Source organism: Mastigoproctus giganteus, chromosome 6, assembly GCF_048544385.1.
Source record: "Mastigoproctus giganteus isolate SK-2022 chromosome 6, ASM4854438v1, whole genome shotgun sequence".
In the NCBI taxonomy this organism is placed as follows: Eukaryota; Metazoa; Arthropoda; class Arachnida; order Uropygi; family Thelyphonidae; genus Mastigoproctus; species Mastigoproctus giganteus.
The window spans coordinates 32610694-32674214 of NC_143580.1; the positions used below are offsets into that span (position 1 = coordinate 32610694).

Consider the following 63521-nt stretch of genomic DNA (forward strand, 5'->3'; position numbering starts at 1 on the left):
TGACAATTGAGTCAATAACTCAATAACTGCCAATAACTAGCTCTTGTGGGACCAGCACATCGGGCCCTGAAGATTGACGCTGCCTTGCCTGGTGCACAAGAATGGGCTGCTGTTGACCCCCATTTTAATTCCTATTCCTTCGGGGGCATCTACCCGACTCATCAAACTCTCATAGATGCCCATCAGAATGCTGAATTGGCGCCAATTCATCAGAATGCTGAATTGGCGCCTAATTTCTTCTCATTCTCTGCATCTAGCACATACAAAGACATCCTCCGTGGCTTGATCATGTCCTGTTCTAGATAGGTCCGCGAACATGTCACATTTTGCACATTTTTTAGACTGTGATGCTTTGACGAATTTCCCCCTTCGGTTCTCCCCCGAACCACAGCACTTTCAGTACTTTGTGCACACTGTTTTTCTTCTCTATTCTGGGGCATGAATTCCGTTTAAATACAATTTATTTAACAATCAAAATTAAGATTTATAAATTTAATTGATAAATTGATAATACGATACTAAGCTAACAGATTTCTAATAGTGCTACGCATTATGCTATCAAGTTTTACCTCACTATCAAATTCGAGATACACGTTACGCTGTTCCGTATCGATCTAATATACTACAATGGCACCAAGTTTCGAATGGTGCAAGTTTTACCGATACTAAGCAGTGCCCTGAGTTCAGTGTTCAGTGTGTTGAGGGTCAAACGGTACCAGGGATTTCTCCCATCACCGCGAGTTTACATTGTCGTGTGATACAGTACACTGTAAACACCAGAGATTTAAAAGTGTATGGATATTGTACAGTGTAGTGTTGTGTACAGTTGTTCATCTGGTCATTTAGTCGCTGAGCTCCTAATGGGACCCAACGTTGCCCACATTTTTCCCCGTGGAGGCAGACCAGGTACACCAGCACATAATTTGAACTCTGGCAGACCCTGCCACCTAATTTCCTGGGAGTTCAATATCAAGGGCCTAAAAGAAAACAAAATAACGACTCTGTAGGGGTTATACGCAGAAAGGTTATAAAGCCGATATATTGGGCGAACAGAATTTTAGTACTTTTAGGTTTTGACTGTGTGTGTGTGTGTGGGTGGGGAGATTAAAGACTGGGGGGGAGAAGTTGGAAGTAAGGAGTCGATAGAGAGATTGACCCCTGCAATTAACAGTGGGACAGGTCCATGTTCCTAGAAGGAAGAGTGGGGAGGCAAGGGACATTGCCCACCCCAGGAAGTGGTAGAGAAGGCACTGTGCAAGGGAGCTCTGGTGCAGGTTGCCAAAAGGCCTTTGGTGTTGTCATTCCAGTTGGTAAAGTCCAAATTAGTGGTTGTAAATATCAGCAGGTTTGTCTGGAGGGGATCAAGAATTGTCCTTACAGTTCTGTTTTACTAATGGGCAGCTTTGTTTGGTGGATATATCTTTCGCTATTGTGGATCATCTTGTTCAAGTCTGCCTTTGTTGTGCCAGGAGGGTTCTTCGTCTTGTGAAGAGATCCTTTGCAAAGCAATAGAAGGCACTGTATTGATCCTGGGTGTCTAAGAGGTGAGATTCTTGATCCTTTGGAATATATCTGATCTTCGTAATGAAGATACAACGAAGGTCCTCATATAGCTGGCAGTCGTAGAACTAAGTAAAAACGTTGTACATAGGGCTGGCAAGAACCATGGTAAGGGTCTGGGGAAGGTTCTATTGACATCTGGTAGGAATTTTATGATCTCTCCCTTGGTCGAGTTGACCACCTGGTTTGCCATTCCTGCTGCAGATGAGCACAGAGTTGATATTTTTCAGCTGTCTTGCCTTTTGCTGGATTAATTGTAAAGTTGAGGAATGTTTGTGGGTTTCCCTTAGAAAAGTGGTACAATAGACCAGTTCTAATGACTCGAGGTCGAGAGGTAAGGCACCAGCCAGGACCTGGAGGACTCACTGTGAGGCAAGCACGGGAGGTGACGAACAGTATGGAGCATTGGATGACATCCAGCGTCCTTCTGTTGGTGGCATGATAGCTTTGGTATACCAGATTCCAGAAGCATATGTTATTTTCGATGTGAAAGCAGTTTTGAAGAATAAAGATAATGTCTTCTGGTTAAGTCCCCAGTCAGCAGTGCCTTCAACGCCAAGACTCAAATGGAACAGTGGAAAAAGATCAGACTTGCTGCGACCCTATGTGCCGCTAGCAAGCGAAATCAAATTTGCCGCCCCAAAATATTTCAATTAAAAAATAAAATAAGGCGTAAATAATTATATTAATTTATTGAAAAAACAAAAAGAATTACAACAAATCTCACATATATAATATAATGAAACAACAAACAAAAATAACAAAATCATTCTGAAATTCTGGGAATAAACTTTAAATTCTAAATCACAGTAATCTTATTCTATCGCAATAATAAAATAAAAGGAAAATTATAATCTTAAAAAAATTATACAAATTTGTTTCCTTGCTTTTAAGAGATGCGAATTTGTTATTTCATTTATGTTTATTTGTTCCAAAAGACCATTTTCTATTGAAAATATTGCCAAATTAGAGTCATTGCCGATCGTAAATAATTTTTGATTAATTTTAATTTTCAAAAACTCCGTTCCCCTGAGGCAACTGAAACTGGTAAAGTCAGAAAATGCATTAGCATTAATAGCAGCATATGAGGCAAGAAAGCAAGCTTATACAGCATCAACAAAAAAAAAAAAAAAAAAAAAAAAGGAAAAGAAAAAAACATTTCTCATTCACCTTTCCATCCCCTCCAAAAGTTTGTCCAGTTCTTCCTTGAATTTATTTAAGCTATCAACTTCCACAACGACAGATGGAAGCTTGTTCCAGCAATCAACTACCCACTGGCTAAATGCAATTTAATAACATGTATTCTACATCTGTCTTTCCTCAATTTGAATCTATTATGCACCCTCTGTTTCGTAATCTGAGCAAGAAGAATTCCATCAGCATTGAGCCTGCTCAACCCATTCAATGCCTTATACACCTCATTCAGATCACGACGCAGGCGTCTAGTCTCCAAATGCTGCAATTTGCAGAACTTAAGCTTTTCTTGGTAAGAGCACTCCTTTGTTCCCCTCGTTTACATAAATTCCTAATGCACCTGCTACATTTGGAAAAGTATCTTTAAAATTGTTTTTAAAAATATATTGTAACACTTCAGATGCAGTAATATTGTCTTTAATATAAAATTGAAGTACTCTTAAGTTCTTCAATAATGCTAAACCATCAATATCAGACTCATTACGATTAATGTCATTTAATTTAATATGTAAATCTTTGCAAAGATTTAAGACATCGTTATATGACCATTTTTTTAAAGTCAGAAATGTTATAAAATATTTTTATAAACCTTTAAGTTAACGAAAAAATTTTTGTGTCCATAATTTGAAAAAAAAATAAATAATTTTGAAATTTTGTTGCGGATCCTGAATAGCTTCCTCTCTACTTTCATAATCTAAATGACGTCTTTTCAATATTTTCCTTACAATGCTTACTTCTGTAAACTAAGTGGCAATGCCAATGATAGAAGCCATATTATTAGTCGAATAGAGAATTTTTTGGAACGCTTCCTCTGTTGTTTTCTTGAAAATATTCCGTGATTTCCCCATGGTAGGGGCGTAAGGCAAGGATGTTCCATGTCCTCCATACTATTTGATTCCTATGCAGAAGCACTGATGACAGAATTCAAAGAAGAGTTGAAAGGAGGTGTAAAAGTAGGAGGGGGAGAAGATAAAGACAAGATTTGCAGATGACTAGTAGTGATTGCTAATAACGAAGAATTACAGAGCTCCTTGGACATTTTGAACAGCACAATAAAGGAGTAAAATATGAGATTAAACACGGTAAAATCAAAGTAATGTTAATTTCAAAGAGGCCACGAAGAAGAATCAATGTAACATTAAATGGAATAATATTGGAACAGGTCGATAGATACAGATACTTGGGAAGCATATTGACAGAAAATGGAAAAAAGCCTGGAAGAAATTTCAAGAAGGAATTAAGAAAGCAAATGGTTGAAACATTAATATGGACTGTTGTACTATATGGCTCCAAAACATGGACACTGGGAAAAAGGAGATTAGATGCCTAGCTTTCGAGATGTGGGTTTGGAGGAGAATGGAAAGGGTGAATAGTGAGTAATGAGATTTTGAGGAAATAGGAAGGGAGAACGTTAGTAAAAAATTAAGAAAGAGACAAAATAGCTTTATAGGACATGCATTAAAAAGACAAAGCATGTACAGGAAAGGGATTGAGGGGTATATGTGTGGGAAGAGAATTCGAATGATGGATTGGATGATAAGAGAAAATTATGCAGGAATTAAAAGTATAGCACAAGACAGAGAAGCATGGTGCCCTGAACCTGCCTGAGGGCAGAGAACTTGGAAGGAAAAAGATTTATAACTACAAAATATAAAACACAGATCTAGATAAGCAACTTAACGTGTCTGCAATTTCATGTACTGTATTTATTTCAAATGATTTGCCTGCCAGTTTGAATACTGGTAAATGATGGAAGTCGCATTGATTATCTGATTGTACAAAACCAATCAGATGACTAGCGCGATTTCTGTGGGACAGGCGTTTGGTTATGTTTCAAGAGTAACACTAAGTTGCAGAATGGTAATCCCTTTGGCACTTCATTCGTGCTTAGCAGCAGCACAAATTGATTCAATTGCCTGAAGCCCAGAGGTGCGAACAATGCGTTCCCAGTGGTGTCTTGTAATCCGTTCGTTACATGGAAATTTTCTTCATTCTACTGAAACTATTATAAATTTAATTACACAAGAGAATTTTTTAAAAAAATCGCTAATTAAAAAATTTCTCTATAAAGTTGATTAAACAGTAGTCAAAATTTGTCCACTTGTATGTCAAAATTTCTCTTGGCACCCTCCTGAACTGCCACCTGTAAACGATGCTTACCTCACCTACCCACTTGCGGAGGCCCTGAAAAAGATCATGTGGTCTGACTGGTCTTGATTTAAATTTTTGCACCAATGTTATGAAAGTGAGACATAAACCTCAATATACACTCTCTCGTGTCAATCATTCAAGAGGCTGGTTTTATCATGGTTTGTTAATAAGGATTGGGTATACTCACAAAGTTAGGCCATGTTACTGCTAATGATGCACTTGTGGATATCTCAATTGGTATAATCACCATTTGCTCTGAGACCAGGTGGGAAAGAACTCTGTTTAAATTCCGTCAATGGTGCAGCAAAATTTTACTGGCCTTTTTCACAATGTGGTGGAGTTGATCGTGGCCCTTAAAACTTTTTTTCTCAAGGTACACTGATTTCTCTTTACATGCAGATGACCTAAAATTATAACATCAAAAGACTGAACAAACTGACCTCATAAATCAACAAGTCGCCAACCTGATAAAGTTTTGTAACCTTTCTACTGCAAATCGGTCTGGAGATAAATATATCTAAATCAACTCAAATCACCTTTATAAAAAAGAGAATCAAAAGTGATATCAGAGCCTATGAAAACAGAGTGCAAATAAGGAAAGTGAAGTCTTACACCGACCTCAGCTTCCCTCGGGATGAGGGCCTCTTTTCAACCATGAAGACGCAAGACTTTCACGGCAATGTGGGCAATTCGACAAGAGCTGACGGGGTTACTCAACGTTGACGTGGAGGATACGTCCAGTGGTGCCTACAACCTATTGCACTATATGCATCACCAATCTGGTCTTTTGCCCCGACATCGTATATAGATTCCTGGCAGCTGCATGCTGGATAATGTGATGGATGAAAAAGTCACAAGCAACACAGTCACGATCTCCAAGGCTGTTTTATGTACTAACCTAAATATCACTCCTTGGAGTGTTCACATAGCATCCAGGAATATTCTTCTTGTCTCAGATGCTAACTGGTGTGATTTACACCCCGTCTCCATGGAGTGATCGCTACTCCACATGCTGGACACAGTAATGACAACCCCTACTTACTGTTGCATTCTACACTGTCTAACCTGTGCTGTCTGAAGAACTTTTCTTCAATTCATTGGCAATAGACACTGAAATACCCTGAAGGCAAGCAGTAGAGTGAAGAGCCTCTCTGAAGTGCACAGCTTCTTGAACTATATAAGTATAACGAAGCTTGAACCAGAAAGAAGCTAGAAACTTGAATTTTATAAGATGGAATGACTAACATATAAAATAACTGTTGGACATCTCTTTTATATGAGTGTTTACATCAAATATTGTATTGCAAAAATTGCTATTCCTGCAATTTGTACACCCTTCTAACCGTCGGCTGTGTAAAAGCAATCACTTGCTATAATAATAAACGGATTTAATGTTTCAGGTGAGGTAAGCATGATTTTTTTTTCTCCCAGAAACTCGGGTTTTTGTCCAACAAACTGAAAATCTACCTCAGAACGCACAATTTAGACAGAGAAACATGGCCTTAGTCACCGATGCTTCCAAAACTGAATAACTAGTGTCACATTTTGTCGGTGTTCTGGACCAATGATAGCCCAACATGGTATTAACTCGTGTTCCTAATAAGCAATCTTTCAGTGCAGTTCTCCAGGCACTGAAAAAATCTGGAGAAACTGCCAACCAAGCAGTTTTGATTATCACATTCTATCAATACTTTATTAGTAGAGAAGCAGCACCTCCTCTTTATACTTAAATGTTAGAACATTGCTCAACAGTACGGTTACTTGAAGAAATCAATGATAGAGAAATAGCTACTATTAGATTTCTTAGACTGCTAAAGAATACCAAATAAATTGGTCTCCATATACTGGATCAACTTCTTTTTGAAATATTGTGGTCTGCACACTACTGTGTAGCATTCAATGAACCAACTGCCTTGAGGTTTGATTTGTTAAACATAACATGACCAAAAGTATTCATACACCACCAAATGAATATTGTAATGACAGAAGTAAATTGCTCAGAACAAATGCAAAGCATTTCCATTTTTTTTTTTTTTTTTTTTATTAGTGTTCAGTTTTGAAGGAACATAAATAAATTTCCCACACGGAGTTCATTTCCCTGTCTGCAAACTACCCCACATTTACAACTTTATCTGACATTGCAGGAAATGGGTTATTTTTCTGCAGTCAGCTCCTATAGTTTTAGAGAACTTTGTCCAAACTTCATGTCTTTTCACCCAACAAATTAAATGAAACAAAAATGCACTTTAATTTTTTAATCAATTTTTGATAAAATTTTTAACCTTTTATTCAAACTTTCAAGCATGCACACAGAGTACATAAAACGTTTTATTTTATACACACATATTTAGTCTAGTAACTGGGGAGGCATCACAGTAGGCTGAATTCACTCATGTTCCTGGAACCAGTCTGTACAGTTTAAGTTTCATGTGTGCAAAGCAAGTTTTCATAAGTTTCCATTAAAATTCCATTGCAGAAGAAAGATAAATGCTTGCAGCTAACCATTATATTTATTTACCTGTCTATAAACACAATAAGCCAAAAAAAAAAAAAATAAAATAATCAGCAACAAGCCTTGGCTCAAAAAAGTACTGTAACATTCAACCAGATCTTTGATTTCTCCATATTACTACTCTAGCATAGATAACAATATATCCCTTTTCTAGATCTGCTTGGAAAATTTTTTAGTGATATCTCAAACTGTGGTTCTCTTCCAGCTCTCCTTTTTATCTGTTGCCCAACCTCTCTAACCATTGTTATTTACTTAAACCTTTATTACTTATGTAGTAATTAAAAAACAATTTAATACATGAAACAGAAAATATGCTTATGCCAGTAACTTTTTAAATACCAAATGATAAACTCTGAAAACTTTAGAAATCCCAGTGGGAAATATATTCTCCACAGAAAAAAATCAGTCATCCAGTTGCAAACATAAATTTGACATAGTACGATGCAATGTGACTGGTATGTGGTAAAACAGCACCCACAACAAAGTACAAGTTATAATTAGTGTTAGCACTTAAAAAGCAAAGGCTACAAGGGGAAAGTCAGGGTCACGCCAGCACTAAACATGAATGGAAGGACAGTGTAGCATAGCTTGTTTTCAGCAAAACAAAGCTAATTTTCATTCCAGCAAGAAAGTGAAAGGTTATTTAGCAAAGGAAATTCTCACAAAAAAAGGCACAAGCAGGACACCCCAAAACAAAGTCCCAGGACCTTATCACATGTGACTTCATTTTGTAGGGCTATTGCATTGAGGGCAGTGCCTGTCACATTATTAAACTGAAATACAGGATCACTAAGGAAGTGGAACTCAATAACCACAAAAGATATTGAAAGAAATCAACTACTGAATTGACATCTACCATGTGACTCACATCAAGTCTGCAGTCCTTATGAAAACTTTTAGATTCTCTGTCATCAGTGTATGTCTCGATAAGAAATGCCAATTTTTCTTATATGGTTTATTGAAACTGTTTATTTCTTTCTGAATAGCCCTGTACATGTAATGAAAGTTTGGGATGAAAAATATCATGGCTAAAACAAGATATTCAATTCCGAAAACTTTTTTGTTAAGACAAACGATAACACTACAGCTCAGTGAACTGTTTATTGAAAAAGTTCTGTAATTACATCAGAAATTGAACATAATCACACTTTAAAAGCACGGCTCTTCCTTCTTCCTCTTGCCCTTTCAAACTTTCTTCCTTTCGAACGCACATATGGCCTAAAAAGAAAAGAAATATTTTTAAATATGATAAAAATTTGCATGATACATTACTGTTACAATTTAACCCTTACTCTTGAATTTTTGTTGTTATAGAAATAAAATGTGAATGCACCAGTAAGTAATCATAGAAGAAAATACATACACAGGAAGCAAGTCAGTTATACACCCTAGTAACTAACACCTACAATCAGTTTAAATGAAGAAGAAAAAAAAAAAAAAAACCCATCAATAAAGTGAAAGACAATTAGTATTCGTATTTCTAAAAATCCCTAACCAAATCATTCCTTATCCAATTTTAAAAGACAATAACTTTAAACTGAGTTGGCTTTGCATTAGCAACATCCCAAGAATAGACTGGTCTGCAATGCTGGTGAAGGCTCAAAGTTGAAAATGTCTGACATGAGTTGTAGTTTGCACATGTGATCAGTAGACGTCGGATTATATGCACTACAATTGTTACGTTTATCACTCTTTTATTACAATTAGTTGAGTCACAATTTCTTTGTATTCAATGTGTTAAAGCAAAAATATTGTTTATGAAAAGTTTTAACTTTTTTTTACGTTTTCCCTTTACACATTTGGAATAATTTTTGTTACAATACACAATATATTTCTCAAAGTGGGCCATTGTGAATTTGTTTATCCACAAATTCACAATGCTGATAAACACCTTGTGGTGTTTATCAACAAAGGTCATTTTATATGCAGAAAATGACCTTTCTACTATGGAAATGACTGGGTTGTATTTAAAAATGTGAGCTTTAGAAGCCCCTATTTGAAATGTAAGTTCATTCCCTTTCTCATTTATAAATTCATCTATTTTCCTTAAAGTATGATATCCAGAGTTCATTTCTAAAACATTATTCTAGTTTATTTCTTCTCCTATGCCCCCAGGCATAGTTGAAATTTGCAATTTAACCTTTTCCATCTCTCCAATTACACTGCTTAAAGAAAGTCTCCATGTTTCAAGTATGGTTATACAACTAGGTAATCAGCTGAAATGAATTTGGATGAACAATAAATGTTTTCTAGCCAAAGAATTAGAAAGCACTGCCTTAGTACTACCAATAGCCACCGAATGCATAATATCCAAGGAATCAGCAAATACTTTTATAGAATCAAAATTTTTAGCATAAAATGATGCTGCTTGAATAGAAAAATGCCATTGGACGATTTTAAAACGCATTACAGTTAGGCCTACTTTGTTCGTGAGCAGTCAGATTGCCCATAAACATTTTTTTAAAAGTGACCTTCAACCATCAATAGACAAATTATAAATAGAACGAATACTACAGTTATAAATCTGGTTCTCTTTCCTTCCCCCTCGCCCATCTTCCCCATCTTGTGAAAACAGAATCAGGTGGGAGAGGAAGAGTAGGAAGCATATTTCTGTAAGTTGGTATTCTCAAAGGTGCTTTTCACAATTTTTTTTTTTATATTAGAAATAAGTTTGCTAATTTCACCAAATCAGCCAAAATAATTTCACCTCCTGAATTGCCTCTGCCAACCTATGTAAGCCACAGATTAAGCAACATGGATCAGATTTGGATAGAAAACTTGTAATGCTGAAGTTTTTTTTTTGGTAGTTTTTTGCGCATCGGCTTCTTTGGCCATAATGCACCTCCCAAGGTTTTTGCAGTACTTTGATCCAAGCCAGAGGTGGGATTCGAACCCGCGACCTTTGGGTTGCCAGGTAGGCACTTTACCCACCCGGCTAGCCCAGTCGGCAATGCTGAAGTGGCTTTTACCATATACGAAGCAGCATTACTAACAGAAATGCACCTTTTCACTATGGATTGATAACTATCCAGCCATAATAACTGCAGAGAATCAAAAGAAATCTTTTGCTATTGTAAAGTAATTCACTTTTTCAAATAAATGCAGATACAATGGTTATGCGTTTAATTTTCCAATTTTTCAAAAATGAAATTTTTTTTAGAAAGGTACAACAGTGGCCCATTGACGAAACAGACAAATGTCTGTTGTTTCATCAACGGGCACCCAAATATAGTTTTCTCTAATATCTTGATGAATTTTGCAAATAATGTCATTATAAATAGGTAATTCAAGTAGATTCATCTGGAATATTTTGATTTACACAATATTTTTTTCAAAAATTGCTTGAAGATTGATTCTTTAACTTATTGAAAGGGATATTGCTGCTTGCCAGGGAAAGACACAAATCCTTTAAAAAATCACTTTTCTCTTCTTTTGAATTACACGCTGTGGTTAAAAGTGACTGCTCTAGAAGTTTTTTCTTTGTTTGGCCATAATGTGTGATGCTGTTTTCATATGTTGGTCAATTTTTTTTGGCTGATGCTGTATAAGCTTGCTTTCTTGTATCATATGCATTTACTAATTTAATGCTAATGCTAATCTGGAATTTTTTATTGCACAAAACGTTCTTTTTGCAAACAACGCAGAACACAATAATGTCATCTGTAATAAAATCCTTGTGAACTTTAGTATGGAATCGCGGATTGACTGATAATCCACAATTCTAGAGAAAGTTTACTAAGAGATTTAGTTTTTGTCAAGTTTTCCGAAAATGTTTCATATGATGTAGTCACGAGAACAAATAGCAAAATAGCTATTTTCTCAATTTGCATATTACCCTCTCTTTTTGGGACACTTTTCCCATGAAATTACCAGTTGTTTTCTGCTGGACAACATTTGTTAGTGGCCACCTATCTGTAATTTTCTGTGCATCACCACTGTCCTCCTGCAACTCTGCCAGATTCCCACTTGCTGATAATGTAGAAGGAGGCTTCACAACTTGAAGTTATCTGGAATTACTCATCTCTTTTTCACTATTTTCATATACTGCCTACTCAAAACAAGGGAGTATTTTCATATACTCCCTCGTCTGAAGGTCCTCATGGTACCATCTGGCTCAACAGTTATAATTCTCGTGTTTTGCTATGTGCAGAGCGGTTTACTCTCAAAGCCCTATTTCTGGCAGCACCCCTTTATGTTACACCTCTACCAGTGGCATCCCCTAAGCAAGCAGAAATAAACATATTTCTGTACCAAAATTACAAGAAGTCTGTTGATTGGCTCCCTTTAACACAAGCATCTTTCTTCTTAAAACAATAAAAATATACATATATAAACATAACATCAAAAATGTTTCCTATGCTAATTTATTTGTAATACAGTGACTTGTTACATAGTTCCAAGATAAAGGAATATGCAGTGTTGCTTGCAATATTTGTTACATGCACTAATAACTACAATGGCCACAAAATGAATTTGCACATAATGACTTCCGGAAAATTACACTAGTAGTGTAATTGTCTGTGAGGAAGAATGGGCTGAGGCCAAGATCTTTTAGACTTCAAATTTGCAGATGCACAGTATCTTGAAACAGCTAACATGTTAAGTGCTCTCATCATTCTGTGGTGTCACAAGTCAACTGTGACTGGCTCAACAATGGTTGAACAATCAGCCAAAGGTCACCAGGTGGGACAGTTGTGGGGTTGACACCCATAGTAAGCATGACGTGTTTTGTCTCGTAACAAAGCAGCAGAGTGGACCAGCTAACCACCCAGTACACAACACATTAATAGCAAGACCAGTATCCACATGGACCATATGCTAGGCATTAGCTTGTGTAGGACATGTCCGATGGCAGTTGAAGAGCATTATGGATACCCATGCTTTCCGCAAGATACAATCAACCCTGCCTTGAATGAGCATGTCAGCACCAACACTGGACTACCAGACTACCATCAACATGTGGAAATCTGTTGCCTGTTTTGAATTTCATTTCCAACTCTTATCCATATAAGCATATCAGCGTTTGGAGAAATGTAACATGAAGCCACGACACCAGGTGCACTGTTGGTGTTCGGCATGCCGGGGGCAGTGGTGTTAAGGCAGTATGCCCTGGGTCCTCTTATCACTGCCAATCAGGAACACTTACCTTTCTACTGTTGCTGACCAAGTACACTCCTCCATGGTGACTGTATCCAGGCAAATCTGGCATCTACGAACAACACAACATGCCATGCCACATGCTTGGCAGGTTACTAACTGGTTTCAGGAACATTACAATGAATTCTTTGTCCTCCCATCTCCACAGAACTCCCAATATCAATCCAACTGAGCATGCTGGGAACTGACTGGAAAAGACATCTGATGCTACAACCATTCACATGACAATGTGAGAGCATTACTGTTCACATTGGTCAAAACATGGGCAGCACCACCACAGGACACCCTGCAACACCTTGAAGTCCAAACCAAGACGACCTATTATGAACAAAATGTGGCCATACAAGGTATTAGGTAGATGTTCCTAATGCAAAGCCAATTCAGTATATACAGCAGAATTTTAGCCAAATTATACAGATCTTTAAACTAGTGCTGTGCCACACACATAAAAATCAGAGGTACAAACAGAAGCATATCCAGATCACTTTAAAATTCTAATTCAATAAAATGTTATGTAAACATTTTATTGAACGCAATAAAAAATTTTCACTTTTGTACATTTGAAATCAAATAAAATTCATATGTTTTACTGCATTTATTGATTATGGGGAAAGTCATTCTGCTCCCACTGAAGACAAAGGACAAGTACTAGGTATCAAGCAGATAAGGCATTTAACTTAGAGGTACCATTATCATGGTTCTGCCAAAGTTGCTAATATCTTTAAAGCATCCTTCAATACTTCCATAATCCCTGAGAAGATAAAGAAAATCAGGATTGACAAAGCAAAGCTTCTATTCCAAGAATTATTTATACTCTAGTTCTAAGACTTGCTGTAACAGTGGAATATCAAGAAGTTAAGTATTAAGGTTGAAATTACTAACTCCACCTCTGCATCTCCATGTATGCATGATCAAACAAAAGGAGGCAAAGACAAACCAGAAATTCTTTTCTAGAAACAAAAACTAGTAGTTTGAAAAGATCTCAAAGCTATCAGAGATGAGATTATTTGAAGAGGAAGAAATAAAGGGAAATATTTGTTATTTGCATACCAATACCTCCTAACCATCCCTCCCACAAGTGTCGATTCAGAACGAGATTTCTCTGCCAAGAGTAATGTTTACACAAAAAATTGTTTGTGGCTCAGCAATGAGCCTATATAAATTGCCTTATCACCGAGTCACAAGCAGATACAGGCAGTTCTTTGTTTACAACTTCCTGGGTTTACAAGTTTTTTTCCCCTCTTCTAAGTGTCAAGTATCAACAAAATTGAAAATAAGAACATTAATTGCAAAAAATGAATGTTAAACATTCATAAATACCGCATTTCAAACCATGCATATAGCTATACAATACAGTGTACCCAGCTTTTGTTGTTGTTAAGGGAGTTTAAAGGTGCATAAGCTACTATGGCTATAATGCACCTATTCATTTTTTATATAGGAAAATAAAAAATTTTCATAAGATCAGAAAAGATTAAAGAGTCCAATCTGCTTCAGAAAGTTGAAAAATTCGAAAATATTTGCCTTGTCACCAATGGGATTCTCTAAAGTTATTGGTTTATCAAGATTTACCAGTGATAGCAGGGTTGATGTTCTGTCTTGTCTATAGTAGGGGCAGTCAATGAGTATGTGTTTAACAGTCAAGATTTATAGAACAAGTACCCAGCTTTTATTATAAACGATTTAAGATATTAAACCACTCCAGAGATTGTATCGTGAAAATATCGTAATGTGAACCCAATAACACATTGTTTTTTGGTAATTCGTTCCACAACATCAGAAGTTGAAATTCCCTACTTTCAGGTGGCAGATGACTTTCATCAACCGGTGAAATACCACCACTTTGCTTATTGGAGGCTTGAAGTGGTGAAACCCATGTTTAGTCTCTAGAGCAAAGTTTCCGGCATCCCTCTCCCCCCATACTTCTCCTTCAACCCATGCACGGTACTAAGTACTATAGGTTTTGATACCTTTCGTGTTTGGGGTTTTCATAAAAAAAAAAAAAAAAACATAACTGTCTAAAAGGTTGTTTTTATAGTGCAAATTGTATTAGTTACCAATTCAAATCAATAAAATGCACTACATTTTCATCGTTATCATATGTTCTGTTATAAGACCAATTTTGAATGCCTTTGTGACATTTTCCTAAAGCACATTTCTGGAGGTCACAATCAGAAAACAATAAAAACAATTTGCACTTTCCGGTTTACTGGGTTGTTCGGTTACTGCAAGCAATTATAAACAGGTAGCAAACTCGATGTTATTGCATTTGCAAAAATAGCTGGAATTGGTTTTTTTTGTATTATTATGGTGAAATGTGTTTCCCTTTTACTGAAATCTTCAATCGTATAAAAAACTTAAATAAATTTTCAGAATCTTCTCTTCATTCCTTTTTTTTAAAGCTTCGTAAACTTGTTACTCTGCACATATAGTGTTAGTTGCAATTTGTGCATTCCATTAAAAAATGCTTATGCGTGCTATTGAAATTTATAAAGAAAAGAGAAGATTATCTTGGAAACAAACGCCTCTTGAAGCATTTCTGAAGAAAATGACCCCTTGTGCAACAAACCATGGGTGCAGAGCCAATAATAAGCAATCAACGAGTGGGCGTTTAGTCAATGATGAAGAATAAACATTCTTTAAAATTTGTAAGTCATAAATAATTTCTTTATTATTATAATTTGCTTGATTTTACAGGCTACATTTTAATTCAGAATAAAAGTATAGCTTGAAACGTTTATATATTTTTTACACAAAATTAAATATTTTGTTTCACATACTTTTTCTATTTTAAATTCATTTTTTGTTATGTAAAATATCAATATTGCAGTCACTAGTGATAACATAAGATATGTATAATCTGATGATCTATTCAAAGATATCTACAATCTAGATATCCTTGAATCTTCAACTAGTCATTTTCTAATCTTTTCTACAAAGATGTAAGCAATTACACTTTTATTTTTATCATGTTCCTCTGTAGTAAACCTATGAAAAAACTGCTTTGTAATTGCAAATAAGTTTTGAAAGTCTTCTTTTGTGAATGCTTTTAGGTGGCTATTACCATTATTAGGTTTACTTTTCTGTCTTCAAATTTTCCTGATTCAATGACAAATGCCTACACTGTTAATATCCTTAAATATAATCTTCAGCAACCACATGTTTGTCCCTTCATGACTGCTGCTGATGAAAACAGTTTTGAAAGTTTCCTTTTGTGAATGCTTAACAGCCAAAAGTTGCATGTTGCTGATTGCTCTAATTAGCACGATACAGCAATCATGGCAAAAAAACCAACTACAGTGGATTCCGGTTATTTGGGCCACCGGTTATTTGGGGCAAATCTTAAAAATAGCCAGGGTTTACTTTGCTTAATTGGGACAGCATACCGTTTAATCGGGGCAGGAGACCGCACTGGAGATTACCCTACAATTGCCTCCAACAGTACCACATAGTTCGCTCGAAATTCTGGAGGTCACAACCATAAACAATAAAAATAATTAGCAGTCACCTGTTTATTTATTGGGCTTTTCCGTTAGTGAAATCTATCATAAACGGACAGTAAACTCAAATCTTACTGAATTTATGATAAAACTGACAGCTGGAATTCTGTGCGTTATTGTGGTTAAATGTGTTTACACTTCCATGAAATCTTCAATCATATAAAAAAATTAATTTTCAGATCTCTTCATTCCTATTTTTAAATCTTTGTAACTCGTTACTCCGTTCACACTTGCACGTATTATGTTACTTGCAAATTGTGTGCTGTGTTCTTTGTTATTGATTGCTTATCTTTTTACTGTTTTAAATTAACTCCCCCATCCCCCACAAATGTCAGTGAACAGAAATGTCAACTAGTTCGTATGTACCTATTACAGTACATATTAATTATTCCGATTATCACTTAATTTTTTAATTGGTAAGGTAATAAAGGGTAAATTTGTGCTTAATATATCTTTGCTTTTATAGCCTGTGGATATTTTTGCTAATTAGAATCGCTGTTTAATAGAATTAAAATTCAATTCACAAACGTGATCACAATGACCGGCGCGCACTGCACATCTTATAGTGAACGGTACTTTACTCTATGTTGAGTTCGTAGTAACGTGATTTGATTGTACAGTGAACCAACTGTAAAGGGGGGGAATACATTGTATTTTTAACTATTTATGTGAAAATTCGGATAATTGGAACAGCCGCTTAATCGGGCCAAAATGCACTAGTCCCGATGTGTCCCAAATAACCGGAATGGACTGTATTTTGCAATTTTTCAGGTTGTTTACAGCAAATTGTCTCTAGGCAGCCTTAAATTTAATGCTTACATAATGTTCAAATCTTGTCATTTTCATTACACATGACATTGAAAGAAAAAAAAAAAAAAAAAAATGCTCACTGACAGCAGCTTTTCACTAGACTGGCACATGGCAGGTCAAAACTTGGTGTGTACACACCACACCAAGTTTTATTCTGCTCAATCATTTTAGCTACTACTATGCATTCAAGAATTACGAGCTATTAAATGAAAAAAGAAATGAACAAGTATACTCAATATCATTAAATAAACTGGCCAACAACTAGTCTATTTTGCAAGTTTTTGGGAGGGGCAGGACACTTGAAGCACGGAATTTGCCAATTGCTCTTCTTTTGACTTGTGCTCAGAAATCACAGTTAAACTGTTAAATCACAACATGGAAAATACACACTAGTGAAAATCATAAAATACACCAATATGTTGCCATCCATACCAGATAAAATTTATATTTTAAAATAATCTTTGTATTTTAATTCTTACTATATCCCACATTACTGGCCAGAAGCTTTTTTTGTATTCTTTTACCCAAGATGCCCCATGTGAAATTCAAGTCTAAAAAAGATTCTAAGAAACTTTTCCAAAATGCACTTACAAGTTGTGCCTTGGACAAGAATCTTCAGAAGAGCAGTCTTGAAGCTAGTGAAAAGTTAATGTGTTGGACTTTAGATGAATTCAGTTTCAGGTTAGAAAAGGTAAGATATTAAAGATTGAGAGGACAGAAGTAACTTATTTCTCTTCAACTAGTACTGACAGATTTCCAGTTTGTGTGTATAGGCCAAGTGAAGAGGACATCATCAGCATGTGACAGGAAAACCCCCCCCAGGTCCCTATCAACAAATACATCAAAGGCAAACAGCATTAAGGCCCTTCGCCTGATTTTATGTTAACAATTAGAGCATCTAAGCATGTTATGGTTGACCATTTTGTCATTCCATAATGGGCATGTAATTAGTCAAACTTCAGCTACATAGCAAAGCATGCCCTTCTCTAATAATCTCAGCCAGATTGAAAAGAATGAGATTGTCATTTCCCTACATGTACTGTACCCTATATTTTAATTTATTTCTGAAAAAAACCAGGATAAAGAACACACACTGGTCATTAAGTGTATGGAAAAATAATATATTAAATTCCTCAGAAATAAGATATAAATGATAGTTTTTCAAGAATATATCTATCATATAAATCAAGAACTTCCTGTATTTACAAATTTAATTACTTTAGCCACAATGAAATTCATCTTGACTGACACATCCTTGTAATAATACTAATAAACAGACTTAGGTTTGGCAAGTTTATTTAATGCATAGGACCCAATCTATTGCACAAAAGGAAATGCACTAAATTTAAAACTCTGAAAATACTTTTTTTTTTTTTTTTTGGCATGAGGCGTAAGAGGTGCACATAACTCAATTAAAATTAAATAACTTACTTGGTATGACTATGAGGCACGCCAGGAGCTGGTCCAAAATGCTTACATGCTTCTCTAGCTTTCCTGGGTCCTATAAACAGGGGAACATAACATATTTATATAATAAAACACAGAAAAATCTCAACAATTAACCTCTAAGTTAACTACTTTGTTCTACAACAAAACATTTAAGTCAGTGTTTCTCAAACTGCTCTAGTTCTAGTTCATATTCTGCATGACCACCAGGTCAGAGGAGTTTACATTAAATCACAAATGCAATTGCTAATTGTATTTAGCAGCCATGGTCTGCTCAAAAGACATGTGCTACTGCACTCTCATTTTCGACTTGGCCACATCTGTGGACTAGATGTGGCCGAGTGGTCCAAAGGTAATTTCAGAGGAAAAAGCATTGAAACAACTTTTATCAGACACTGAGCAAATGAAAAATATAACTACAGGTTTCTCTGCTAAAACTGTCATAGAAGGAATGGAATTCTCCCCATCTGATTTCAAGGTTAAACTCATGCTATACAGCCAATTAGTTAACAAAAGGCTACACATGTTCAGTTCATCTCTTATTTTTGTATTATCTGTGAGCAACTGTTTGTTAAGTTTACAGTATTCGTTGCTACTGTCGTGTTATCACTTCCAGTTTGCAAAAATGGATCAATGGTCCAAAAGTGATTCACTGAGAATAAAAGTAGTCAGCAACATAAGTACCAAAATTCAGAATACTGGCATAAACATAAACAGAATTCCAAATAAGAGTCTGTTATGTGCTGTGACAAGTGAATTTCTTAGTGTGATGATCTCTTAAAAGCAAACTGAAAAAATAAAAGTGAGAAAAAGTAAGACTTTGGACTTTTGCAAGAAAGTAACTGACAGATGGTTCTGAATATCTCACTTTTCTTTTTTTAGTTTCTGAAAAAAGAAAGTACAACAATAAATATCCCAAAATGGGATTTCACTGGACTAGTGATCCACCCCCCCCCCCACCTAATCTCTCGTGCAATGTCTATTATGAAACTTTTTCAAATGATGACACGAAATCTTCAAAGCTCTCTTTACATTCTCCTCTCTGGTAAACCAATGAAGTTTTTCTAGAACAAGACAAAACAATAGTTTCCATCCAGAAATCAATGACTTTTGTCATTAAAAACAGAGAAGAAAACACCAGAACTCCAGAGGTATCATTCAAAGTTGCACTCCTTGTAGCACAGATGCTATTACCAAGGAGCTTGTAAAAGCAGCTGAAAAGTTAATGGCAAATATTATGCTCAGAGAGAAGGCAGAAAGTTATTGGAAAAACTCTTTTGTCGAATGAAACCAAGCAATATCACATAGAATCAATGTGAAGGAGCAAATTACTGACATGTGTGCATGCCAGCAAATATTTCACTTTACAGTTTGAAAACACCAAGTGTGAATAACCTCTTGACTTATGATGGAGCAATACCCTATGGTTTTCCCGCCCTGCTTATCACTAAAAGCCCATACTAAAGAAGAGATTTCCTGTTTTGTTAATGCTTATGTTTTGATTGTGTGCAGTAAGGATAGGATGGGTGAGGCAATGCATGTAAGAGGTTGCACATTTGCATGCTGCTCTATTCACAGAAAACTGCAGTAAAAAAAAAAAAGCCTCCTGATCTTCAGTGTGTTGAAGCAAGTAACAAAACCTGGGAATACAATCAAATGGTTTTTGAATTGACAAATGAGATAAAAACATTTCTTCATAATGATGTCAGTAAAGACCTATCTGATGATTTCAAGTGGGGCATCATTAGTGATATATTCAATATCTTGAATAGCTGAAATCTGTCGCTTCAGAGCTCAAATATGATGAGTTTTAATATAGAAGACATCAGTATAACGGTTTCTTCAGAAGACCAAGCTATACCTATATTGAAGTGCAGAGTGAAAAGCTCAATCTCTGAGAGTATGAACAGAGAGAGAGAGAGAGAGAGAGAGAGAGAGAGAGAGAGAATCAATGATGTATTATTGGGCACATAAAAAAAAAAAGTTTTCAACAGAACATGAAGAAATACTTTCCAGAAGAAATTAGAAATCCACCTAATAGTGATACTTTGTCTTTAGCACTCCTTCAGACTAAGTGTCTGAAGGAGCACTAAAAGTCACCTTCAAGTGAAAATCATTTCCAGAATTTCTGGGTCCACATGTTTGAGAAACACTGATTTAAACATTACTATCTAATTTTCTCAGACCACCATGGAAAGTCTGAAGTGCATTAGAACCAGGATTACTAACAGCCCACCATTGCGAAGGTGTAAGCAGAGGATCTGGTTGTCACAGAGCAACTGAATTTCACCGAAATTCAGTCCACTTGACAAGATTTTTCACCTGAATATCAGTTCCATTAGCACTTTAGAGTCCAGTTAGCAAGCCTTAGCTTCTCGTACCTGAGATAATGTCTGAAACAAGACTCAGACTTAACTGTTGCCGCTACTGCTCTCCAAAATCAAAACAGACTGAACTTTTTACTTCCTTTCTTTGAAACTCAACTTTCTCCGATCTAATTTTCCTCATAGGGAAGTAATTTGCTTTGGTGATTTTAATATTTATAATTTCAACTCTCCTCAGGTTTCTAGATGTATGGATCCATTGGTCAAAACACTGATGCTTTTACTATTACCAATCATTTACTTTTGCTATCACACATCTTGTTAACCAACTTTAACACCAGACAATCCAAACCACACACCCAACATTCTTGAACTTTTCTCCACCAACAATCCTTCAAAGTACACAAATTTGTGATTTTGAATGGAGCTTCTGTCCCATGAACATTCTTGGCTTCATGCATTAGTATTAATTAGCCTAGTGCAAGGAAAGCAGATGTTTTTGTTGCATCAGCAAAAAAAAAAAAAAAAAAAAGTGATTTGGCTACTTTTTAAACCTCTTGAATCCCAATATTACTTAAAAAATGCATATTATTATTCTTGAGACAAGTTCCATTATCTTCCATTCCAAGAGGTAGCCCCTAAAAGTCCTGATGAGCCTTTGGAAATTTTTTTTTTTTTTTTTTTTTTTTTTGGGAGGGATACATTATTCTGTAAAAATTCAAAATTTACACAAAAAAAAAAAAAAAAAAATCACTAAAGCCAATGCAACTGCTACACCAGACATGCTGGACTGCATACAGACAGATGTTAAATAACACATTATATCTGTTGAGAAACAATCACAATTGCAGCTAAATTAGTTAATAAATTATAGCATGTGTGTGCGTGTGTACACACAGCATTTTTTTTTTTTTTTTATAAACCGTTTGAAGGGCTTTAAATATCACGAATTTAACTGTTGCACATCAGTACTAAACGTTCACAAACTGTTGCTATTTCCCCAATCTATATATACTTCACAGTGCCTTTCATAACATGAAAATTCAGATGAGCGAAGGATACGTTTTATGTTTTGTTACTAAAAATTACTATATATCAACATTAAACAATAAATAAACAAAAACTAACCTTGAATAAGTACGGTGCCTTTACCCTTTGGAGAGAGCAGAGCCAGCTGATCGAAAGTTATTATCTCACCTCCGGCTTTTAGAATGCGTGCTCGAGCCCTTTCAGTAACACGAAGGGCACAAACCTAAGATTAATAATTATCATAATGAATTTAAACTTATGTGATCAGGAGCAAAAAAAAATTAATTATAAAATAAAGAATGAAAAGCAACAAAAATGCAAGGATAGTTCAACTGAAAACAGCAAAAGTGGGCCTTTTATTTACATTATGCATTTATAATGAAATCAGTATAAAATTATTTTGTGTTAACTAATACCACATCTGTTTTCACAGTGTATCCTGCAGCTGCATAATTCAAAGTGGTAAAATTGCAAAATAGCATCCTGTTCTTGACATTCTTGAACAACTGGAATTAGGGTCACCTGAACTGGCACTAAAAAGAGATAAGTTCAGTGGATGCTCTAACACAGTGCTGATGATCATCTCAAGGGCTATCTGTGACTACTTCAGACATGCAGATGACCATAAATGATTTTTTCAATATTATTAATGGATATATGCAATTCATTCTCTATCTCTCATGATTAATTTTTATACAGTAATAATTGTTTCAGTACTAATAGCATCAGATAGCTGCCCACACCTTGAATTAGCTTCAATAGGTCAATGTTCAGTGTTTAAATTCACTGAACATTGACCTATTTACAGTTAATGAGGTATAACAAGTAAGAATTTTCCACAGAAACATTAATCGTCTATGCATGAATCTGTCATTTCTACACAAAAATGTGATGAAAAACCTACTTTTGATTTGAAATTTCCATTACTTCATTACCTAGAGAAAGGCTATAGGAACTTTCAGTTCATCATATCTTGGAAAATTCAAGATAAGAACTGAAAGTAAGCTTACATAGCATCAACCAAAAACTAAATTACCCACATCACAATCTGTCCATCCCCTCTAACAATTTGTCTAATTCTTAAATTTATTCAAATTATCCTTCCATAACACCAGATGGAAGTTTGTTCCTGCAATCAATTACTCTCTGGCTGAAAGTAAATTTTCACACACCTATCCTGCAGCCATCCCTTTTCAATTTATATCCCCCTTATGCTTCATCCGAAAAAAAAAAAGTAACAACACCCTCTGCACATAATTTACTAAATCCATTGCAGCCTTAAACAGTTAAAGCATCTCAAAACTAGGCTCCTATGAGAAAACTAGTTTCAGATACTGCAATTCACAGATATATATATATATATAGTGCATCATGCCAACTTATATGAATAGACTACCACAGCACAGTCACATTTCTCAAGAAATTCAAAAAACCTAATCTTCTTTCACAAAGATAGTATTAATATATATTTTTTAACTAACCCCCAATTTTCTTTTAAACCAGTTCCCAATGTAAGTATCAGAGACAATAATAATGATCATGAAGACAACCCAAATTCTAAAGGATTTACAGTGAATTGTATTTGGATGATGAAAAGCTGAAAACTAGGAACAGGTGTTTAAAAATAGGAACATACTGTTAGAACACTTTACGCACCCAATAAAAGCAGACAACTTAATAAAAAAAAGTGAGCAATATGAATATACTGGGAATAGAAGAATCAAGATGCAAAGAATCAGGTAATTGCAAATTCTGTAATAGGTATGTGGGCATAAACATAACACAAACATATGACCCAACAGCAAGTTATATTGATGAAGTATACAGTTTTATGAGCACAAGAAGCTTTGAATATGACAATGTGGAGAAGTTACCATTGTTATGGGAGTTATGAATGCCAAAGTAGAATGTACAGAAGAAATGGGAACAATAGGAAAATTTGGACTAGGCACAAGAAACAATAGAGAACATCTGGTACATTTCTGCAAAGAAAATTAACTGTGTAATGAACATTTTTCTAACCACAAAGAAGGCTATATACATGGAAACATCCTGGAAATGTCATTAGAAACCAAATTGACTACATCTTAATTAAAAAAAAAAAAATGTTTCAGAAATAGTGTCATACAGGACCCTGCCGGGAGTAGATAGATATTAATTCTGATCACAACTCAGTAATAATAAAAATCAAACAGATAATACAAATATAAGAAATATGCCATGCTAAGGATTGATAAACAAAATAACAGATAAGGACACGAAAAAAAATTTAATTTAATGAAGAAATAAGCAAAACACTGAATGCTAAATGAGGAAAAACACTACAAACAGAACAGGATAGAACACAAATAACTGATCAACTCCCTTTGAAATAGAGTTAAAGATATCTTGAAAGCAGCCGTCTTTAAAAAACATAATAAGCAAATCTGGATAATAGAGAAATGGAAAAGAGAAAAAAACAAAAAAAAAAGACCAATAACAATATAAGTTTAGACAGGAATGCAGAAAAGCAAAGGACAACTGGATAAATAATAACTGACTGCAAAGAAATTGAAAAGTTAAACTTCAAAACCAGGGAAATGTTACAAAAAAAAAATGAAATATCTTTGAGAATAAAAAAAAAAAAGAGGCGAAAAAAATATCTCCAACAGATGTATATTCCATCCATCTATATGAACTATATGAAACTATCAAGCAGAAATGGATGAGAAAGGACCAAAAATCCTAAAGGAAGAGGTGATAGGAGCCATTAAAGTGATGAAAAATGGAAAAGCAAGATAGTATGGTATATTCAGAAATTTTAAAAATATTGAATGATAATACAAATACCTAACAGATTGTAATCTAATAAATAACACAGGAAAATTCTCCAAAGACCTAATGAATTCTATATTTGTGCCTATCCCCAAAAAGCAAAACAGCCAGGAATGTAAGGACTTCAGAATCACGTGCATTATGAGCCATATAACTAAAACATTAGTCAGAATAGCTGCTTACAGAATAATGAAATAAAACTGAACAAGAAGTAACTGAACAAAACAAAGTGGTTTTAGAACGGAAAAGGAACAAGGGAAGGAATGTTTGTATTAATTTTAGTAAAGTCTTAAAAACATAAGCTATGGATAAAGGAGTTAGACAAGGATATGTGCTGTCACCATGTCTCTTTAACCTATACACAGAAATGATATTCAGAGTGAAGAGCTGAGAAAATATCAACATAGGTGGAAAAAATAAAAATAACCTATGATATGATGATATAGCCCTACTAGCTGAAAATGAAGACCTGCATTAACAGATGTGCTGAACAGAAAGGGAAACGAATGGAGAATTAACATTACCATAAAGAAAATGAAAGTGATGGCTATCAGCAAAAGAGAATGCCTCAAAAACAAGAACATAAATAGAGAAAGAATGGAAATGGACAAAGTTTTCTACCATGGACACAATACCCAGCGATGGAAGAAATGAGGAGGAAATAAAACAGAAGAGCTGCTATAGTGAAGCAGGCATTTATTAACATGAAAAAACTGTTAATAGCCCCGAGACCTGGATGTCAAAACGAGGATTAGGATTAATAAATGCTTTGCGTAATCTGTGTTCTTATTTATTAAATGAGGGTAAATTTGGACAGGCCAACTAACATCAGATTTTAAATGAAAATATCTGCATCTGAAAAATAACACAAATTAAACCAAAATAAAACTAAATTTAGTGGAAAATCAGAAAATGTACCTGATTAATAAAAATATTCCAGCTAAATCAGAAGAGGAGCACACTTGAAGCATATACTGAGCATGTGACTGATATTTTCAGAGATAAATATGGGCAGAGAGCCACCCACAAATCAGAAATGTGCACATTGATAAATAAAATAAATACATGAGAAAATGAAGCAAATTACTAATTACAGCAACTGCCAAAAAATGAGTGATATATTCTAAAGCAGCAAGTATAAACTCTTGAAAACGAATTTCTTTTTCCACCCCAATAGAAAATAGATAACTAATTTAATAATTACCTTCAGTTTGGGTATTTCAAATATACGAAGATCATCTGTAATAGTTCCAACAACTACTGCAGTCTTGTTTATTTGTCCTGGCTTTTTCATTATTCTCACCTGAAAATAATAATAAAAAAACACTCTAAAATGGCAAAAATAATTTTTAAAAAATTCTCTACCCAATGCAAAAACGTCTTTTATATCATATTGTTTGAATAAGGACGAAATGTTCATGGTTATAAATGATTCTAGAACTAGGGGCCATAATTTCAAGATTGGATTGAAGGAAGTTTTATTTTAGTCAGCAATTTATAAATTACTGGAATAAGTTACCTACATGGGTGGCAGAGGCTGACAGTCTGGGGAAATTCAAAGGTCAGCTGGATAATTACCTAATTAAAATATTTTTAATTTTCTTATTATTAATTTGTTTTTATTCTTATTTTATTTTTATGTATTTTTTTGTTATTTTGGTTGGTGCAGCATAAGCCATAGGCTTCCTTGCATAAGGACATTACTAATACTATATGCTATTATCTGCAAGAAAGAACCAACTGTAGCACATTTAATGATACAAGTACCTGAAATCCAAAATTTACTTTGTTTCACAAATGCATAAAACCAAAGTTTTCACATTAAAGGATTATACTATTACTACTATACTACTTTCATTTTAAAACCAATTAATAATTAAAGATGAAATTTTGAAGTTGCATGGGCTGAACAATTTTAATCAGATCGGCATGTGAAATAAATTCCTATAAAACATTGTGAAAAGAATATTACGTACATATTTCATAAAGAAATTTTTCAAAAGAATAAAAACTTGTAAATTGTGTAAATTATTTTTAAGTAAAATTTATCGTGCTAAATATTTTGATACAAAAATTATAATAGCATGCACCGCATATATCCTTACTGCAATACATAAATCCTACCCAGCAACTCATTTGCCAATGTTTCAAGATTTCCTGCAGAATCTTGTCATCAGGCCTAACAACAGTAAGGGAGAAGATAAACTTAATTACATTCAGTCCTCGTATAACACGTGTTTACATTACACGAATTCGATCATACACAATTTATAAATAGGGGAACGATATCTTATATAACACGAACCGAATTTGCTTATGCACGATTCGCCTTTGTGTTTACAAGAAATGGCAGCCGAACGCAGAATCACCCCAACTGAACGCAACACGATAGGAATGAAGAGGAGATTCTGAAAATGTATTTATGTGTTTTATATCAGTGAAGGGGAAACACATTTCACCATAATAATGTAAAATTCCAGCTATCGGTATTATCGCAAATGCAATTAGATGAGTTTACTACCAGTTTATAACAGATTCCACTAGCAGGAATGCAACTGGAAATTATTTGTTTTATGGTAGTAACCGCCAGAAATGTGCTTTAGTAAAATGTGAGGTGTTAATAGTGTATCTCTGTCTTTGTTTATTCAGTTACTACACACGCAGCTTTGTTTATGTGTATCAAGCGTGCCTCCTCGTTTTGTATTTGTGCTTTATTCCCTAAAAATGAGTAAAATACTTAAAAGGTGTGAAAAGGAAGCGTCCTGGTGAAGACACTGGACATTCAGAGAGAAAAAGAAAAGCAATATCGATAAACAGAGGCAGACTGGGTCAAAAATTCTTACCCGGGAAAATTTGTAGTGTCCTCACACTAGCATTTATGGCCAAAATCACACCGCCACCACCCCGGTGGCCGGTGTGATTCTGGCCATAAGCCTTACCGGTTTCCCCGGTAAGGCTTATGGCCAGTCCACCACTGTCGACAGCGAAAAAATATGAAACTGTGAAACGCTTTGAGCGAAACGAAAGACCATGTGATATTGCACGTGCTACAGACCTAAATGATTTTTTTTTTTTTTTTTTTTTTTGATTTGGTAGTTGTTGGCGCATCGGCTTCTGTGGCCATATTGCACCTCCCAAGGTTTTTGCAGTACTTTGATCCAAGCCCGAGGCGGGAATCGAACCCGCGACCTTTGGGTTGCCGGGCAGGTACTTTACCCACTCGGCTAGCCCGGTCGGCAGACCTAAATGAGGCAACGCCGAGAATTACAAAGAATGCAGAGAAAATAAAAAGAACTTTCATAGCAGGAACAACTCAAAGTGTAATTAAAATCCATTAGATTAAGGCAAAGAATTGGAAGAGATGGAACGGCTGTCATCTGTTTGGATAGAAAATCAAACAAAAAACAAGTTTGCTTACGACAGAAGCAAAGGCATTAGCAATATTTTATTACATAATAGTCGTAATAAAATACGTATTTTATTCGTAAAAAATACTTATGTATTTTTATTATATTATAATAAAATATAATATAATAATAATAAAAAATATTATAAAAATTATTATTTTTTATTACATATTTTAATCGTTATAAAATATGTAAGTATTTTATTACGATTATTTATTGTGTTTGGTAATGTTTTGGTTACCAATGTGTGTTCAATCTTGGGTGGTCGGCACCTAACCCTATTTTTCCCATAGGGCCTGTTGTTTATATTGCACGATTTTGCATTACACGAGGGTTTCTAGAAACACAACTATCGTGCTATACGAGGACTGACTGCATTAATATTTTCATTAGCATTTTAATTAACTAAGATGGATTAAATAATTTTAGGCAATGTCATCACATGTGATGAAGTCATGCCACTAACATGAGGACAATGCCTATTCTTCACATGCTAGCTGTTGTTGATTAAGGGTTTTAAGACACAAGGGCATCAAGGCCAAGATGTCTTTCCAGGTTTTTTTTTTTTTTTTTTTTGTGACTATTTTCAGATTCGTTTGTCAAATCGGATTTTCCGAATGAAATTAAACAGTTCCTCTAGATTTTCAGAATTATCTAATATCTGTTGTAGGGCACATACTAGCAAAATTCATATGTGTGTGGTTTGAAATGTGGTATTTATGAATGTTTAACATTGATTTTTTGCAATTAATGTTAGATTTTGCTGATACTTGAAAAATAAAAAAATAAAAACTCAAACACCAGGAACTGCCTGTATCTTTTACACTCATACCACCCAAGAAACACAGATCACATACTAAGCCATATTTTCTTTAATTCTTTTCTTCAGATCACGAACGGTGAGGGAAAAAAAAAGTGTAGGGGGGGGGGGAAATAAAACATCAGCCATCAGACTGAGGAATTCACCAAGTACTCACACTGTTGAAAGTCTAACTCCTTGCTAACAACAGTATGCACCTGAACCAACAATAATCCTGCATGCCATGACAATTTCTTCAATAGTAAAGTGTCTGTTTCCTCATATGAGTTCTTCAATTGCTGCTATGACTCGTAGCATCATGACATAATGTGCTTGTCCTAATCAAAGAGAATCCTCAATACCATTCTTAAACTTCTTCACTTGTATATTCACCACTGAACTTGAGCATGCTTCACCATCCTGAGTAATCATTCGGTGATAATTTTCAGGTTTTATTCCTTGTGTATTTTTTTTTCAGTGTGGTCTGTGCTTGTTAACAGGAGAGACTGCTTTTTACAGGGATGGGATACACTTAAATAGAAAGGGTGCAAGAATATTTGCTGATGCTATCAAGGCAGTGTTATGTGGGACGTAAAACTGCTAGTTTAGAGGGGATTCACAGACTAAAAGGTTAAAAGTAGCCGCAGGCAGAGGTGAAGGTGATTCTTGCACAACTTCTATTAGAATAAGTAGCAACCTGGAGAAAGGGGTGCTTGGGGTTTCAGGGACTGATGGTAGTGATCGTGAAACAGGTGGGTATATGGGATGTGTTAGGGTAACTAAAAATAGGTGCATGTATACCAATGCTAGAAGTATAGTAAATAAATTTGATGAATTTGAAGTGATGGTCAAGACATCAAAGGCAGATATTGTTGGGATAGCAAAGACGTGGTGTCACACAGGTATAAGAAATGCAGAACTGGAATTTGGGGAGTACAATGTGTACAGAAAGGATAGACAGGATAGGAAGGGAGGAGGTGTTATGCTGTTAATTAAGAAAAACAAAATCAAAAGAAGTGCATCCAGTTGATTGAAAGCAAAAATAAGAGTAGGAGTGTGTTATAGGCCTAATGACTCGAATGAGTACAATGAACAATTGTACAGAGAAATAGAGTGGGCTAGTAAATCAGAATGTCTTACAATGGGGGATTTTAACCTCCCAGATATTGACTGGAACTTGTGGATTGGTCACTCACACACTAGTAAAACTTTTTTGGATTTATTGGATGATTGTTTTCTGCAGCAGCAGCATGTTCGAGAGGCAACCAGAGAGGGTAATACTCTTGATCTGGTTATCAGCAGTGATCATTCGTGTATTAAGAATTTGCAGATAAAGGAACCACTAGGTGGCAGTGATCACAGGTGTACTGATGTGGGATTTACTTAAAGATATAATTACCATCAGGGGTAAAGGAAAGGGTTTTTGCTTCCATAAAGGTGAGTACATTGGGATCAACTGACAATGTTACCAACAGTAAATTCTAAGTGGGAAGCATTCAAAGAATTAATCGTGGATGCTACTAAAAGTTTCATACCTATTAAGAAATATTGTTCAAGGTTTAGGCCTAAATGGTTATCAAATGAACTAATAAGACTTGTGAGAGAGAGAAGAAAAATGCACGGGATGCATATAAATTATCAAGCGACTCAGAAGCCTATGGCAGATAGAAGCTAGTCTGTCATCAGGTCACAAAGGAGGTTAGGCAGGTGAAGGCAGATTACGAGAAATCTTTGGCAAAAGATGCTAAGAAAAACAGCAAGGATTTTTTTACTTATATAAACTCTAAAAGGAAGAGGATGAATCTGATTGGTCCACTTGATATCAATGGTTCCACTGTTGATGATTCTGCTCAGATAGCAAACAAACTGAATGAGTATTTTGCATCTACATTCACACATGAGTTAAGGTTTGAAAATGGCAGAAGGTTATCAAATTGTAGCAGGGTGCTTAATGATTTTGTAATAAATGAGAGCAAAGTGGTGGAGAAATTGTTGAAGTTAAACATAAGAAAGGCAAGTGGGGTGGATGGGATCTATCCAGTTATATTAAAGGAGGTGGCAAAGCAACTAAGCAAACCCTTAGCCATAATTATGAGAGCATCCTTGGACTCAGGGGAGGTCCCCACGGACCGGAGATGTGCAAATGTATCCCCAATTCACAAAGGGGGATCGAAGGGTGACACGAGTAATTACAGACTAGTTAGTTTAACTTCTGTTCCGGGTAAAATAATGGAGTCACTGGTTAAAGATGCATTGCAGGATTATCTAGACAAGACTGCAGCAATAATACACACACAGCATGGGTTGGTTAAGGGAAAGTCTTGTCTGACAAATTTGATAGGATATTATGATGTGGTTACAAAGGAACTAGATGCAAAAATAATTTTGATATCATATATTTGGATTTCAGGAAAGCTTTTGACACTGTTGCACATGAAAAACTATTGTACAAATTGGAGCAGAATGGTATTAAGGGTAAGTTGCTACAATGGATAAAAGGATGGTTGAGTGGGAGAAGACAGAGGGTGGTAATTAATGGGTGCTGCTCTTCATGAACTAAGGTTATTAGTGGAGTCCCACAGGGTTCGGTGTTGGGTCCACTGTTGTTTTGTATATTTATCAATGATATTGATGAAGGTATATCAGGCTTAGTGTCGAAGTTTGCAGATGATACAAAGGTTGGCAGGGTTGTTAATGACAGTAATGGCAGTGTGCTACTGCAACAGGATCTAGATAATTTGGGCAGATGGGCTAAGAAGTGGCAACTGAAGTTTAACCTTGACAAATGCAAAGTACTGCATATGGGTAGAAGTAACCCCAGAGAAACGTACCAACTGTGTGGTACTACACTTAAGGTGGTAGAAAATGAAAAAGACCTGTTAGTAATTTGCAGTCAGATAAGAAGTTTTTCTGAGCAATGCAGACAGGCTGCCAGGGCAGGTCATAGAGTTTTGTCAATGACAAATAGGAATTTTGCTAGCCGGGAAAAGGAGGTGATTGTCCCTCTGCATAAAGCAATAGTCAGGCCACGCCTTGAGTACTGCGTATAGGTCTGGAGGCCTCATTTTAGGAAGGATGTATGTTTGCTTGAGCATGTACAGAGAAGGGCAACAAGATTGGTGAGGGGAATGAAGGGATCCTCTTACCAAGAGAGGCTTAAGTTCTGCAAATTGCAGTGGCTGGAGACTAGGCACCTGCACGGTGATCTGATTGAGGTGTATAAGGCCTTGAAGGGTTGAGCATGCTGAATTCTGATGGGATCCTTCCACTTGTTCAGATTACGAACCTAAGGGGGCATAAATTCAAATTAAGAAAAGACAAATGTAGAATAGATGTGCGAAAATTTGCTTTTAGCCAGCGGGTGGTTAATTGCTGGAACAAACTTCTATCTGTCGTTGTGGAAGTTGATAGGTTAAATAAATTTAAGGAGGAACTGGACGGGCATTTGGAGGGAATGGTGTGATTTTTTTTTTTGGCTGATGTTGCATAAGCTCATACACTTGCTTTCTTGCATCAGATGCCACTACTACTGCCACTACTACTACTACTATTCAGAAATCAGAGTAGAGATCACATATCTACTTTGATGCATGACTGCAATGGTGGCATCATCTTGAATGACTGTTTCAAAATAATAGCAGATATGTGGGTATCAATAATCAAACTGACACATTAATATAAATTAATAATGAGAAGTGAAAGTTTAGTTTTAGTAATTAGGGTATTATGAAATTACACCATAAACTACACAGTATTAAAATATTAAATTATGCCTGTGTGGATAATGCATGCTATTTAAAATGATTATTACCAAGAATCAAGTTGCTAATGAAATCAATTATCTATAAAGATGCCACATGAAAATTCTTAACTAATTTAACTTACCAATTTTGCAAGAGAAAGGGGTGGTCTGTTGATTCTGCTCATAAACAAGCGTTTTAAAATAATTTTGTTAAATTTGACTCCAGTGCGCCTTGCTAGAAAACGATACAACTAGGGAGAAAAATTATAACAATGATTTAATTTTTAACATTATAATTATTAAAGAGACAATTCTACCAGCCACAAATCCAACGCTCATATGCAAATTTAAAAAATAAAAACTTATATTTTATTTGAATCTTCTAGTAAGTATATACTTACTAGATATTATATATATATATATATAAAAAGATAGCTTCAGACAGTGATGTACAGAATTCAACAGTCAGGTTGTATGAGGTAAAATGGCAAGTAGTAGATGAAAATCAAGAACTTTAAAAAATTTATTCTAAATTCTGACACTAAATTGGATAAGATCAAAAAAACAAAACTAATAATTTCCCCGACTCCCTTATGCTGAAATTTACTTCATGTGGAAATAATGCTGAAAAAAATAGTTGTGGGAATGATCTACAGTAATCAGGGAAATGTGGGTGGCCACAGATGGCCATCTGGTGTTTGTTGTGCGGCCTCAAATTTTCTTAAAATTTAACAGGACAACAAGGTTTAACCTATACAAAAACAATGAAACTTAATCTGACAGTGGTGGCAATCCATTTATACACTGAAACAAATCTTGTGACTACTGATAAAACTCCATTAAAAATGAGAAAGAAATTCAGTGCGACAAGAAGAACAGTAACTGGGTTTAATTAACAGAAGATTTCAAGATTTATTAAAAATACAGTAAAAATAAAATACAATTTATGGACTTATTAGTGGTAATAAAATATATACTGCTAAAAGTGATAAAAGTACTAAAAGCAACAAGAACAACAACAAAATATCCCTTAAGTAGCTTTCGGAGTGATGTCCTTTATCAGTTTAATATGAACATCATTACATTCTGCAAAGAAGCAACATATACGCATATGCTACAAACCAATGCAGATCATGAATGGTGAAAAAAAAAAGTAGGGAGGGGACAAAAGACCAACCATCAGACTCTGCAGAAGTAGGCCGATATACATTTGCCATGTTATAGAGCGGCATCTTTCGCCATGCTGTACCGCTGAGTTGGCAGAGCACCTGACAAGTGCCCAATTTTTTAAAATTTTTGAAAACTTTTTTTTTTTTTTTTAAATTCAGCTTGAACAATGCCAAATTTCATCTTTACTTAATGGATTTCAATGCTTGTTGTATGTGGCTTTAAGTTTTTAAAACAAGCTGTCTTTTACACTTTTTTCAAAAAAATAAAAAATAAAAAAATATATATTAATTTTGTTAAAAATTACAAGAACATATTAGACATAAAATAGAGGCATCAGTGTCTTAGTCTAAGTGTGTGAAATTTCAAACTGCACATGTGCATTATTTTTTTTAATATTACAAAAAAAATTAAAAAACATGCATATAATTACTTCAATTTTCAGGATTATTTCAAATTTTGTGCCTCCACAGCACGCAAAATTTGAAACTGCTTTCAACACAGTAACAGCCCTTTTAATTGAACTAATAAAAAATATAACTATTTTTCTTCATTCTTCTGAGGATATTATGTAGTTTTTGTAATTTTCGCATATCACGGATATAGTAGCAATATTTTATTAGTGCCTCCCGAGTTGAAACTCGCCTTACGTAATAAGTCCTGGAACGTATCTCTTACGTATGTCGGGGATTTGTATTTTTGGATTAACCGGGAAATCGATTATCCGAGAATTTTTTTCTACCATCTATCCCGGAAAATTGAGAGTTTACTGTAGTTGCAAAATCAGTGATGGCAACCTGGCAGGTTCTTGCACACAATTTCTATATGAAAAATAAGAATATCACTTTAGAAACTACTGGAATAAAAGTTTGACTGTATTTAGGAAGATAGAAAATTTTTTTAGATTTTTAATCGTTGATTAAGGGGTAATCACACAGGAATGTTATTTTTATAAAATTAAATTTTATACTAGTATAAAATGTAATTAAAATTGTAACTTATACAAAAAAAAAAAATCGAAAATATTTTTATGCTTGCCACTGATGAGGTGAGCGAGCCCCAAGAACCATTCATGCAGGCTGCCCACAAGCACTTTCTGAGTTTGACATGCCAATCTAAAGGCACCGAAAACTCAAATGAACACATAGGACAGTGTCCTTTTTACTTCAACATAAGGCCTTACACAAAGAATTTTTTACTATAATATCTAATTAAAAAATAATGGTGCCCATGAAGGGGAAAATACCATATTTGGGAATATTAAAATTCAGCAAAAATTCTGTTTCTGATTGTTGTACACAAATGTGACTGCTTGAAAATTGGTAAAATTACAGTGAGTACCCCATCCTTAAGCTTTCCAATTAGCAGTTTGGTTTTTAGCAGTTAATAGTGGTTTTTTTTTTTTTTTTTTTTTACTACGATTACAGTAGACTCCCTCTTATCCAATCTCACTTTAATCGGCCATATTTTTGTTGAGATTTTTCTGTGAATTTCCAGTGTCGTAGGCCCAGCAGGAAAACGAAATTAAAAGATTCTGGGAACGAGTACAGTGCACTGTAACGATCCTATAACTTTTTTCACTTCAGTTAATCTTTACTATCTGTGCCATTCGGATCTCAGTCACTCCATGTGTACATATTTTTGTTTTTAAATTACATTAACTTGAAATGATAGGCTTGGACAAGCATAAATGGAATGTGTTAACTATTGAAACAAAACTAAAAGCGTCGGAACGTATTGATAATGGACAATCTGTAAAACGGATATGTAACAAACTGGGTATCGGAAAAAGTACAGTGAATGATTGACGGAGAAACCAGAAATCCCTTCAAGACTTCAATATGCAAATAGAATCAGAAAAAGTGCTCTCAGACATGGCAGATGGGTGCACACTGAAGAAGCCAAAAAATGAAGTCTCTGACGATGCATTATGGATATGGTTCATGCAAGAACGACAAAGAGGGACACCTCTTAGCAGGCCGGTTTTTGCCACGGAATTAATTATCTAGGTGTGTGCGGCAAGAAATTGTCAGCAGATCAAAATGCTGCAAGCGAATTTTCCCAAAAATTTTTAGACGTTATACAGAAGGAAAATCTTACTCCTGAACAAGCCTACAGTTTGGATGAAACAGGCATAAATTTTAAGCTTCTTCCGATGAAAACTCTAGCAGCACCACAAGGAACATTCGCTACTGGTTTTAAAATGAATAAACAGAGAATCATTGTGGTCCTTTGTACAAATGCTGCTAGTAATCACAAACTATCCCTTTTCATTGTAGGAAAGTCAGCCAAACCAAGATGTAAATTTCAATGCTCTACCAGTTTACTACAAAGCCCAGAGGTCAGCTTGGATGGATTCTTTTCTATCTGAATGGTTTTCAACTGAATTCATTCTAAAAGTTAAGGCACATTTGATGCGTTTGAAATTACTGCCCAAGGCTATTCTTGTCCTTGACAAAGCTCCAACGCATCCTATCAACTTATCTTCTGATGACATCAAGGTGGTGTTTTTACTACTTGGTGTTACATCTTTAGTGCAACCTATGGATCAAGGTGTGATAATTAGCCTGAAAAGGCATTACAGAAGAAAACTGCTTTTAGAAAATCTTGAAAAGACTGCCAACGAAGAAACTAACTCACTGAGGTGCTTAAGAAAATGCCACCATCACCGTTTAAGGTCATGGAGGAAACTATGGCCCGATGTCAAAAAAATTAACTGCAAACTGCGATCTGGACAAAGGGCCATGCACTGAGGATCTGACAGACCACAACAACAACAATGCTCTGCTCAACGAGGGCCATGCCATATTTCTGAGGGGACACAGGTAAAAGTCGTAAAATTGGGGGCTATGGAAACTTAAGTGGGGCACGAAAAGTTCACTTCTAAAATAAAATTATTTCTGATATAAAAAATAAATTAGTGAGATCCATAAGGATCTCACTAATTTCTTTTTTATATCTAAACTAAGGAATGATAATATTATTGTAATATTTTTTGTTAGGAGCATAATCGTATATTGTGAATAAACAAAATATGAGTAAAAATTTGATTATAAATAAAGTTTGTAGTTAATAAACTACTTTTTTATCATTAATATTCCTTATATTATAAACAAATATAATACATGTTATAAATAAAAAGTGCAGTTGATAAAGTACACATTTATTATAAATATTACATTTATTACAATTAAACAATATGAGAGGTGAGTGAAACTCAGAAGTGGGCAACGAGCAAAAAAAAAGATTGAGAACCACTGTTCTCAATTTTTTTTTGCGATTGAGTGATTGATTGAGTTTTTTTTTTTTTGGCGCATCAGCAGCTATGGCTATAATGCGCCAAACCCTAGTTATAAAAAGTAAATGTCAGTGACCTAGTGAATTAGGTCACTACGTCACATTATAAAAACAAGTATAAACTGTAACAGTAGTAAATCTTAAAAAATAATAAGATTTTTTAAATATGAGTAAAAAGGTTAACTAATTTTAGAAAATTAAAAATAGCAGACACATGGTCATTGTCGGATAAAATCTGACTGAGTGTATATGGCTCAGTCAGATGGTTAAAAGCGGTACAACGGATATTGCTAAAATCTCGACATTCAATTAAAATATGATGAATAGATAAAATGGTGCCACAGTTCTCGCACATAGGACAGTCATCTGCCCTCAGCAGAAAAGAATGTGTAAGATGACTATGTCCTATTCGGAGGCGAGCTAGAACAACTTCCTCCTTACGATTCCTGCGCAGACTAGACTGCCACGGTTCAATTACAGGCTTTATACGATATAATTTATTCGCAGTCTGTCTATTCCACGAATCCTGCCATTGGGAATGTACCTTTTGATGAACTATTTGCCTGTAGTCTGTATAGGGGACTAACAGGCAGCGGTTATTATTGGGAATTGCTGATTTGGCTGCGGCGTCAGCCAAATCATTTCCCCTAATCCCAATGTGGCTGGGAATCCAGCAGAAGCGGATGTCATATTCACGTTCATGGAGAACGTGAATCTTCTGCTGAATGCTAGACAGAACTGGATGAGGATTATACCTGACAGATATTAAAGCCTGTAACATGCTAAGAGAGTCGGAGTATAAAATGAACCGTTGGTATTCGCATTTACTAATATGATCCAAGGCTAACTCTACAGCGTGCAGCTCTGCAGTAAATATGCTGCAATCAGATGGAATCTGCTCTGACATAGTGGTGTCTGTGAAGACAGCAGCAGATCCCACATATGATTCCGACTTCGAACCGTCTGTGTAGACTGGCGCGAATTCGGAATATTCAGTTCGGTGTGCTGAATGAAGCTGCAGGTAGACACATGATGGCGTGTCCAACTTTCCCCAGTTTCTAAGCGACAAGTCGCATGCCGGGACACGAGCATGCCAGGGTGGAAAGGGTTGCTTTGATGTTTGGGCAACCTTGTCTACCTTGATATTAAGTTCTTTGAGTAGCTCTTGGAAACGAATACCAAAAGGACGATTGGCAGTCTTTCGAGTATTGTATAAATTTTCCCATCGTGGCTCAAAAACGAATGGCCACGTAGGATGGTCTGGCAGGGATTTTAGTTTTAAGGCGTACTTTAGAGACAACTGCTTACGACGAAGCGATAACGGTGGTTCGTTTGCTTCGACGTATAAGCTCTGGACAGGAGATGTTCGAAATGCTCCAGTAGCGATACGTAGAGCCTGATGATGGACAGGGTCCAGCCATCGGAGGGCACTGTCTCTGGCTGAACTATATACTTGGGACCCATAATCTAATTTGGATCGCACAAGTGCACGGTAAAGCCGTAGCAGGGTGCAACGGTCTGCACCCCAAGATAAAGAAGAGAGCGAGCGGAGCATATTAAGGCCTCTTGTGCACCTTGTGCGGAGTTGACGAATATGATCCAAAAATGTTAATTTTTTATCGAAGATGAGTCCCAAGAATTTTGTGTTCGCTACTACTGGAATAGCATTTTGTCCGAGCCTTAATTCAGGTTCAGGATGAAGATTACGCTTGCGACAAAAGTGTACGCAAACGGTCTTCTCCGGCGAGAACCTGAAGCCATTAGCAAGTGCCCAGGAATTCAGACTATCAATGGCTTTCTGCAGTTGTCTTTCAATAACCCTCATGTTGCACGACTGGCAAAAAATGCTAAAGTCATCAACATAGAGGGCACTGTTTACAGTTGGAGGAAGTTGTTCTGTGATGGAATTAATTTTGATGGCAAAAAGCGTGACACTTAATACTGATCCTTGTGGTACTCCCTCCTCTTGTCTAAAGGAGCGAGAGAGTGAGGATCCCACACGAACTTGGAACGATCGATTGGCTAAAAAGTTTTGAATAAAAAAGGGCAGATGCCCTCTTAGGCCTAGGCTATGTAAATCTTTTAAAATGCCAAATCTCCAAGTTGTGTCATACGCTTTCTCCATGTCAAAGAACACCGACACCAAGTGTTCGCGTTTTAGGAAAGCATCCCGGACGGATGCTTCCAATCTGATGAGATGGTCCAAAGTGGACCGATTCTTTCGGAAGCCGCATTGGATGCTGGAGAGAAGGTCATTTGTTTCTAAATACCATATTAAACGAGAATTGACCATTCTCTCCAGGATTTTGCACAGACAGCTAGTCAGAGCAATAGGACGATAACTGGTGGTAATTTTCGGATCCTTTCCTGGCTTAGGAAAGGCAAGAACGATTGCCTTTCGCCAGGAATCCGGAAACTGCCCCTCAGTAAAGATTCTGTTATACAGAAGGAGCAGACAATCCATAGATTTTGGTGAAAGATGTTTAATCATTTCATAGTGGATGCCATCTGGTCCAACAGCACTGGCTTTGGAAAGAGTGAGGGCTCTTTTCAGTTCCTCTATAGTGAATGCCCCATTGTAGGGATAGAGGCCCTTGGTCTTAAAATTAAGTGCTTGTTTTTCCATTTTATTTTTCAGGACCAGGAACTCTGGGGAGTACGAGGATGTTGCGGAGATGTTAGAGAATGTTTCCCCAAGAGCATTGGCTATTGCAGTTGGATCTGCAATAGCGCATCCATTATAATCTAGGATTGAAGAAGGGTGGGATGTATATTTTCCCTTCATTTTCCGGATTTTATCCCAGACTACCTTAGAGTTGGTAGACTGGTTAATAGATGATGTAAAACGGATCCACGATTCCTTTTGACTCTGACGACGGATATATCGGGCTTTGGCTCGTGCACGTTTAAAGGTTATAAGGTTCGTTGTGGTGGGATAGCGGCGGAATATCCCCCACGCTTTGTTTTGAGCCTTTTTTGCCGCTGTGCATTGGGAATTCCACCAAGGTTTAGGAAATGGTGGAAACCGGGCAGATGTTTTTGGAACAGCATTCGCAGCTGCTTGGACAATATTTTCTGTGATGTACTTAACTGCAACATTGATAGACTCTTGACTGACTGTGCTAAGATCAAAATGTGCCTGATGTTGGAAGGTAATCCAGTCAGCCTGATCAATCTTCCACCGTGGCAACCTAAAAGGAAGACATGGTCTCCCACTGTGTAACAAGGTTATCACGGGGAAGTGATCGCTTCCGTACGGATTCTCCTCCACTTCCCAAGTGAGTGAAGGGAGTAGAGAAGGGGAGCAGATAGAGAGATCAATGGCAGAAAAAGTACGGGTAGGCATGTGGAAGAAGGTGTTTGTTCCAGTATTTAGAAGGGAAAGGTCATTGTCATTGAGCATATGCTCTATGACTCGTCCCCTTCCGTTGATGTTAGCACTACCCCACAGGGTGTTATGTCCGTTAAAATCCCCGAGAAGTAAGAAAGGGGGTGGCAGCTGCGTAAGGAGATCATCAAGGTCTGCCTGGGGGATGTCAGTCCCAGGTGGCAAATAAATGGCGCACACAGTTAATAGAAATCCCACTGAAAGGCGAATTGCAACAGCCTCTATGCTGGTTGTAATTAGCAAAGGCTGCACTGGGGTCTGGTTACCCACAAGGATAGCCACTCCCCCATGTACAGGGCCGTCCGCAATTCTATCCTTTCGAAAAAATGTGATGTTGTGCATGGTGGGATCATCATTTGCCTTTAGATATGTCTCCTGCAAGCAAAAGCAAACCGGCTCGTGCTTTTGCAGGAGGGCCTTGATGTCATCCATATTTTGCCGGAATCCACGACAATTCCATTGTAGGAATTTAGCCATTATTTTGGCTTGGTGGGTCCATCTGGCGGCTTCCGAGGTGCTGAGGGCTTACTTTTATCAGTCTTGGATTTATCTTTTTTGGGGAAGAATGGACGCTGTCCCGTGTCCATTTCTTCCTCCGCAAAGAGTTCCAAGACTGATTCTTCGGGTACCTCCTTTTGCTCGACATCCATTTTTTCTTGGGTAGTAGGGGGGACTTCCCCTTTCTTATTCTTTTCTTTCGTAATTACCTTTGTTAATTGTGGAGCATTAGGAGGTACCGATATAGGAGTGGCAGCTGATTGGTCCTTCTGTGTAGGTTTTTGCGAACTTAAGAGATACCGCGCGATGGGAGTGAAAGACTCCTTGGGAGGAATGGTCATGTCCGTCTGAGTTCCGACGGAACATCTCCCTGCTACCTTCTGGGCGTAGGTAGGTCTGTTGATATTCAGGGGTTTGACCGATTTCCTTGCCTCCTGGTATGATATATTTAGCTCTGCCTTCAGCCGTTGAATTTCTTTTTCTTCTTTCCACCTCTGGCATGCTCGTGAGTAGGCCGGATGTTCGCCCTCACAGTTAATACAGGTGGGTTTTGCGGCTGAACATGCTGTTGTTTCGTGGTCCTTTGCACCGCATCGTGCGCATGCAAGGACTCCACGGCAGGCCATTTGAGAGTGTCCATACTTCTGGCATTTAAAACACCGTAAAGGGTTCGGAACGTATGGACGCACTGAACAGTTGATATATCCAGCTTTGATCTCGTCAGGAGGTTTAGGAGAGTTAAAAGTCAGGATAACGCTCCTGGTTTTAACTATTTTTCCATCCCTTCGCGCAGTGATTCTCTTGACGGCAATGACTCCCTGTGGTTTTAATTCGGAGCAGATTTCCTCCTCGGTGACGTCGAGAAGGTCCCACTCCGAAATGACACCTCTCGATGAATTGAGTGTTCTGTGTGGTGTCACCGTTATAGGGATTCCTCCGATTGATGTTACTCGGAGTAGATGTTCGGATTGCCTGTCATTTTTAGTTTCGATTAAGAGGTCTCCAGAGCGGAGCCTCTTAACTGATTTGGGTGAACCTACTAACCCATCTAATCCTTTCTGTATAAAGAAAGGTGACATTTTTCCAATCGGTTTTTCATTGGTGGAGTGCATGATTAAAAACCGCGGGATAGGACCTGATGGTAATTCAGTTCGCTGCCTCTTATTAGCAATAATGCTATCTGATTCTCCGTCTAAATTTTCAGATAGGGACCGGGTTGGGGCCCCTGAAGAAGTAAGTTTCTCAGGATTCATAGAGTTTATTTTATTGTTCAGTGTCCGGGCTCCCCACCCACCACGGAGCCCAAAGGGACGCCCACTACCCGGCATGCAATAAATGCGCTCGGGAGTGGAACGCCAGGGCTACCCAGACACTATACCCGCACCGCCGCCAGCCTGAATCCTGTCCCTCGGACCATGAGGGTAGGGGCGTGGCATTGACACGGTTGACCCTCGCAGGCGAACCTACTAGCCGATTGATCCTAGCCGGGCCTTCCAGGACCACCCGTCTTGTCGAAGCAGGGGCCAAAGTGGTGTATTGAAGCTGGGCCCCTCAACCACCAGGATCCCCCTTTCCGAATTTCCACGGGTCGCAGCGCACGGCAAACACGCCGGATTCCATTGATGTAAGCCCGGAACCTAGGCTGTGGGCGTTGGATCCCAGTGATGCTAGTCTGGAAGTCCAGCAGCGTCACTGGGAGGTCCCCTCACCACGTACAGGTGCCCACGTCGAGGGGTTTTTTTTTTTTTTTTTTTTGCGAAAGAAGATATTTGTTGACATTGGACTTGAACTTCTGTAGATTGTAATATTCAGGAAATATGTATGAAGGAAGGTTGTTCCAGAAAACGGCAGTTGAATGAATAAATGAGGAAGATGAAAAGTTGGTTCTGTGGGTTTGAAGTTGGACAGCTTGTTATATAGCAAACATTAACTTCTGAGGTCTTCAGAATGAATTACCAAAAAACAATGTGTTAATTGGGTTCACATTAGGATATTTTCACGATACAATGGTGTCTCTAGAACGGATTAATATCATAAAGCAGGGGCCCACTGTACATCAGTATAATGTCTTGAAACAAACTAAGATGGATATATTAACGGTATAAACAAGCTTTAATATTTAGGCAGACTGAGCATTTAGTAAGTGGCCACACTTATGCCCAGACTTAAGGCCAATACGTGTTCTAATAGCAAAAAGCCGACCGGGCTAGCCGGGTAGGTAAAGTGCCTGCTTGGCAACCCAAAGGTCGCGGGTTCGATTCCCGCCTCGGGCTGAATATCACAATGGTGCCGAACCAACCGGTTGGTTGGATATCCCGGCCACGATACACGAAGGAAGCAAGAAAAAAATAAACTGGTTCCTTCGTGTATTGATCACATCATACGAAATAAATAAATAAAATAGCAAAAACATTTTTTTGAAACATCTAAAAGCATTTCTAAAGAAATGCATATTGGCATCATCCTTCATGCAATTAAAACACTCATTTTAAGCCTTTCTGCAAATTTTTGAGATCTTCAAAATAGCAGCCCAATTTTGAAATTACAGAAAAAAAAGAAAAAATTTGGATGCAAGTCTGCTTTATCCTTTAAATCAGCAATAGAACAATTATTTGTTTCTAAAAGCACAAATTAAGAGATCCGCAACTTTCTTAATTTGTGTCCTTCACACAATAGTTCATACAGGTAATACAGGTTCCTGTATGAACTTTGTGTGAAATGCAACTAGCTTTTCATTTGCAAAGTTCTGCTTCTTTTAAAAAATTCTACTTCCAGTCTTGTATATTTACTTCTTGTTCTGCAAGCACAAATAATAATATTGAGAAAATTCCTCATTAAATGGCAATGATGCTGAGAAAAACACATCTTTCTTCTTTCTGTACTTTAACATGTGAACATGTACAAAACAAATTATCGAAACTATATGTCAAAAACAACCCGTTAAAGTTTCCTACACTTTTATAACTTTTCGTTACTCCATTATGCTATTATTATGTTCCAAACATAGCATAGCATCATATTGTCTCATCACTCACATTTGTGTGTGTGTAATGCAAAGGAATGTGTTGTTGCACATATCACTGAGAGGATGTTGAAACCATCCTCTCTCAATAGGGGACCTGTCAATTTTCCTGGTTAATAGTGATAACACCAAAATACAGCATAATATCTGATTATATATCTAATACTATGTATATATAAAAAGATAAGATTATCTCCTTTCCTATAATAAAATATTTAAGCAATAAAGATATACACACATTCACTGATTAATGTTCAGACAATAAGCAATGTGTTGAATTTTTTCTCATTCACTTAAATCAGAAAAATTCAACACATTTTAAATGAAACAATTAAAAAAAAAAGGGGGGGGGGGAATTCAGATAAATATCGTTAAGTCCTTTCCTGAATCAAGTCATTAATAATAATGAGGAAGCTGCACATATTTAAGTCTGAGATGATTATTTCATAATATACAGGGCATTTCAATTAAAATGCAACAGAGTTCATCCTGTTATTTTTCAGATTAAACTTTCATATTTTGGCTGAAATTTTTTTGAATTTGATGTTAAAACCAGTTAATTTGTGGTTCTAAAATTCCCCTAAGATATTTGTGGGAAGAGTGACATAGAAAAGCATTAGATTCAGCATACTATAACAGTATTCATCAGATAAGGAAAATAAATCCCATTTAAGGCTCTGAATTGATTGGAGTGCACTGAAAGGCTGTTCTTGTTCATCACATGCTCTGATAACTCTGTACATACTTGATTCTCAAAAATAAGATTTATTAATGGGTGTTTCATTTCAACTGCTGATGTTAGCTCCGTGTATTAGCAAATAATGTAAATTTTTGACAGACTCTTCAGACCTACTTCATTGATGTTTTAGTTCAGAGGTAGCAAACCTTTTTAAGGGTTTGCCAAAATTGGCTAAATCTTTTAAAAACACTATCCTCACGTGCCACTCGGAATTTTGCAGTGTCCAGTAGAACTGTCGCTTATCCGTACCACCATTGCCCCCCCCCCCCGTAAAATTTACAGTACCTACTTTTAGTGCACTGATTGTTATGCTGAAATATTACCCCTGTTGCTTAATTCATTTGAAGGACCACTCACACAAAAACTTTCACTGTGCTAGAAACTGTAATGGCATGGCGTGAGTAATGGGCTGAATGCAGTTCTATGGAGATACTGCTATTAAAGAGAATGAAAGATCTGGCTGAAAAAGAAAAAAAAAAAAAAAGACAATCTCACATGGTTCAAAGAAAAATTCAAGATTACATATTTTAAAAAATAAACCTTCACAAGATTCATTATACAGGAACTCCCCCGACTTACAAAAATTCAACTTGAAGTAAGTTTTTTCCGGCCAGTGAAGACTTAAAATTGTGGAAACATTTTTGCATCACGTAGGAAAAAATAGAGGTATCGTGAAAATATCATAATGTGAACCCAATAACACATTATTGTTTTTTTTTTTTTTTTGTAATCTGTTCCAAGTCTTTGGAAGCTGAAAATTTCACTATATTACTAATTACTATTTATCCCTCTAAAAGGTGATATTTATAATGGAAATTGCACTACACTTTCATCGTTATATGTTCCACATTTCTGGAGGTCACGACCATAAAACAACAAAAACAATTTGCACTTCCAGGTTTATAAATGGGTAGTAAACTCGATCTTATTGCATTTCCGATAGTACAGATAACTGCAATTGTGTGGGTTTTTACGCTATTATGGAGAAATGTGTTCCCTTTCACTGAAATCTTCAATCATATAAAAAACAAATTTTCAGAAACTTCTCTTCATTCCTATTTACATATTACAATGATGAAGGGAAAGCAACCAACGAAAAGTGCAAGTGGTGGTAGTGCCAGGAAATGAAACAAAACTGATTTAGAAATGACGATGATTAATTAAGAAGCAGTCATCAGAAGCAGTCTCATCTAAGGGAATTAGGTCTCGCTGCTTCAACAGTAACTACTATTTTAAAAGACAGTCAAAGGATCAACGCACGTAAGATCAACAGTGATCACAAAACAGCATTCAGGTGCTATATCGAAGATGGAACAGCTGTTAATATGGATGGAAAATCAGATTCAGAAGTGAGTGTCTCAGAGTCTAATGACCATTCAAGCAAAAGCAACAAGTATTTATAAAAATATTAAGGATAAGTACGGCAAACCCCAACCAAAGTTCATGGCAAGCAACGAGTGGTTTAATAGGTTCAAGCATCGCACTGGTTTCCACAGCATTAAAGTATGCGGTGAAGTAACCAGTGACGATTCTGCAGCTACAGAGACATTCTGTGATGAGTTGGAAAAAATTATTGATGAAGGCGGCTATTCAATGCAGCAAATTTTTAATGTTGATGAGACCACTCTGTATTGGAAAAAAATGGTGGATCAAACATACATTGCCAAAGAGGAAAATACAATGCCAGGTGTCAAGCATCAAAAGCTAGGGCCACGCTCTTGCTTGGGACTAATGCATCAGGAGATTACAGATTAAAACCACTGCTTTTGTACCATTCTGGAAATCCTCATGCATTTAAGGGCATCAATAAAGCCACCTTACCCATGCATTTCCGATCAAATCAGAGGGCATGGATAACAATATCTCTCTTTGAGGATTGGTTTAAATGCTGCTTCATTCCAGAGGTTGAAAAATATTGTAAAGATGGCATCCTTTCAAGATTTTGCTTCTATTAGATAATGCTCCTGGACATCCTATGCATCTAGACAATATCAATTTGAATGTGAGGGTCATATTACTACCGCCAAACACGACTTCACTCATCTAACCGATGGATCAGGGTGTTATTTTAAATTTAAAAGCACACTATTTACACTCAACATTTGCTCAGGCATTGTCTACAGTAAACGGTGAGAAAAATTTTACATTCAGAGACGTTTGGAAATCTTACAATATTTACCACGCCATCTTAAACATTAATAAGGCCTGGGCAGAAATTACTAAAAGTTGTTTAAATGGCTCATGGAAGAAAATATGCCCGTGGCACGTAAAAGGCATCGAAGGATTTGAAAAAGACGAATCATACGAAGAGGTTAAAGATAAGATTGTAAAAGTTGAAGAGCTACTTCAGCTGGAGGTTGATACCAAAGACTTGGAGGAGTTAATAAAAGAAGAAAAGAAGGAATTATCTAACAGAGGACTAACTGCCTTCATAACAAAAATTTAATTTTTAGCTTACAGAACAAATTTAATATAAAATGATAAACCTCTCTTATATTATAAATATAAAACATCAAGTGAGACGTCTGTTGATGCACCATTGATGACAGATACTTTACATTAGGCAAATTTTTGGTAACTTTTAGAGCTATGGGTGCAGCACTAGTTTTATCCATAAAGGCCGCTACACACGTTCAAGTAACCTGTCAGTTATTCCTGCGCAGGCACACTTATACAGGTCTACCAGATGCCCATAGTGCATACACACTTGTCACCATTCATTCATTCAGTCAGCTGACCATGACATCGACAAACGACGTTTTAGCAATAGTTAGCTTATTATTTGCAACGAAATGTTTTAAATGTAAAATAAAATGGTGCAAAGAATGGTTGAAAAAAAGAAAAGTTTATTCACATGTGAACTTAAGTGAATTGCAGTTGGCCCCTAAAGATTGGGCATAATTATTTGGGGATGAATGAAGAAATTATTTAGAGCTTCTTTCATTAGTTACTCCAGTAGTTAAAAAAAAAAAAAAAACGATACTGTTATGAGGACAGCCATTTCACCACATGAGAGATTAACTGCAACTCAGATTTCTTGCAATTAGAAGAAGTTACGAAGCTCTTAAATTTTTGTGAAATTCTCAGAAAAATCAATCAGATTTATTAAAATTTAATAAAATAATACAGTAATGAATTTTATTACTGCTGTTATTATAAATTATATTTATTGACACACTGATATTCAAAGTTAAAATTTACTTCTAATCCAGGCAAATTTTTTATTAATTGGCGACAAAATTAATAGAATTTTTATAATTATTAATGATAGTCGAATGGGGCAATCCCCCAATCTGGCAGTGTGCCTGCCACGTTGCTACACACATTCCGCTTCAGGCAAATCGAATGATTTTCATATTCCCTCCGGTCGCCTGTGCAGGTCAAAATAACTGTGCAGTTTTATCATCCACATGCTCCGGTAGACATGCCTGCACAGGCATAACTGACAGGTTTACCTGAATGTGTGTAGCAGCCTTAAGACTACTCCTATGACTAGACTTAAACAAAATTCATCATTGAGAACGACTCACAAGAATACGTTGTGAGAAAATTGTTAGTAATATGCTGTTGCTAGATTTTTTAAACAGACAAAAGTTTCAGGAATGGAATTCCAAACTTTGAATATCTCATTTTTGGCAGTTTTCTTTGCTAATCCCATCACTAATTGTTCCCTTTCAATATTTTCTAAATCAGCTCTGAGATCAATAAATTTCTGCCTCCAAATTGAGCTGCTCCGAAAAATCAATCAATTGCATCTCAAAATCATCCAGGTTGATCTGCTGAAACATTTTCAGTTTAGCTAGTTTTACACTGTCTTCAAACTTAATGAATTTTGCAGTTCCTTCCAATTTTCTGACCTTGACAAATCTTGAAGAAAACTTCAATAGTTGAATCAATTTTTTTTGGGATGCTCTGAATTCTGCGTGACCAAAAAATTTGTATGTGACCCTTTGGGCAACCGTGCCATAGGTTCACCACCCGTTTTAGTTTAATTCTTATTTGTCTAAATTAGCAATCATTTATCAAAATTTCAACTTTCAAAAGCAAATATTTCCTTTCTACACTAATTGTGGACCTTTTATTCAAAATATAACACATATACCAATTAAAAAAAACTGTTGACAGGATGCATCATCACTTATTTTTAGTGCTCAATATGAATTTATTAAATTTTTCTTATAAAGTGAAGACATCTTTTTAAGTGTTCATTGCATCACAATAGTTTCATAAAACTCCCTTGAAGTTTTATCGGAATTTATGCGTTATACGTCACCACTGCTTTGCCTGCATATCAGGAGGAGCAAACACCATATACGCTGTCCCTCAACCCACTTCTGACTGATTCCATTTCTCTCCATGTCACAGAATGCTAATGCAAGCAACAATGACCAATTCAGCACCTGTATTGGTGCAGACCTGTTTCATTCTTTGCATCATGCAAAGCAATGGTGATCAATACAGCCACCAGTGCTTTGGTTTGGTTTTTAATGGCACATTGGCAGCTAAGGCCATAATGCACCAAGTCAAATTTAAAAGGCTACTAAACATTTTGGTAGCCTAGGCTACCATGTCAAGCAATTAACTATTATGTAAAAAAGGTATAAAGTAAAAAGCATATAAAATATAAAACTCAGATATTTGGATACAAATTAATAGATTGTAAAAAGTTAAAAACAGAGACAATATGTAAGTGACTACAGTGGTCTCACAGTTTTTAAATTTTGTACAGTGGGACCAACTAATGAAGTTACCAACAGCAAATTCTAAGTGGGAAGCATTTGAGGATTAATTGTGGAAGCTACTAGACGTTTCATACCTAGTAAGAAATATTGTTCAAGGTCTAGGCATAAATGGTTGTCAAATGAACTAATGAGACTCATGACAGAGAAGAAAAATGCATGGGATGCATATAAATTATCAGGCGACACAGAAGCCTATGGCAGATATAACCTAGTCTGTAATCAAGTCACAAAAGAGATTACGGAAGCGAAGGCATATTATGCGAAATCTTTGGCAAAGGATTTCTTCACTTACATAAACTCTAAAAGGAAGGGGATGAATCTGATTGGTCCACTTGATATCAATGGTTCCACTGTTGATGATCCTGCTCAGATAGCAAACAAACTGAATGAGTATTTTGCATCTACATTCACGCATGGGTTAAGGTTTGAAAATGGCAGAAGGTTATCAAATTGTAGCAGGGTGCTTAATGATTTTGTAATAACTAAGAGTAAAGAGGAGGAGAAATGGTTGAAGTTCAACATAAGAAAGGCAACCAGGAGTGGATGGGATCTATCCAGTTATATTAAAGGACGTGACAAAGGAACTAAGAAAACCCTTAGCCATAATTATGAGAGCATCCTTGGACTCAAGGGAGGTCCCCACTGACTGGAGATGTGCCAATATATCCCAATTCACAAAGGGGGATCGAAGGGTGACAAGTAATTACAGAGCAGTTAGTTTAACTTCTGTTCCAGATAAAATAATGGAGTCACTGGTTAAAGATGCATTGCAGGATCACCTAGACAAAACTGCAGCAATAATTCAGACAGCATGGATTTAAGACAAATTCTCTGACAAATTTGATTGGATACTATGACGTGGTAACAAAGGAACTGGATGCAAAAAATTATTTTGATATCATATACTTGGATTTCAGGAAAGCTTTTGACACTGTTGCACATGGAAGACTACTGTACAAATTGGAGCAGAATGGTATAAGGGTAAGTTGCTACAATGGAATAAAGGGTGGTTGAAGACAGAGGGTGGTAATCAATGGGCACTGATCTTCATGGACTAATGTTATTAGTGAATTACACGGGGTTCAGTGTTGAGCCCACTGTTGTTTTGTATATTTATCAATGATATTGATGAAGGTATATTAAGCTTAGTATCGAAGTTTGCAGATGTACAAAGGTTGGCAGGGTTGTTAATGACATTAATGGCAGTGTGCTACTGCAACAGGATCTAGAAAATTTGAGAAGATGGGCTGAGAAATGGCAACTGAAGTTTAACATTGACAAGTGCAAAATACTGCATATGGGTAGAAGTAACCCCAGAGAAACATATCAACTGTGTGGTACTACACTTAGGGTGGTAGAAAATGAAAAAGACCTGGAAGCAATAGTGCAGTCAGATATGAAGTTTTCTGAGCAATGCAGACAGGCTGCAAGAGGTGATGGGGTTTTGTCAATGATATACAGGAATTTTGCTATTTCCGCAAATCTGGAGGACTCATTTTAGGAAGGATGTAGATTTGCTTGAGCAGGTACAGAGAAGGGCAACAAGATTGGTGAGGGGAATGAAGGGATCCTCTTACCAAGAGAAGCTTAAGTTAAGTTCTGCAAATTGCCGCAGCTGGAGACTAGGCTTCTGTGAGGTGATCTGATTGAGGTGTATAAGGCCTTAAATGGGTTGAGCATGCCGAATTCTGATGGGATTCTTCCACTTGCTCAGATTACGAACCTAAGGGAACATAAATTCAAATTGAGGAAAGACAGTTGTAGAATAGATGTGCAGAAATTTGCCTTTAGCCAGATAAACTTTCATCTGTCGTTGTGGAAGTTGATAGCTTAAATAAATTCAAGGAGGAACTGGACAAACATTTGGAGGGAATGGTTGTGTGAATTTTTTTTTTGGCTATTGCTACATAAGCTCGTACGCTTGCTTTCTTACATCACATGCCTCTATTACTATATCTATAGAAAAGGCATGTTGCACAAACAGAACGTCTATGAGACAGGAATGGGGAGATGTTATATGAGATGGGTCATTAATTAACCTAACTGCCCTCTTTTGAATGGAGTCTAGAAGCCTGAGTGCAGTTATGGGAGCATCATTTCAGATGTGGGAACAATATACCAAGGTAGGGCAGATTTGAGATTTGCACAGAGTGAGTAGCTGTTCAGAGATATAAAGTAATGTTGAAAATGAAAAAGGAAATTCAGTTTTTTAGATAGCAAGGAAGCAATATTCGTGATGACAAATTTAAAGGTACAGAAATATGTGACATTTTCTAGAAATCTGAGTGTCATCAAAGGAACAGAAAAATCCTTTTTTCTGTTCCTTTGATGATAAGCATAGGAACAGAAAAATCCTTTTTTGTGACATATAGAACAGGACTGAGTTTTAGAAGGAATGAAATCGACTATCTTTGCCCCACTGGAAAATTACCTGGAGAACAGCATTTAAGGAATTGGTAGTGGATATTTGAGAAGTTGAAGTTTTTGTGCAGAGCAAGGTTTCTCAAAATGGAAAGGTGAAATGCAATGTACTACCAACTGCAAAACTATGGGTAGGATTTCCAGTCAATGGAACAACATTATTAATATACAGTACAAGGGAAAAAGAGTGGGAGAAAGAACTTAAACTTTGAGAAACACCAGCATTAATAGAGAAGTTAGAAAACAAAAAGCCATCTCTCCCCCCCACCAAGTAAACAGTCAGAAAATAAACCTGGTACCCAATTACAAAAACAGTTGACAAATGTTTAATAGATATCCTAAATAAGATAGAAGCTTATTTAGAATATCTTTAACTATATAATATTGGTGTAAATACACCATAGTTAACCCATAAATTTGAACTACATAAGTAGTATAGAAGGCATCGTTTTAATTGCATCTCATATTGTGGTTACCTCCACAACGAGATAGCGGTATTGCACTACTTCAAATAAATAACACTTCTCTAGTAGAGAAGACTTATTTAATTTCAGAGGTACCTGCCCGCCCACTGATGATGAAGCCCAATAGCTTCGAAATGATCGTCTGGGTGGTGGTATCCTCTGAAAATAAACAACAGTAGTCTTCTCTACTAGAGAAGCGTTATTTATTTGAAGTAGTGCAATACTGCTATCTCGTTGTGAAGGCAACCACAATATGAGATACAATTAAAACGATGCCTTCTATACTACTTATGTAGTTCAAATTTATGGGTTAACTATGGTGTATTTGCACCAATATTATATAGTTAAATACCAAAACCCATAAGAATTATGCCTTGTGCATTTCATTTTCAAATTAGAATATCTTTATTCCAAACATGATCAAAAGCCTTTGAAATATCAAGAGCAACTGCCTGAGTTTCACCAAACGTTTCCACTGAACCTGTCCATAGATGGGAAAAATAATCAAATATATTAGCAGTGTATCAACACTGACAGAATCCCTATTGGTGATCACTGATCAGATGGAAGGTTTCAAGACAGTTTAAGAATTTGCAGTTAATGGATTTCTCCATTACTTTAGAAAGAGCAGAAGTTTAATGGGTTTATAAATGGATGAGAAGGATTTATCACCCTTTTAGGAACTGGCCAGATATAAGCAACTTTCCAAGCAGATGAAAAAACAGCAATAGATTTGAACAAGGAAGAGATTTTAAGGTGGAGTAAAGAATTTCATTCCTACAAGAATAATTTCACTGACATGATCTGATCAAACATTGGCATCAGAAGATTTAAAACAATAATCCAACTAAGGAAAAGAATAGAAATCTTGCAGCTCATCCCATTTTGCAATCTTTGTCATTACAAACAACATGAGGCTGAGAATGGTATGAGAGAAAGGCTCCAATGGACAATAGATCATCAAGTTCTGATCTGAAGTGCCTAGAAGACCACTCACCTCAACCAACAATTTAGAATGGTTTTTTGTGAGAAAAAGATCAAAAGTGCTGGCCGTGTGGTATTCTGGTAGGTAAATGAACAATCTGAGCAAGGTCACTATTAATTACAAAAGCCTCAACATCTCAATCAGTTGGATCTGTGTAAGTAAAAAACTTAAGCCAGGCAGAATAGCAAACATTAAAATCACCAAGTAAAATTATCTTACTGTTAAGAAAGTTGGACTGGAGAAAGTTAAGTGTCAAGGAAAGGAAGTCAGAGTTACAAGTCAGTCATTAAATTGAGAGATCAACAGAGGCAAGATGTTGAATTTGACAGAATGGGATAGAGCCAGAGAAGAATTCAAATTACCAGGTCTCTGACAGGGAATATCAGAGCAGATATATGCAAAGAAACCACTACTGAAGCAAAAGGATTCATACAGCAAATCTGAGATGAGCAGTGGTTAAATAAACTAATAATTGTAATTCTGACAGAAAAAGTAAGTGGAGTTTTGTAGATTAAGTGTGAATGGACATCATTAAGATTGGAACTGAGACCACATATATTTGTGAAATGAAAGAAGAGGAAGTGTTTGGGAAGTTTAGATTTTTTTTGCAGATAAGTTTGTTCTATTAGTTTGACTATTCCTGGTGTCAAGTAAGAAAAGGTGGGGAGGAAAAGTTAGTAACAAAAGGAGGGGTGGGTAGGGCATGTTGTATGAAGTAATTAAAGTTTTAGATATGGCATACACACAGCAAGATTAGACCTAGCTCCTTGATGTGGCCCTGACAAGTGTACAATTCAGTTCACATGGGAATAAATAATAATTATTAATTTATTTTAAAAATGTTTAAGCATAATTACAGCTTTGCCATTTTTGGACAACAAAAATTTTCTTAAAAATTCTGAATTGTTCAACAACTTCTGTTTGGGAGAAAATAATAGAGGCACTGGCTAAAGAAGCACTGCATGATCATCTAGACAGGACTGCAGTTATAGTACAAACAGAGTATGAATTTGTTAGGGGAAGTCATCTGACCAATTTGACTGGATACTATGATGTGGCCACAAAGGAACTGGATGCAAAAAATATTTTGATATCATATACTTGGATTTTAGGAAAGCTTTCGATACTGTTGCACATGGAAGACTACCAGACAAATTGGAGCAGTATGGCATTAATGGCAAATTGCTGCAAAGGATAAAGGGATGGTTGAGTGGGAGAAGACAGAGTGGTAATCAATGGACACTGCTTTTCACAGACAAATATTATTAGTGGAGTCCCCCAGGGTTCAGTGTTAGGTTCATTTTTGTTTTTTTGTATTTATTAATGATATTGATGAAGGTATATATGAAGTTTAATGTCCAAGTTTGCAGACAATTCGAAGGCTGGCAGGGTTGTTAATGACAGTGCACTACTGCAACAGAATCTAGAACAGTTGAGCACATGGGCTGAGATGTGGCAACTGAAGTTTAACATTGACAAATGTAAAGTACTGCATATGGGTAGGTGTAACCTCAGGATAAAGTACCAACTCTGTGCTACTACACTCAGTGTAGTGGAGAATGAAAAGACTTGGGGTAATTGTGCAGTCAGATGTGAAGTTTTCTGAGCAGTGCAGACAGGCAGCAAGAGTAGCTCATGGTGTCTTGTCAATGATATACAGGAATTTTTCTAGCAGGGATAAGGAGGTGTTTATCCCCTTGTATAAGGCAATGGTCAGGCCACACGTTGAGTACTGCATTCAAGTCTGGTGGACTCATTTTAGGATGTAAAGCTACTGGAACGAGTACAGAGAATGGCAACTAGATTGGTGAACGGAACAAAAGGTTGCTCTTACGAAGAAAGGCTCAAGTTCTGCAAATTGCAGTCTGAAGACTAGGCACCTGTGAGGTGATCTGACTGAGGTGTATAAGGCCTTGAATGGTTTGAGCAAGCTCAATGCTGGTGGAATCCTTCCTCTTGCCCAGATTACTCGCCTGAGGGGACATAAATTCAAATTGAGGAAGGACAGTTGTAGAACAGATGTGCAGAAATTTGCCTTTAAGTAGCAGGTGGTTGATTGCTAGAACAAACTTCCATCTGTCATTGTGAAGTTGATAGCTTAAATAAATTTAAGGCAGAGCTAGACAAACATTTGAAGTGAATGGATGGGGGAAATGGGAAGTTTTTTTTTTTTTTTTCTTGGCTAATGCTGTATAAGCTTGCTTTCTTGCATCATAAGTCTCTACTAATGCTAAAACTTTCTCACTAAGAATACCAAATTAGAAGAAAGAACATCTTTTTATATACAGTGAAACTTCCCTTTAACGGACAGCCATGGGGAATGAAAATTTGTCCGTTAGAGAGAAGTGTCCGCTAACAAGAAGTCTGAGGGAGGAAAAAAAAAAAAAAAAGAAAGAAAAATCGTTAAATGTTTAACGTAAAATTAAATTAAAATATATACAGATTTTCAACAATATTTTTGTAAATAATATACAATTACATACACAAGAGATAAAGAAAAATCGTTAAACGTTTAATGTAAAATTAAATTATATACAGATTTTGCACAATATTTTTGTAAATAATATACACACAATTGTGCTATGCATATTATGACTTTATCTTAAGAAAAATGCATACAGTAATCACTTATTTTCTTCTGCACCTTCTTCCAGCTGATAATTTTGTTTTCAACATTTGTTTGGAGTGAAGAAACCATCGAAAGTCCTTCAGTATCTTCTTCAGCGGCGAAAAACATTTTTAAACGATTGATTTGTATGAGCGCTTCTTCTATTTTCATCGGTGGTTCGTCGTTAATATGTTCTTCGACAGAATGACCTCCTTCCATTTCTTCATCCTCATGAGGAACTTCTTGAACAATATCGATGATAATATCGTTGATATCTAGAGCACCATCTTGTGTAGTGAGGTTCGAGTCTATATCTTTGTAGCCAGGGTCACTTGTAGCTGAAGTATCGTACATTATCAATAGATGTTGAAGTTCTTGTTCTTCTTGGTGCTCCACATTGCTGTTCACAACTTCAATTTTTGCGTTTGAGAAGCCAGACTTTACAAAACAGTTCACGACAGTTTGTTTTCTAATTGCGTTTACTGAAGAGGAAATCCACTGAATCGCATCTAGGATGCTGATTTTCTTTGCAAGGTCACTCGCACATGTTACATCGTTCATGTTTGCAATGAGATGTCTTAAAACACGTTTTCTGTAGTGAAGTTTAAAATTTTTTATTATCCCTTGATCCAAGGGCTGACACTCTGCAGATGTGTTTGGTGGCAGACAAACGATTTGAATGTTGGACAATTCAATGTGCGGATGAGATGCAGCATTATCCATGAAAAGAATAATTTTTCTGTTTTGACGAATCATGTTTTGGTTAAAGTGACTTATCCTTTCGCTCATGATATCTCGTGTCATCCACGCTTTTTTATTAGACTTCCAGTCAACATTCAAAAGATTCAACTTTGTGCCCTTGAAACAACGAAGATTTTGTGGGTTTCCTATAACAAGAAGTCGTTCAAAGTCTCCCAGCATATTTGTACACAATAGTACAGTCAAGCGTTCCTTAGAAATTTTTCCGCCCTGGCATTTTTTGTTTTTTAGACTCATTGTTTTTTCAGGAAGAGCTTTAAAAAACAACCCTGTTTCGTCACAGTTGTAAATATCCTTAGCTTCAAAATCATGACATAAATCTTCCAATTTGACGGTCCACTCTGTTACAATCCCAGTATCAACAGATCCACCTTCACCACTTACAGTTTTCCAAGAAATTTTATCCCGAGTTTTGAACTTGTCTAGCCATCCCACAGAAGCTTTGAACTCATTTACTCCCATAGATTTTCCAACCTCCAAAGCCTTTTCCCTAATAATAGGCCCATTAATGGGAATTTTTTTAGCATGTGCACGACAAAACCACTCATATGTAACATTGTCAATTTGAAGTCCAACAGTTTTCGGGAATGATTTTTGAACCTGATCATTTCCGTGTTGCCAAAATTGTTTGAGCAGTTCATTTTTTTTCTTTAGGATGTCGCTTACCTGCGTCTTCCCAATTTTGAATTTTGCAGCGAGATTGCGAATGCTATTTTTTTGCCGATCATACGCATTAATGAGTTCGACTATCTTTTAAAGTTAAATGTTTACGAGAAGACATTGTGCTCTTCACACGACACTGAACAAAACTGAAAACTGAAACTGAAACAACGAAAGGCCGACCAAATCCCCCCCCCCCTGCACACACCGAATTCATCACAAGTTTTATACGTGCCTTAAAATTCTTGAAAAAGGGTTTAGAATGGCGCCGTAAACCTTGATAAAATTTTGAGAATCGGAAATAGAAAATAAACACACGATTGAGGCAATACGCGGAAGAAAAGTTCCTAGAAAAAGGGCCATGAGCTCTCCCGCAGTCCGTTATGGGGAGATCAAATTAAGTGCTAATCTAAACGAAACAGTGCAGATTGCCTGTCCGTGTCCGTTACAGAGAATGTCCGCTAGATAGAAGCTGCAAACACGTTAAAACCAATAGAGGTGAGTTGGGGAATTTGAAAATGTCCGTTGTAGAGAGATGTCCGTTAAAGAGAGGTATCCGTTAAAAGTTTCACTGTATTGGAATTGCTGAACTCCAATCTTCCATCATCACCGTATATAAAATTATCCCCAGTAAATTTCACTAGAGAGAAACTTCACAGTCATGATCACATCTAAAAAATACTGAGATTACTGCAATTGCAGAAAAATATTCAACTCCCAAATAAATTGTTTCATCACTAAATAAAGCTTTCTACCATTCTGCAGACCAATACTGATGCTATTTAGCCCATACAATACATGTTTCCCCTGTTGTTTGGTGAGCACTTTATTCTTCACTGGACATTTCATAGTGATTCTTTCATCCTTCTTATAGTTCCACCAGTTGTCTATTCCAGTTATTTCTTTGCATTATAATACTCAACATAAGCTGTGTTGTAAATAAATATGCATAAATAAGCATTTTGCACAATGAACAAATAACAAATGCCACTTCCTGCAGAAATGTACTGTTTGGCAAGACTTGCTGAAAAAAGATGTTTTTTTCAAAAAAAGATCTTCAGTGCCACCTCTAGGTTCAGAAGTCGGTGATCACTTTTTTGAACTCCTTTCTATCTTCAGCCTATCTGACAGTTCTTCGAACCCCGGTCCTGTTGATGTTATCCATCCATAGGCCAAATCCTCTTTCCCTCCAGGACCACTCACAACAACTCGTACTTCCTTCTTCTCATGATCCATCCTAGATATTTAACTTGTCTTTTCACAATGCTCATCATTTGTCGATTATGTCCTATAATTTGTAGCACTTGTTCATTTGTCATCCGCTTTGTCCAGGGGATCCTCAGCATTCTTCTGTACACCTACATCTCGAAGGACTCCACTCTCTTCACAGCTAAAGCCCTGAATGTCTAAGTTCCCACTCCATACAGACATAGTGACTACACATAGCACCTTACAAGCTTCATGCAAGTTTCCAGTGCAAGGTTTTTTCCAAAACCAGTGTTGTACATTTCATGAATCCAGATCTTACAATCTCAATTCCGACCTTAATCTCTTCATCAGGGTCTAAATTTTCATTAAACAGCAGTTGAGGTATTTGTACATTTTTACTCTTTCAATACTCTTGCCATTCCATTTATCTTTAACAATGTTTAAAACATTGTTAAATATCAATGGAATAAACTGCTTGCAACTGTATCCAGAGCTGAGAGTTTCATAAAATTCAAGGGAGAATTCGATAGTCACTTTTCAGTGATAGCGAAAGTGTGAATGATTGAGAATTTCTTTTCCTTTTTTTCTTTGGGAAGGTGCATTATTAGTCCACTTCCTTGTATCATTAGCCAATATAATACCAATACTAACAAGCAAATTTGTCTTGTGCACAGATAAATCAAAAGTTAATTAGCTGCTTTTGGAAGTAATGTGCAATTGGATGACCCAGAACCTTCCAATGCATGCACTGCACACATTCCACTACCAGGGGTGCAAACAATTAAGTTATGGATTATGATTACCATTCAATAACTATCCTGCTGATTCCCTAAAAGTGGTATAAGTAAATAAAGTCCAAGTAGTTAACAGCAATCACTACTCATATCTTGTTCATGAGTAATATAGGCGTTCTTTTTTTTTTTTTGCTAAAATCGACATTATCTTCAGGTCAATACAAGCTTTAGAACGCAAAAAAAAAAAAGGCAAACGCTTTACTATTACATTCAACTTTATACAATATACAGTACAGTGGCGGAGGCATAAAATTCTGGGCTCTCTTCACGTGCCACTCCAACGGGTTCGCTTGTGTTCCTCAACCATGACGAAGAAACAATCAAACCTACAGATTGTTTCTTCCCCCCCCCTCTCCATGCAGTGATGAACTAATCGATAGAGTAATTCGACGGTGGTATATATCACTACGCCTTTTCCACAAAATACTAAGAAAAAACGTGTTGTTAATATGAATTTAGTTTCATTTTAACATTTTTTCACAAGGTAGGCGAAAGATTCCAAGAATAAGCTTGCAAGGCTTCGATTGCCGCCACGCACTACTTACAATTTCACACTATTTCGCACTGCTAGTACATCTCAGTTCCTCATTCCTTTAATTACCCCTTCTCTTATTAGGAAAATGATTAACTAAAACTCCAGCATGGAAACTTACCTTAACTAACAATCGCAAATATATATCGTTGCTCTTTGGGGCTCGCCGGACAACTTTTCTATCATGTTTATGATTGATATCGATTCCCTATAACAAAAAAATAAAATGATAAATCACTGAGTAACAAACAGAAGCTATCATTGAAAATGCTCAAGAGTAAGTTAAATAAAGTTTCACTTATAATGAAATTGGATTTGTAAATTTGGCAAACTCACCATTTTTTCACTAGAAACGACTGTTCACAAGAAATAGCCAAGATAAAGCTATGGTAAAAGAGCGACACCTACTAATGGTAAAAATTGACTAAACATCGAAACCAACAAAATGAACATAGCACACATATGAAACCTAAACCAAAGAAGAGAATCTAAATTTAGATACCATTAAAATAAATAATATATTTGTTTAAATAAATAAATGTGAGTGCGAATAACTATAAGTAATATTTAGTATTTAGTATTAGCAACTGCCACATGGTGCAGGAAAGCCTATGACTTAAGTTGCACCAGCCCAAAAAAAAAAAAAACATAATAATAAATAAATAAAAATAATAATAATAATAAGAAGAAAAGTTTTAAAAAATATTTAATTAATAAGAGAAAAGGAAAAAGACAACCTATGTGTGTCCCTCCTCCTGTGGATAATTATTATCCAACTGACCTTTGAATTTCCCCAGACTCTACAACCCATGTAGTTAACTTATTCCAGTAAATTATAACTCGCTGTATAGCAACCTAAAGTAATATATAAACCTATATGTAATATATGAACTACAAGTGTATATAATTGAATATTTTCACCGTGTTCTTCCTCGAACCATTCGTGGACAGTGCGAATCTCAGAACACACAGCATTATCTTCTTGAAAGATTCCGTTTCTGTCCCGGAAAAAATGCAACTTGGTAAGGTGCGAATATTTTCCTAAGAACTTAAAAAAACTATTATATTAGGATCATCTAAAAAGTTACTGTCAACTACTCGTGTGATTTGTGTCTGTAATTGCATGCGTTCGCTGGTCGATTTACCTGCTTGTTAGATGAAAAATCATAGATTTCTTGGATTTTTTTTTATCCAACTTGGGGAGTAGACCATCTATCTACGCCTGAGACATGCTAACTCAGCCACGGAGTTGAAAAAGTCCATAAAAGTTCCTCGCGTCATCGATGAGATTCGAACCCGGGCCTTTTCCAGTGGTGTGCCAGTGGATAGTGACGATACGACTGTGTTACACACTCAGACAGTCTCCTAATAACTTCAGATTTTTTTTTTTTAGAGTCACCCAGAATTTATTCTATATACCCATATATGTATTATATCTGTAAATTCTGTTTTCCTGTTTTTCTGGACGAAAAAAACCCAGTTTCTGTGGGGACCCTTGCTGTCTACACCTGAGAACGAATAACTCAGCCACGGAGTGAAAAAAGCAATAATCGACGGGATTCGTACCTGGTCCTCTTCCACCTGGCGTGGAGAGGACAGTGAGGATACCACTATTCTACTGCACAGACCACTCTCCTAGGAACTTTTTTTTTTTTTTTTTTGTATGTTCTTGAGTAAGGGTGGCTGCAGGGTAGCACGGTGGTATCGCCACCGTAATCCCCACACCGGGTGGAAAGGCACGCATTCGAATCTCGATGATTCGATGAACTTTAATGGGCTTTTTTCACTCTGTGGCTGAGTTAGTCGGTCTCAGGCGCAGACGGCAAGGTTTTTCCCCCAGAATTTGGTGTTTTTTGTCCGGCAAACAAAAAAATCGACCATGGAACACACGCAATTAATTATTCGGGTTGCCTAAATGTAATAGTTTAGGTTTTTTTCAGTTTAGTCAGGGTGGCTTCTAGGTATATGTCCATCTCCACCAGTCTCCTAAGAACTGCCAATAGACTTCACCAGTGAAACGTTGGTCCATATGCACCAGGGGTTTTTGTCAGAAAAACATGCCCCATATTAAGCAACCACCGCCAGCTGCCTGATTAGTGGCACCATCCACGATGGGTCCATTTATTCGTTACTTGTGCCACATACGGATGCGTCCGTCGGTTGGTTGTGCCAGATATTTGGACTACTCCTAACAGCGAACTCGTGACCATTTCTCTGAGGTCAAACCAGCATGTTCTTGACACCATATCATTCGCCATCAACGATGATGAGCGGTGAGGAAAGGGTGTCTCTTGGGTCGTCTACAGTGGAACCTCATACGTCTGGGTATGGGTTCATCGTCATTTAGGATATTGTTCTTATATTCACCATATTGTATTCCGAAATCAACTGTAGCGTGACCTGCCGTTCAGATCGTACAATGCGCTCCACCGTTCGCTCACCACAAACATCCACCCTGCGTAATCCTTTACTGTTCCGTCGGCGCGAGTTGGTTTGACACGTTCAAGACTTTTCTTTGTACACTTTAACCACAGTAGGCTGTAGGCAACTGAAAAGGCGTGCAGTTTCCTATATGAAAGCGCACGCTTTCATATAAGAAATCATCCTCCCCACATCGTGTGGAAAAGATGCAGACGTCCACATGGTGCATAGTGGCCACTATGACACCATGCACCATGTGGATGTCTGCGGAGGTAGCACACTGGTGTCGTCACCGTCCTCCCCACACCGGGTGCCCGGGTTCGAATCCCGTCGATGACGCGAGGAACTTTAATCGGCTTTTTTCACTCCGTGGCTGAGTTAGTAGATCTCAGGCATAGATAGCAAGGGGTTTTTCGTCCAGCAAAACAGACAAATCGACCATAGAACACACGCAATTAACAGCCATAAGACACACAGCACAGCAGATGAATTTAATTATTCAGGTGGCCTAAATATAATAGTTTTTTTTTTTTTTTTTTTTTTTTTGCACCATGTGGACGGCCGGATACGAGCGCATCGTTTACCTGGGGAATGAATGGTGCCTGGGTGCACCGTGGACGAAAACAAGCCGGTGGTGGTTTCAAGCTTAGGGCGATATTCTGCTGGGATACCCTAGCTCCATTCATCCATGTGCCGGGCACTCTGACGTCTACCACCTACCTAAATATGATGGAAATCGATCTGCAGAAAAGAAACGACTGCAAAACTATCTCCAATTGGTATAGCAACAACGTTGGATGGAGTCCACAAAGGGGGGGATAACTCACAATTTCATTCCAGACGTAAAAACAACGTATCCAAAATCGCCTTCGTGGTTCTCCTCGGGACTCTCTACACTACTATTGCACTTACTTATTAACTGGACACGGTGCCATACGCAACAAGCTAAAAACACTGGGAATAACCAACAATCATTTTGTGGATTGCTGGTTATTCCCAATGGGCTTTCATGTAGTTCACAGGAGACCCAGGACCACCTGATGTATGACTGCCGACTCTATGAGGACCTCCGGGTATATCCATCACCGAGCTACAGTTTATCCCAAAAGACATTTTTTTTTCCATTTATTAAAACACACAGTGTACATACATTGATATATATACAAAGCTTACATAGATTTATATACAATTATATATACCTTTCCATCATCCAGGGCTTGTGTGCTTGTATGTGTGTGTGTGTGTGTGTGTACGTGTATCATGGTGGCTCCAAGGCAGTAGCGCATCTCCAACTTTGCTCTCTGTATTGGTGTAGAAATTCTAGGCCACTTCACCCCCCCAGGGCGTAACAAACACTTGGGCAGCTGCCG

At 36.7% G+C, this 63521-nt stretch overlaps 1 protein-coding gene across 1 annotated transcript; it reads right to left on the reverse strand.

Moving 5' to 3' along the window:
* Positions 1–8499: 8499 nt before the first annotated feature.
* Positions 8500–60169, reverse strand: RpL18 (ribosomal protein L18). Its single transcript, XM_090375059.1, has 7 exons — positions 60067–60169; positions 59852–59938; positions 32589–32696; positions 25702–25800; positions 21783–21906; positions 18316–18385; positions 8500–8635 (listed from the first exon to the last, which is right to left on the reverse strand). Exons 1-7 carry the CDS (start codon positions 60067–60069, stop codon positions 8560–8562), a joined length of 567 nt encoding a protein of 188 aa, XP_090231185.1. The 5' UTR covers positions 60070–60169; the 3' UTR covers positions 8500–8559.
* Positions 60170–63521: the final 3352 nt, after the last annotated feature.

Coding starts and splice junctions, on each gene's coding strand:
- RpL18 (XM_090375059.1), bottom strand. Junction 25,801..32,588: donor CCCTTTCTCTTGCAAAATTG/GTAAGTTAAATT, acceptor TATTATTTTCAG/GTGAGAATAATGAAAAAGCC. Junction 18,386..21,782: donor AGGCACCGTACTTATTCAAG/GTTAGTTTTTGT, acceptor CCCTGTTTATAG/GACCCAGGAAAGCTAGAGAA.